The sequence below is a fragment of the Dreissena polymorpha genome, chromosome 1 (genome assembly GCF_020536995.1).
Source record: "Dreissena polymorpha isolate Duluth1 chromosome 1, UMN_Dpol_1.0, whole genome shotgun sequence".
NCBI classification, from domain to species: domain Eukaryota; kingdom Metazoa; phylum Mollusca; class Bivalvia; order Myida; family Dreissenidae; genus Dreissena; species Dreissena polymorpha.
Window position 1 is genome coordinate 135,819,395 of NC_068355.1, and position 72,089 is coordinate 135,891,483.

At 33.4% G+C, this 72,089-nt stretch overlaps 1 protein-coding gene and 1 long non-coding RNA gene across 2 annotated transcripts in view; one reads left to right on the forward strand and one right to left on the reverse strand.

The window, feature by feature from the left end:
• Window positions 1–24,863: 24,863 nt before the first annotated feature.
• LOC127867219 (uncharacterized) lies at window positions 24,864–37,883 on the reverse strand. Its single transcript, XR_008043368.1, has 3 exons — window positions 37,748–37,883; window positions 25,971–26,053; window positions 24,864–25,120 (listed from the first exon to the last, which is right to left on the reverse strand). It is a non-coding gene; the product is annotated as an uncharacterized LOC127867219 (long non-coding RNA).
• Window positions 37,884–71,701: 33,818 nt separating this feature from the next.
• The window catches only part of LOC127851197 (uncharacterized), a 4,294-nt gene continuing 3,906 nt past the window's right edge, over window positions 71,702–72,089 (forward strand). The window contains exon 1 of the mRNA XM_052384828.1: window positions 71,702–71,816. Coding sequence (XP_052240788.1) covers window positions 71,714–71,816 — 103 coding nt within the window. The 5' untranslated portion in view covers window positions 71,702–71,713. The remainder of the gene's footprint in view (window positions 71,817–72,089) is intronic.

Sequence of the window (72,089 nt, forward strand, 5' to 3'; positions counted from 1 at the left end):
GAACACGACCTCAACACGAATTATAATAACAATGCTTGTCGTACAATTACGACTTTTACAAAAAGTCGATTTTTGTGAAAATAACTGCAATGTGTTTAATGATTTTCAAGGGTATTAAGGAAAATATCAGTAATTAAAAAATATATGCACTATTTAGAGCAGTGAACAATTTCAGTGATAAGTATCTATACATTTCACTATTTTCGTTTTAAATGACGGCATACGTCAATTACTACAGCAAAATTTCTTAGTTTAAATGCAACAATTACAATAAACGGTGGAAAATACATATATTTAAAGAAATTAAAATGCCTTGGTTTTCGGTATATGCTTTATTTTTGCGAAACTCTTGAAAATAGTTATTTATAATATAAGACGCCATTACGATGTGGAATCAATGAGTTCTATTCCTGAACGTACATTCGTTTGACCCACCTTTCATACCCCATTTTAACTGTGTTTTTTGTGACATAACTTATAATAAATTTTAACATCATTTTAGTATTGAAGAAAATCTCTTATCATTCGTTTTGTGTTTTTGTTCACTTAACATTGTTACCATGGATTTTAATGATTGGGTCAAATGACCTACATGTATCTTCCATAATAATTATTAAATATTTGGTTGTACTAAACTTTATCGTATTATTTTCGATAAGTTTGACCTTATCTTATAGTATTGGGATAGGACATGCTTTACAATTACATTTAAGACACAATTACATTTATTCGGTAAAAGGAAAATATAAAAGCGAGTATGTAAGATTTTTGTTTACTTTATTTTCAAAACAGATAAAAAGTTGATGTATCAAAAACTAAAATAAAAGCTAAGAAGAAGTAGTACCAGAAAATAACTGAAAGAAATGTTTTACTCGTTTTCAAATACTTCTGTACAGCAGATAACTCTTTCATGTGGTGGTATCGGTGTAAACTCGATCGTAATAAAATTCGTTGAAGTAAGCAATATTTGATTGATTAATTGATTGATTGACAGATTGATTGATTGATTGATTGATGATGCCATCAACAGATTGTTTACTTATTTTATTTAAAATTGCTCGGTCATATCCATATGTTGGTTTAAGATTGCAAGAAAAAAATTGACATATTCATTTTAACTCTACTTATCTGTTGTTGTGGTTGTTGTTGTTTGGATCATGCGAATTGTTTTTGTGCTTTATTTTTCCTACATAATTTATTACTGCATGTGCTGTGTAAATATTTTTTTTGAGACTTGAATACGTGTTAAATACGCACGTGTATATTTTATTTTATTCCAAAAAGAAAAAGAGTACGTTTGTAAAAGTATATACGGAGGTGATTCCGGTCTTACCATTGCTTATACAATACAAGACAAAATTTAAAATGATAATAAAAAAGTAGGATTTCCCTTTATTCCACGTTTGAATTAAACATTTGACGTGTTCTGTGAAATTGGGGTTAAACGTCTCTTTCCGCCTTAGCTAGACTTTTTCTAAGAAGAGACTTTCTTTAAAAGAAAAATATTTTCAAGCGGCAAGTGTCGTCCCTGTTAAGCCTGTGTGGACTGCACATGCTAACCTGGGGCAACATTGTACGCATATCCATTAAATACCTTTTTCATAGAGCACTGCCTAAACTTGTTCCAATGTTGAATTAATCTGTTGAAGAGTAAACCATAATATGCATTCACATGACGAAATAAACTGACGAATCGTCAGTTAAAAACTCATATGGTCGAATCGCATATGTCCCGACAAATCACCATATGATCTTTAGTATGTTGTTCTAATATTGAATGCTATATCGTGATTTATTGTGTATCAAATGAACTTGTATAAATACCCACAGCGATTATGTGTATATATATTAAACAAAACAAAAAATATCAAATATGTACAGCACGTGTATACAAGTTTGAATCTGTTTATGTATTATTGCTCGATACATCGAAAGCCTATGATGTATTGGTATGTTTTCGGATGAGTCCTGTGCAAAAGCGAGTTTCTTTGATGGAACTCTTGATGACGCAAAAAACTGATTGAAAATGCAGTTGTGTTGTAAGGAGAGAACTCAAATGTTCGGTACAAACAACTTGATATTGTGGCGGATAAAAAATCCATACGGAACGACATATCACAAAACACACAATATACATGTACCTACATGACACATGAAAAGAAAGTTAAACACAATTGTAGTCACCGTCTTGCTACCGTGAAAAGAAAGTGTTAGGGTTTGAAATCGATTTTAAATACCCAAACGTTTGGTCAAGATCGATCTTAAATGATTCTCACGTCAATATATATAGTAGCACAACAAATAAGGGAAAATTATCGATCATTATTTCATAATTGAGACCTTTAAAATACGTTAATATAGCTTTCGACATATGTTAATGCAGCCACAACATCAATAAATTATCATTATTGTTTAATCTTCGCTGCAGTCTTTTGGAATTACAGTGTTTTTTTAATAAGGTATTTTATAACGTGCGTGTATCATGAAGACAAAAACGCGAACATTTAAAGATAAAAAGGATTGACGAAACAAAAACACATACGTAACTATTATTGTCTTAAGTACACAGTAATATGACGAATGTGCTAAAATTAAGCTAACATATGTAGTAAATAGTATCAATTCCTACAGAACTTGTTGAAACTATAGACGGAGACGTTTAGGCAATGTGACACAGGCGTTCGCAATATATGAGATACGAATCATTTTACAGACAGTTTATCACTTTGAAGAAAATGAATACAATGACTATACAATCTAAAACACTTTCTTGAATTGTTGCTGTGAATTTCAAAACGCCAGAAATCTGAGAATTCGGATCAGCTGGGTACAGTTATCGTTTATTTGTCAACGACTTGGAAGTATAATTTTCGTAGTTTAACGCAACAAAAGTCTGTGTCGTTTATAAAGCGTTAAATTCCAGATTATCAGAAATCAGCGTTCAATCATAAGATAGCATTTTATTAAGGGCAACTTACTATATACTACAGGACAATACATAGAACTAGACACTAAACATTTACATGATCAAAAATGGGGTCGCCGCATCGGAACATTGGAAGTTTGTTTGGCGGTTACACTTGTATACCAAATTTCACACTAAGTCCTATATAATCATTAAAAAGGAAAAGGCACAATTTACGATTAAGACATTGAACAACGCGCACATCATCACCATGGTGTTTAATTAGCTGGTCTCGTCATTGTAACGGTTAATGTAAAATTAGAATGAGGGCTTTAACATGTTGAACGGCATGCCAAACCTAACATTCAGAATTGATCACAAGTGCACAATAGTCTAAGAGTACCGTTATGTAACAATGCAATAATTGTGTTGTTGACATGCTCTTATTTGCTCATTGCCTGAGTTAATTGGGGATCGCATGAACAAGTCACAATATATTTAATAAAACTTTCAAGGCATTTTACGCAAAATTACCATCAACCACACATTTTTTAAAGCTCGCTCTAAACTTAAAAAGATTCAAATACGCCATCACATCTGCATCATTAAAAAAAAGTTTGCACTCAAAATGGAGAACAAACACGGCCCGTAACTAGACCAAGGCCATCGTCGTGAGCATACCTTACAAACACCATTTGAACGGGGAATATAGAATAAATATCACGAGTCCAGACAACTTAAGCAGAAAAAATATACAAATTATACAGTTACAAATATGGGATCTTGTACTGCTGAAATCATTCATGTAAATGAGACTATTTGTCTGAAAAACTCCGCTTTAATTAACTACGTAATTTCGCAATGCCATTTTGTTGTTTTCCATAAATATTTTAAATATTTGTATTTTCTAAATGCAGGAGCGGAAAGATTAAAAAAAACTTTGTAAGAGGGTCAACCCAAACACCCTGGAAAATACAAATTAAGGAGAGATTGTAATTTGGAAATTCCCGTTAACGAGGTCTGTACAGTAACATCTGTAAAGTTCTAAGTATGCTTTACCCTGGATGTTTTTCTCGAGCACGGTCGAGTCAGTATACGGGTTGTCTATCACTGATATGTTTATCTTGCGATAACAGTGTACCCGTAAATTTCAACTTGTATCAAGTGAACAATAACCAGACAACTTGCTCCGATCTAAATGAAACGTTAACATGGTGGCATATAGCTCTGTTCTATATGTAACAACTTGCTAATTGTTTTCTCTGTCGAAAGTGTTATGGTGACATTTGCGAATCGATTTGCTAAATTCAGAGGATATCTTTGCCAATACGATAATTTATAAAATAAATTAAAAATGCCAATTCATGTTTAAACATGACCCATCCGATCAATTAATTGAGTGTATAGCGCGAATCCAATATTGACAAAACTAGTGCGCTTTGCAGCAGCAAAACATTAAATTTACGTTATTTTGGTAACTTAGTGCAAATGATACTTAAAGGTTTGTTTCGGTTGCATTTGCCGCCAACTATATTGAACTGCAGGAAATAAGGGTATTTGGCGACATCGGGTAAAAATTCGTTTTCTTTAACGCTTTAAAGTTGGAAAATTAATAAATGTAATTTTAAGCAAAACGAATAAGACGAAATGTGTTGTCCTTAAAGCAATCTGGGTAGTTAAAGTAGCGTGTTCACAGATGTTTCTCATTTTGAAAAAATAGTCATTTAAAGAACTAACTTACGAAAATGTAATCTTTGGATTTGTTATTAATAATAACATAATTATAACTAACATCAACCTGCCCTGAGTAACGGAACGGAGAAATATAGAAGCAAAAGCTAACGCGCTTCAACTAAACCTCCCAGACTTTTAAAATAAGATGGACATTCAAACGGTATATATCGGTAAAACACGTTGTTTGCTAAATTATCGATGAAAAGCGTTACACACGCGTGACAATTTTTCCAGTTTTGAATGATGATTTACAATAAAAGACCGCATATATTTTTCATTTTCTCATACGTGAGTGTAATTTATCTTGTTTGCATACAATTCATAAACCCCTTTTTAAGAATATTTTTTATCTTGCACAACTGGGATTTAGTCCCTTTAAAAGAAAAATCGACGCTGAATATCGCAATTGACGTTCAATAACGCAAGGCAAACCAAAATATCGCTACCAGCGCTAACTATCACAAAATCTTCTGACGCTTGATATCAACGGTCATTATCGCAATGTTCATAAGCGTTTTTTGCAGTATAACAAGTAATGTATGAGCCTGACTCATGCATTGTTAAATGGGAGGAGACCGCTTGAAACGGACTAACTAAAACTTATTTCAGCCTCACGTTAAGTGGAGAGCTCGAGAATAACTCTTGTCTGCCCGTCTGTACATATGTACGAACATACATACGTACATAACGAAATTGTAATTACTGAACACCTCAGTTATTGTTGTGTGGATAACTTAAGGTTACTACCCTTTTGTTTCAAGCCACCTCGAGTTAAAACTTTTAGAAATGTACATGTATTTTCATGGGCAATAAAGTGGGAGACATTATGCTTAACAATCGTCAGTCCGTACGAATGTGCATGAGTACGTACGTGTGAACTTAAGTAGGTCCTGAATTGTGTCTTCTCAACTCCTCTTAATTACTGGATGCTTTGCTCTCAAACGTTCACATTTGATCGACATTAACGTCCTTCTAGCTTCCACCAATTTTGTTTTAGAATTTAATCGCATATCGACATTTTGTCGCTAAGAATTTATAGCATCGGTAATGTTGTATACTCATTCAGTCAACTTGGCATAATTTACTAGAGCAAGTGAGAAGTTGATTGTAAAGGAAAACAATTTGGCTGTACAAAACCATATCACTATAGACTTAAGCTGTTGTTTAAATGATAAAATGGTCAAACACGAAGGATTTATTGCTGCAATTAATACAGAAATATGTTATGGATGTATGGTCCTTAAGTTACAGTTTTTATTCAAGTATTAAGTCCATAAAAATATGTTGAAGCAATACTTTAAATTAACTTGCGCTTTTGCCTGTACCGAAACAGGTGTTGTAAGGGCATCAGTATCTGTGGCACATCTAGGTCAAACTTAAATTGAAACTTTGTAAACCAAGACCACAAAGTGCGGATCGAGCCATGAAAATCCCGGTCACAACGCGGACATCATATCAATTGAAAATTTGCGACTTAAAGTAGTTCATTCTCCGCAGTTGGTGATACCTTTCTTAGCTGGTCTGACGTATTTAATGGACGTTTAATTCAGATATACTTGTACATACAAAATAAGCTTTATTATAAAACTGTATAGATTAGCTCGATTCCATCAAAATGTTATAGACAATATTTCAAACCCATTCCATGGAAAGAACCGAATAGGCTGTGGATTCGCCTTAATTGGATTTTTGAAAGGAAGAGACTTTCGTAAAATGAAAAATAGTAAAAATAACGCAGAAAATGTCGTTTCTGATCAGCCCTTTATGCACATGAATTAAACTTATTTTCTCAGAGCGAGACACATAAAAAAAGGCTTAATCGTCACAATCAGCAATTTTAATCAAGCAAGTTATTCAGGCGTCCACGATGTTGTATTCACAAGTGCTCTTTAAACGACTAATTATTAAGGCTGAATATTTACATGGAGTGAGCATTGGTATAAATTATGCAATACCACTGATGACTTTCGAGTCTCGATACCATGTTAAAAGAGTTTAAACCTATCACTACCAATGTGGTGCACACAAATATTTAAGTAATAGCGACTCGAGACCAAAGTATGATCGTACAAAGTACCATTTAACTATAATACAAAAACGTTCCTTTAACAGAAAATGTATGCAACGGAATTTTAGTTCAATGCCATTTAATTTCATGCATCAGTGTTGAGATCATGAACAGGATTCACCTTTACACTTTAATAGAATACTGAAACAAAGCAGAGTATTACTTTAACTGCATATTTACGTACGTTTTCATTTGATTCTTGGAAACTCGCACTTTTGGTGAGACATTAACGGTTAGACATTAACGGTTAGACTTTAACGCTTTGCTGGCGTTGGTTTTGCAGGTAGTAAGCATCTGTACAGGTACATTTCTTCGGCTACCAAGGGTTTTTAAACTTGATAGATCCACCAAATAAAAAAAATATTTAGTTGGACATTTCAGCTATGATTCCCTAGTCTGAAAAACCTTTTTTGATATAATGCAAAATGCAGTGAAGCTGGGACAAAATCCACTTGCTCAATCAATACCTCTTTGGGTAGCGGAAATATAAGGAACACAATCATACGCAGGCTGATATTATTAATATGAATGTTTTGTAGCGAAACAACATTATACCCAAGATATGTACTTCATATACAGAATTCTTACGCATTCGCCAGGCTCACCCACTTCAATACAGAACAAAATAATCAAAACATTTTATTTATTAATAATCTATAATACGTTCTACGTCGGTTGTTTGATTCAACATAAAACTTTTGATAAGCAAGAAAAGGAATTTTTTTATTCAAACAGAAATGTAGAATGCTTCATTTAAATAAGAAACAAACTTGCTCCCGCTGGGATTTGAACCCTGGTTATCTGGATTTCTAAGATCAATCAAATCATTTAAGGGAAAACAGATGATAAATATAACATTGAACCACGTCGAATACATTTGTATATCAATATATTAAATCTAAAACAAAGAAAAATCGTTATTAATAAAACACACAGTAGAACGATGTTTGTGTTCAATATGTCTTTTTAATATACATTAGAATTTATTATACTAGCAGTTTTGTATGGTTGTTGATTAAAGCTACATTTATTTTATGAAGATTGGGCGAATTTCGAAAATATTATCACAACATTACGATACATATAGCCGCAAGAACCAACAAAAAGGACGCCAATACGAAAATTATGTAATGTGTCATCCTTTTTTGTTGTTATTGCGTGTATTTTCGTCGTTCTAGCCTGTTGTCGTGTTGGTGGGGTTTAAGGTTGCCAAAAATAATATATTTTAAATATTCGCAACAGACCAGCCGAAACGGTGTTAACACGACATTTATATAAATTTTCACCATTTTTGTCGTTCTGGCGAGCGTGTTAGGCGTTCGGGCGTATTGTCGTCATGTAAGCGACGTTCAAACGACGCGCTTACATCTCAACACGTAAAAACAAAAAATATACGCGCCCGAACGTAATATAGGGGGCCGAAACCAAAAGTATTACATGTGTCTCCCTTTATGTCGTTCTGGTGTGGTGGTGTGATTGCATCTGTTCCACCAACACAACAGAACCATATGGAAAAAATCAGCCACCATCAATTTGCATTTCCATATGTCTGTTAAGAAAAGTATGTAAACGTTAAAAAAAGCTAGGGCCGCCCGCGTAGCAAGCAAGCAATCTTAAAATGAACCACCGAGCGGTATTTTAGACATTCGACGTTTTGAAAGTAAACGTAGAATCTCAGCGGTTTGTCCCCTCATGTTATTGTGTTACCGATGCAAACACAGTGGAATCTCAAATTTCGACAGCGGTTATTTGCGACTTGGCGATCTAAGGTTACCCCCATTGACCGCAAGTTTAAGCTCTCGGATTTCACTGTCGGTGAATATTATATTGTTTCCATGTATTCGTTCTTTCTGTATTATTGCATCACACCTGTACAGAAATAGCTCATTTTTGATCGAGGTATATGTACCCAATACAAATGTATTACGAACTAAAATACAAATGGAAATTACAAGCAAACATCATAACATTAAATCGTAGAACATCGAGGCATTCCGGTTGTTTTCTTAAATATTTTTCAAATTTTGTAACGCCTTTCTTTATAATAAAAAATTTGCATCTCAGGATAGAGCCCGGAAGGAGGAGCAGTCTTCTATTGAAGCACCAATTCTTCATTTCCAACGAACAACTTATTGTATATGAGCGTAAGTTCTTCAACGGCAAACCTAAGCGCCTATTGGATGTCAATGTGTCATGTTTAAATTCAAATTATCGTAACGGTTTCCCCCATAGCCTCTGGAGTGATCTAGCAATCTTATCGTCGCGGTTATTTCCCCGTTTGTGTTCTTCTGTAACCATCGCCAGCCCAAATGAGATCTCAATTTTAAGTGTTATTTCTTAAACGGAAGCTTAAACTCATATAAGCTTTTGTTTCATCTTTATGTTCGTAATTTATCACTGTCTTCGAGAGTTAAGAAATCGCTTATTTTGCTTAATAAAAAGAGATTGAAATTTATAAACAGCAAGGTCGTTTTCAATTATATTATTATCACATTTTATACAGAAAAACGATCCATACATTAGTGTGTTCAGAAAACAACAACACAAAATATGGCACATGCATAGAATAGCGAGACGTTCCAGTGTGTGATTAACATAACTTTATATAACTGAACACTCATGTATTCTATTTAAAAATCGCATTTGCGAGTTAATACACAAATCAACAATCGGAAATCGAATCTAATCCGCCCGCGTGGCAGGCGACCGTTCTACCACTGAATCATCGACGTCCATGATTTGGTCCTAATGAACGTAAACGTAAATGCATCAACGTCAACAGTTAGCACCTACTACTGTTTGTCATTCTGTCTTGTGAAAATGATACGATATTGTGTGCACCTCTTCTGTTCCAAAAGCTTCATTCTCCGTTGTGTCTGTATATTGGGCTGATCAATAGCCAAATAAATATCAGTCTCATAATTGTCAGAGGTTTTATGATTTCCTTTGTTGGGTTTAGATTTTCAGAATATCGTCATCGCCAATATTTGACTTACTTGTATAAGCGTTATCATAGTACTTGTTTTGTTTGGTTTCGGCTATTTCTATATGTCTTAATCTTCTGCAATTGTTTGGTTTTGGCTATTTATATGTATTTAAATGTATTTAAATGAACTTCTTTAGCCTCTCTAAACAGCTCTCTTGAATTATTTGCCCACTCTTGTTTTGATCTGTAACTACGTGTGTCAGCGTCTTTAAACGTATGACCAAATATGATCCCAAACGGACTTACCTGTGTTGTTTTTTTTTGTTTTCAATAACATGTAGTTGCAAAGACTAATTTTGCTTTGCAGTTTTTCCAATGGTTTGTATCATGGGATGATATGGTCTTGTTCTTGCCTTTGTAATGCCCAAACAGAAACACAAATCTTGTATCAACTCAGACATACCCGTTGCACCTTGATAATACTGTAACTTTTCCGGTATCCCACGTTATTCAATACAATTGCTAAATAATGCATCAAGTCTTGTCTTGGAAGTTGCGACTCGGAATTGCATCTGAAAATCAAATAGTAAGGTATGCAATGGCTAATTAATTTCCACATCTTGTAATGATTCAGGTTCTAAATAGTTCACTGCAAGTGGATGAGATGATGTAACGATGACTGCTTTAGCCCTTGCATTGGTTGAGGTTATTCTCTTAAGGCATCCACCACAATGTACGACCATATGCTTTAAATCCTTGACATGTAATGAAAATAACTTGTCTTTGGTTAAACCATTTCCATCATTTTGCAGATTGTGGTGGAAATATTTGTGAAATCTCGGTCATTATGTTATGCGGCCCATGCACTCTTACTAACGCGTGTTGGTGTTTTTTAATCGTGTCGCTGCAAAGGTGTGTTACGTTTCGTCGTCTCTGTGGTAATTTAAAGTTGAAAGGCGCATTGTACACATCTAAATCAAGTCGTTACACCAGCCAACATACAAAGGTTGTAAAAGAAATAGAAAAAACAGAATAAGAGAGAAATAAGGAAACCATGACGCAAATAAGGACGAAGGATTGTAGATGGGAGGACTAAGATTAAAAACAGCAACGACTATAAGGAAACCAATACGCAAATAAGGACGAAGGATTGTAGATAGGAGGACTAAGATTAAAAACAGCAACGACTAATCCTAACCGGATTGTTAAGCGAATCGCCTGGATTCTTTTATTTATTGTTGAACATGTAGGAAAATTTAAGAGTTTTCAGTTTCGTTAAGATGTGTATTACCGAACATCGCTGGTTATTCTGAAGATATTGTTAATTAATGTAACACGTATAATGTTATAATGAGGACATACGAGAAGGAAGTGGTAATTTGACTCTATACCTCCACAGGAGCACAATGGGGATTCGATGATGTTTTTTTGCGTAAAAGTGTTCATTAAGCGCACTCGATTTAGTCCTTAGCCGCGTATGAAGTATTTAGAGATAGCGTTTTCCTACATAAAAGTACAAAGGTGTTGTAATCATTTGTTTAAGGTTGGATTTAAATATATTCACAATTCACTATGTTTACTTTCTTCTGGTAGTATATTCCATTTTCGAATGACTGCTGGTAGAAAGGAAGTATAGTAAAGCGTTGATCTTGATTCGGATGTGCGTAATTCATTTGCATTACGGCGATTATACCTAGTAGCAGCTCCGACATGTTGAGGTACGAGGTCGGTCAAGTACTGAGGTGTAAGTGAATTTTGCATTTTGCAAAAACAATATTAGTTGATGTATGTCGCGTCGATCTTGCAGCGGTTCCCAGTTAATTTCTTCTTTTTTTAAATTTCACATGTTAAAACATGTTTTACGGATATTGAATACTTGAAAATAGTTTCCAATCTTATATGCGTGGTAAACACGGCATGTGTCAGAGTCTACTGGGAGACATTAAACTACATAAGTCATCGAACCAATCAAAACTCGTTCAAATGAAGCTAAAAGTATTCTGTTGCACGCCACTAGATAATAAAACGCTTGTTAAAACTGTTGAATAAGTAATTTTATTTGATTTGATCTGTTTTGGTCTTGTGCACAAGTAACTGCCATCTCTGTTCTATTTGAAGTTTGCAATATTTGAAGTGAATGTTCACCCTGACCAAGATTCTTGCATACATCGCTCTATATGGTTGGGTAGATAAGGCCATAATCTTTTAACAAAAATTTATATAAAATTAAAATTAAAAATAAATATGTTTGTAAGGCAATGCACAATGAACAGATGACTATGATATTGATATTAGGCAAACATCGAGATGGGTGTTAACATGTTGTTATACCAGTTTGAATTTTTAACAAATAATAATCGTGCAAAAAATGTTTGATTTCTGTTGAAAGTGCTGAATGACGAATTGTATAACAATATTCATGTAAGTTTTATTGAATGTTTATTTATAACAGATAGAACAGTGAGTTATAATAAAACAGTATCGGTTCGGGGGACATTTAAATGCGTCATGCGGATATGACACATTTGTGTTTTGAAAAAACAATATATGAAGTCAACCGTATCATACAATGTCATTATAATATGTATGCGCTGTATTGTTTTGATAGGCTTCCAACAGTCGGTTAAGTGCATTAAACGTATGTTTCAACAATGTTGTATCTATGAAATAAATACGAATGAGTAGTGAAATGGAAAGATCTAATCTTTGCAATATTTCTGTCGCAGAAAACGAATAACTTTCATGAATTATTGGTTTGGTTATGTCTGAGTTGAGTGGTTTGTTGTCTGATTAAAGAATTGTCGTATGCATAGCTTATACGTATTAATAGAATGAGTTAATGTCAATGATATATTTAAAAACTTAACGTCGTCTGTACAGCACTTCGTCAAGACATTCAACATTGCATCTAAGACTCCGAATACTTTTTGTGTTTGGTCTGACCGTAGTCTTATTATATCGTCCGGTAAGAACTTTTGAAATTTAATAACATAAACAACGTAGTTACGTAAATAGAAATGATACGTGGCCATATATTTTTTAACATAAATGCACTGTAAACGGTTTCACATACTTAATATGTTATATAATGTATATTGTCATATACCGCTAAACGTAAAATGTTCAATTTATATTGTTGGAAATACATAAATATAACAAATACATATGTTTTCTTTAGTCTTTTGGTAGTTCAATATATTTAATAATAGCCATTTTTACAAAGAAATTGTAATTGTAAAGTGTATATAGTAATGCGAGGTTGAATGAATCTTAAAGAATTCTTTTTCCAGCATGTATTTTGTTTTAACAACTGTGTTGTGGCTGCCCCTATGGCCTATCTTATTCTTAATAACGGAAACGAAAACGGTTAATATTATTATCAAATGTGATTATTTTTCATTTGTATGAAAGTACTGTCATGTGTTTTTCAATTACAACTTTATGACGAAAAGGTAATTTAGATTATATGACTCATGTAATGGTTACGAATGCATCGGCCGATTTTAATAAGGTTGCTTAGATGAATACTCGTTTTTTTCGTTGAAAAAACAAACATATCAGAATCTATATGACAACATATTCTGTGTAAATATTTAATTCTGCTTTTTACATATCTCGTTGGCGAAGTAATGATGAGAATATATTATCCAGTGACTGACTTCGGGTCATTGAACATGATGATAGGATGCACGGGAAGATTTAATTGTCAACTCAAATGCAAAAAAAACTGTCCTTATAACGATAGAAATGCGTCACAGAAGCGATGAATATACTTTGGGTTATCGTCTGTATTTCACTAGTTTGAAAAGATCGTAAAACGGAAAGCGAGTAATATGTATTTTTATCACATTTCAAAACAAATGGACTTAGTATTAGACCGTATATATAGCTTATGACAAAGCGATCACGATATGTCATATCTCATATCGCCATATGATTCTCATGTCTAAAAATTACAAGAATTATCATCATTCCTTAATTTTCGTCAGACGTATTTGCAAAACCGTTTTGCCACACTTGAACACTTCTAACGAAGCTGCTCGAAGATGCCATTCCATAATCACATTTTTTCTTGAAATTAAACAATTTATGTTTTATGTATGTTTAATAGAGTGCCATAATGTTGCTCTCCGAAAGCGCGCGTATCAGACGGACACGTGGACACAGATGAAAGCTTATGCTTGCAGTCGACGGGGCGTTTCACAGTTGTTCAACCAGGGTTCCTGTACGCATACATACAGCCATTATAACACAAACTGGGAGGTAGACCTGGAAGGCATATACGGCATTGCAAGCGTGAAAATATACAACCGACTTCGTGGGGATTATTGTGAGTCAGTTTGGTTATAAATACTAAATAAGAATATAACATTAACCAAAGATTACCAGTGTAACAATATTATCATTGTCAATTTTGAAAAAAATGTTGTGGATCGATGTAAATACACATATGAAAATAGGTATCAAAATTTAAAATATCCATATTGACAAACTGATCCTTAGTCTTACGCCAGTAAGAGGGAAATCTTATCATCACGAACGATAGAAAGATTTATCGTGACTTTTCCGTCACAATTTGTGGTTGAACTTGGGTAAACGCCATTACAAACTTTATGTTTTATTCCGGTCTTATTGCGTTTTTTTGTATTCCTTAAAACCGATTTAAACCCCAAATGCGTTGCATTGACCATTTAAGGAGAATGGATTTAAGTATTTCAACCTGGGACCATTGGAAGACAAATCTAACACGCAAGCAGTGTTCTTTTCAGACTTAAGAATTGGAAGTCTTGTTTAAAACGCGATGTAAAAATTAGCGTAATTGTATAATAAACACAATCATTTCACACGCTTTACATATTTTTAATCGATGACAGTTCCTTTGAACAGAAATTGGAAATATTTTTAATGAGACGTCTTATTTTGCATCTTGTCTACATTATTTATACATTTTTGTTTAAATATAAAAGAGGATTTGAGTTAAAAATGTGTCATCACGCCAAACTTTAAACATGTCATTTAAAAGGCGTGTGTAACGCGACTCTTGGTCTGTGGTGTAGAGGTCAATAATTGATATGATTTGATTTGACATGAATTTAAATAATAACTTCATATTATTAATAGGTATACATTTATTTCATGCAAATTTATACAAATACACAGCATTTATATAGCGCACTTATTATTTACATATTCTATTGCGCTTCACAAGTACATATTAGGCATTAAGACGAACATTGTTAACAATATACATTTTTGTTCAAGAACGTTAAAACAATCAGAATTTACTATTTTAGAAAATGAAAATGCAGACTTCACATTGGTTCTACTAGTACACTCATTGTTTGTAAAATTGTCAATACATAGATGTTTTTAGCCTTGATCTAAAACTCGCTTCAGATTGACAAGAATTAGGATACTCAGGTAGATTGTTACACCATTTTGGACCGACGATGGCAAGAGATCTGTCAGCTAATTTTGTTCGTCGTCTAGGGATGTAAAACTGTGTATTCTTGTGTGCCTTAATGTGTGCTGTCCTCGAGCAGGTGCACACAAATCCTCCCCTTAGGTAAACTGGAACTGTACCATTGATTAAACGAAAGACAACAACTAAAACTCTAAACATAACCCTGGTCTCTACTGGAAGCCATTGTAACTTTTTAAGATCAGTGATTGGTTCTTCATAATATAACGTGTAAAAGTGTTCATAATTGTGTTACGTGGTAGATTATTTATTGAATTCACTTGTATTACTTGTTACAGCCGCTTTAGAAAATAATGAGTTTAGATACTTATAAGATGTTCTCCGTAATTAAAGAAACATAAGTAATGCAAGAAATAAAGGTCAAAGTCTATGTCTGCTTAGCAGTAATAGAAATGAACGTGAGTAAAATTTAATAAATGTCTTTAAAACCGAAGTACAGTGAAATATGTATATGTACAGGCAACGACATTGAGATAGTATGCTATGGCCCGATAACTATACGGGATACCTTGAATATTTTATAGATAAATGTACTTCACCAATAATTATATGTTGCTTATTAAAACAACTATAAACTTATCTTATGCATGAAACGAACTGGATGATTTTTACTAAACATCAACGTTCTACGTTAGTTTTTGTTATTTGAGCCTTTCAGCTCCATGACGTAGAGGTTTACGTTGGCATGACTCGGAACGGCACCAATCGTCTTATCGGTTTCCATCCGGGGGAAGTTGACTCAACTGCCACCTTTGTTATGCAAAGTCCTGTGTATGGAAGATGGATACGAATAACACGGCGATTGCTAACTCAGCCTCACCCGTTGTGTCTGTGTGAGGTGCAGGTAGAAGGTAATTTATATTGGCTTAAAAATGTTGTGTGTTTACATATTTCCAATGATTTAACCAATATTTTGTTTGTTTCTGCTTTTCAAACATGATCTGATAATTTCTGTATTACATTGTTATATGAAATATATAGCTTTAATGCATGCTTATTATTATGAAATAATAGTTTCGTGAAATCCAAAAATTAAATATTTTAAACATGTTGAAGATAACCTTTAAGCCTTCTATATCGACTTAAATTTTTGATTAACTCGGTCAGCCGTCGGCATCGGCGTCCGAACTAGGTTAAACATTTTTAGATAGCTTGTTTCTCAGGAATGGCCTGACGGACTTTATTTAAACTTAAAAGTATTCCCAGTATTACAATAACTCCATAGTGTGGTAAGGTTTTTCGGTGAGCTATTTTCTCTGAAAAACTTCAGAGATATCACTAAAACTTATATTATTATATACAATATTGAAAGGATCTCATATGCTAAGTTAGGTAAATCTAGTTTGAAATATCTTATATTTTATGCATTTTTAACATGTTGAAATGTAATATATACATTTATGTAGACAAATAAATCAAACATATATATTTTCATGAAGATTCATGCGTAGATACCTTTTCCCAAAACAACCCTCTTCGGTAATGCGTATGGAATTGGTCAAGGTAAAAATGACTAAAACGATTAAAATGGATTCAACTGAATATGCCGATAACACATTGAGTTTCTTATAACAAAACTTCAAATTTTTTAAATACCACGAAACAAAGCCTAGCTTTGGATTGCATGTTGAATTAGGTGGGTCGAGGTAAAGTTAAGTAATTATAAAAAATATATTTAATATTTCTAGTATAAATTTTACAGTTGCAATGAAATTTAATACATAACTACTAGGAATGGCGACGAATGACACAATCTGTTTTGATTATTTGACTATTAAAGTATTCTAATACTCGAATATTCAATATATGCAGAAAAGAATTGAATATTAATAAACATGCAGACTTATTATGAAATCGTCCAGTAAAAAAATTAATATACATCATAATCTATAAAAACAAACAATCGAATACCACTTCACAAAATGTTACCAACCCAACAAAGTGACGTACAAGCAGACCTACTTCATAATGGAATTAGATTAATATCGCTCTAGAGCTCTTCCGCCAAAATCTTACGTTACTCACGTGAACTAAGGCAGCCTTTTGAAGAGCAGGTATTAACAGGTATAACTTGTATTGTGACGGGTTTTATATACAACGATAATTGGTCTTACTCTCAGGATCCCAGGTATTTGTTACCTTAAAGCAGTTTGTCCTGAGAGGTGAAGCAATAGGCGACCAAAGAGGCGTCCGTTCGATCACTCAGTGTGCATTTTTCTGTTCGAGGAATGTCCACTGCGTAGCGGCGAAGTACAATGAAACGTCATTGTTGTGTAAAACCTTCGACAAACTGGATGTTCAGCGTGTTTCTGATGAAACAGCCCCCATTCTTGTAAATGGTTACTATGGTGATCAAGTGGCAAAATAAGCTTCAGTGATCAGACACCATTACTTATCGAAACAAAAGAATGTCTTGTTATCGTTATTGTACATTTAAATATATTCCAAAAAAACACTGATCCTGCTGTCCTCAACGTGAAAAATTTTCCGGTATATTATTAGAATCGGACGGTAAGTTCATCAAACCGCAAATTTAAGCCCAACGGTTGCATTGGTCGTGATTATAATAATGGCATAAATTCTCATAAATTATTTCTAAAATTATTTGGTAATTTTTGTGCAACATGTTACACGATTTAATGTCATTAAGGAAGGCATACGAGTGTATTAACATTAAATTTCAGTCCGGTGTCGATCTTTAATGCAATTTGATTTGCAAAATAACATTTGAAAAATAAAACCATTTGAAAAAAAACTTGAAAATGGCACGGCGCAAATCACACAGGTTAGTTTAGAAGCGAGACCTTTTTACAAAATGGCACTATAAGGCAGCAAGAAGCCACAAGAGTGCGACGAATAGATACAATACGTCTAGCGCGATTTCTGCCATCCGCCAAGCATCTCCGTGACACTGCCCAGCGTGGCAACCACTTTCGTCACAGCAATACACCGTGGAACGCAGAGATGTCACCGTGGCGAATTGCGGTGACAGGCTCGATCAACTATGTTGATAAGAACTCGAGCGCGGGCGTTATCGGGCAATAAATCTCGAGAGTGAGTATAGATCGCGCTCCATGCTTTATGTTTTGTTTCAATTGTTTGTGCATGAAATTTCACTTGTTGGTTTTATAAACAGAGTTGTTTTTTTAGCATTTTGAAAGTGCTTGCTCCTTCGTGTATATATATAGCTCGCCACCAATTTAATTAAAAGATGTTGCATGCAATTTAATATCAGAATATTCTTGCTATTTCCTGTTTCTGTTGTGACATGTTTTTCTTAGAATGCATGTGCAAATTCTAGACATAGGCAGTAAGTATTGAAAATAGTGATATTTTAATATTGAATTCTTAATAATGTATCGATCCTTACTTGACAAAGTTCGTCCAGATGTTGAATACGATCACAAACATCAGTTTTTAATATCTGCTCGCAATTTAATACGAATTAGTTCAAAATTTAATATAAAATCATTACACTAGCTTTATCACTCAACAATGAAAGTAACACCATGGACAATATAAAGTTTTCAGTGTAAATCATTTAACGGTTAAATAAAATTTAACTTGAACAAAAAAGTATTTGTTTATGGTTTTCTTGGTATGTCAACGTTTTGCTCCGTTGACAAGATGGCACATTCATCTCATCGAAAACCAAATATACCTGATAAAACTAACTCGTGGAATAATCATCCATTCCGGAATACGGGTCCGCTCCCGTTTTCATAGGGTCCACATGGCTACATGTTTGTAGCCAATCGCAACCTGTCACAAAACAATTCAATGATATAAGAATGGGTGATGCTGTTGGTAGACCAAATGTTTCTTATGGTTGATGTGATACTTGTGTGTTATTGTATTCGGTAAACGCTGGTGTTTAAATACGTGGCTTTTTGAACGATAGCAAAGCCTGATATCGTTTTTATCAAGAACAAATCATTATTACACTGTTTTGTTATGTGACGTTGAGTGTAAACGAATAATACTTTTTTAATGTGAATCTGTAGAATTTCGCGTATTTTGTTCGCAATATTGTATCACGATTTCGCACCAAAAAAAATATTCTTGGATCAACATCTAACAATTTTCGAAGCAAAATGACATTGGGGCTATATTTTGTCGGATAGGTTTACAATGAAATACAATTCGTACACGTTCTATCAGATACGAATTGGAAAGCTGTACATTGTTTGACGCGCAAACAGATAGAGTATTTTCACAGGAAAAGATATATCACTAGAGTATTTTCACAGGAAAGATATATCACTAGAGTATTTTCACAGGAAAAGATATATCACTATCACTAGAGTATTTTCACAGGAAAAGATATATCACTAGAGTATTTTTACAGGAAAGATATATCACTAGAGTATTTTCACAGGAAAAGATATATCACTTACAAATATGAAATTGGTGCCTATGTAAATGACAGGTATTGCGTTAGAAAACAATATTATTTATCACATTGATAGCTTCTGGCGTTTTTGAGAAAAAATAATTATTACACTGTTTTGTTATACGTGACGTTGAGTGTACACAAAAATATCACTTCGGTTACTTGCGTTTTCACATTATCAGCTTCCTTTTACACAAAACATCCTGTACATTTGTTGGTAAACTGAAATGTAAAGAAGTTTTCTTCGCCTCGTGCAAATGCTTTATACGGAAATGTTTCTAGCGTGGTTTTGCGAACAAACGCAAAACGACACAGGAGAATAACGACAGATATGCACATTTGACCATCATACCTCATGGCCATAAGGCGCAGTGATAGTTTATTGTGCTTCGTGTGTTCTTGACAAAGGATTTAAATTTAAATGATAAGTTATGAAATTTGTTGCAGGAATTTCATATTTGAATCGTATTACTGCTTAAAGATAATTTAAACTTAAATAAATAAAACATAATCCACTGAAATGAACACTCATGTTATGTCTTAGCCATTAACAAACATCTCGTGATCATTTGTGCACATTGTATTCATTAAGACATCCTTCATATGCAATCCATTGAAATCATCCATACACACACGTTGTACTGCACATTTTATAGTACGGTAAGTCGACCAATTTAAAAACATACTCATCAAACTGTTCATAATGACTCGTGTGTATTATATAATTAAATATGCGAGTCAAATAAGAATCACTATACTTATAACTCAAGAAAGCTTTTTGAAGTTGTATTATATAGCAGACTGATATAACCTTTCGTGTTCTACCAATCAATGCCTTTATCCTTAAAATCAACTTGTCTATTACCAGCGCAAAACGCTTTATATCATAACCGCATTCATATGATATATACCATTTGTTTCTTGCCATAATCAAGCCACGACAATCCATGTTTCTTTGCAATTGTTTTATGAGTCAATTTGTACTGAATTCCGGATCTCGACGTTGGGCACCTGCAAACAAATTAATACAATTCTTTCCACGACGAATACGCTTTATCATTCCTCCCTTTTGTCAAGTGGAAACCATTGGCTTTTTCAAATATGTTGACAGCAAACTAGGCTCATATGCGCCCTGATCGAAACGTACCCCGACAATCAAGGAGCGATCATATCCGCCATGTGGGCGTGAGCTTGTAAAATAATGGAGTACTCGTACAACGCTGCGCTTTCTGTTGACCAATACATGGTGGCTAGACGAAGGCCATAGTAATGATATCAATTTCTGAGCCCATCCGAATTGGCTGGCTGCCAAAAACAAAATTTCCAAAACTCCGATTTACCAAATTTATTCATGCGCAATAAAAGAATTTCTTCGCAGATCGCAGTAACCCGCCTTGTAAATACAGAACATAACTATATAACATGACAGTGTCATAGAATGTGTAAACAAATATTATTGAAGCAAAATTGCTTAGCATTGGCTACGACATAGTTTTTATTGTTTACATATTCATGCGAGATTAAGTTCCTCACTTGACGGTCTAGGCCGAAAAGATACGAATGTTAACGTAGACAATAAGAAGATTTTTTTCTGAGACATTTTTTAAGACATTATATTTGATTTTATTTTGCGTGAACAAGACATTCCAGGAAAAAGAAAATGAAAAAAACAACAACAAATATTCACGATCATTCTCGGAAATAGACGAAGTAACCGGATATAGTATTTCACTGCGCAGATCGAGCGCGCAAATCTAGCGCGAAGAGTTCTACGTGAGACAAAGTACACAATCTGTACATTGTTCTTTATCAGGGTAAGTGGATTTTCTTTTGTATACGCAATACAAAGGAAGTATGAGTGTTTTCCTGATTTGATAATTATGTAATAGAGAGCTATCCTAGGCTATTGAGAGTGATTTATTTGACGCAAACAATAACCGTTTTTCGCGGCCATGTTGTTGTTGCTGTATATCTTCACCGCCTTTGTAGACGAACCTCTACCAGATCTCTAGAGTTGAACAAAAGGTTATCGTTCCCACCACCAGTATCGTGTAGTCCTAAACCGTCTTTGTACATTGTAGTTTATTCACAAATACATATTGTCTTTTCTTTCAGTCTCAGAGCTTCTGCACTCAACCTCTAGGATCAATCCGTATAAATTCGGACAAAGGGAGAACTTCGGACAATCCATCCTAAATGCATTTACGTCATACTAAATCTAGCCGAAGGCCTTCAGCGCCTACAGCTATTTGATTTAATATCGTCATTAGCATATCCATACTGAAGATTGACAAAAGGAATGCCAAATATTTTGTGAGTATTTATAGGTATATATTTTAATAAAAAAAGTTACTGGAACACTGTTAAGGATTATTATGTAAATAAATAGATTAGTTATTTAGCGGATATTAACAGGATCTTCTTTGATCATATATTTGTTCACTTACACGCAATATACCGGCGTATTTTCGAGAATGCCGATGATATAAAATGTTACTTAAGGACAAAACAACAGTAAGCTAAATGGCGTGGCTCGAAAACAATCCTTATTACTATCCCATTATACTATGTTATTTCCACTGCAAAATGTGTCGGTTAAAACAATCTTAAATTTAATAAATCAACTCTATCTATAAAGTACATATATACCTATCAAAACTCAGTACTATGAATTTCAACTTCTCCAAAGGTCCGTCCTGTTTTCTTAGTTGGGAATGTGTAATCACATAAATTCAATAATCTTAACTGATGGTGCTGAAGTCGGAAATAAACTTTATTTAATACGTGTACTTGTCTTGAACAGCAATAAGTATGCAAACAGATTGTGTGTTCGTTTCCTGATGTCTTTTGTATATGTTGATATCTCCTGTTAACGGGACTTGTTCACAAACGATCTAAAATATACCACTGTATATTTACATGGTGGAAGTTTCCAATTATTGCAAAATTAAAAATAAACCTCACAAAATTATTCAAGCGCTTCAAATACCGCTTCAAACATTTTCAAGCAAGTGTTGTATCAATGTTAGTCAACTGCCTGTGTTTTTTTTTTCTTGGCGATAAAGTATTATTAACAAATCAGCACTTTTTCATTTATTCCTTTGTAACGACTTAGGCTAAATGGTTTTGAAAAAGCGGATCATATTCTCGCATTTGTATTAAGATTTTTCGCAAAATCGCTTCTTGATTTCACTCCATCGTATCGCATTATTGGGGGTTATCCAATCGTATGACAGTTTGAGATCACGCGAAATGGAGACATCGCCATAAAATGTTGCGAGAATATGGGTACAAGTTGGCGTTTTTTGCCACACGTTATCAAATATTCCGAAGTTAAATTAACAAGATCAGAAGGTGATGACAAAATGCCCATTTGAGAGTTCACAGTACTAGGCGTCGAAATGCGCAAAAAAGTGCCCTGTTAACACGAACTATGCGAAATATATGATATCCTGAAATAAATATATACATGTATTAAGAACTCGTGAAGAGATCTCATCACAAGCTGTGCCTTGTTTTATATGTTATTCAAGATAAGTATTGGTGCGAAGTATCAAAGGGCGTCGGGAATTTCAGTGAAAAAGGCACTCAATGAAGTGACATGGAACGATTTTTTTCTACTGTAAATATTAATTTATTGGCTGATTATTTTAAACAAAATAGAAAAAGATACTGGTATAACCATTATCTATGATTTTGTGTTATAACCCCGAAATAACCATTATCTATGATGTTGTGTTATAACCCCGTAATTACCAAAATCCCCCGAAATCCCCAGAAATCTCCCTTAATATTGATTATTTCTCAAAATACTGCGGATATTAATATAGAATATTGCAAAATACACTGCAATCACTGATGAAACATTGTATTTGTCCAAGTTTCATCGTGAAAAACTAAAATATAAACATTATTATTGGGATTTCCAGTATGAATTCATATTGCATATTTGCACAAGCACGATCAGGTACCGAAATCCCCGCTGTAAAGACCTTCAAGTGTCAAAAATTCATCTGGGGCTTTTTTATATTATAAAGCAGCGGTACAGTCAAAAACTTAACAACAATATCCCGCTTATGTTGAAAAATATTGACTTGTAGCGGGGATTTCGGTAATTCTACATTCGCCTAGCAGAGTTGTCGTTCGTGTTTCAACATTCAACAATGGCCGCCCCCATGAGAGTCTCGTGTAAAAACTTTCTTACAGCATTAATTGGCTTGTTTCGCTATTCAGAAGCTGTCATTTAGGATATATGAATTATTAAGTCACTAAATCTCCGCTTATGACAACAATTGGTGGAATTCGAAGGATATATACTCGATGTGAGTAGTAGGAAAGTAGGGCTTTCGCGGCCATCTTGGACGCCATCTTGGACATCCCAACGTTCTGATTGGTTGAAATGGAGTGAGATCGGTCTTCTGATTGGTTGATAGGTTTGGCGGCCTTCTTGGCGGTTTACAACCGTCGGTTTTTGGCGGTTTGATATATGATGAGTAAGAATGTTGGCGGTTTGACGCCATCTTGACGGTTTCACTTCCGTCGGTTTTTAGCGGTTTCGTATGAGTGAGAATGTTGGCGGTTTTGCGGCCATCTTGACGGTTTCCGTCAGTTTGAAATATAATACGTGAGCATTTTAGCGGGCGGTTCGAATAATTGCCGCTATATTGACGATTTCACTTGTGTCGGTTTTAAATATGATAAGTGAGCATTTTAGCTGTTTCACTACCATGGTTTAACATTTCATGAGTGAGCATTTTGGCGGTTTGAATGATTGCCGCTATATTGACGATTTAAGTCGGTTTAATGTAGGATGGATCCGCCATATTGATGCGTTATAATAAGATCGTTAAGGTACAAGTATGCACGGTTTAATAGTGTTGTTGGATTAAGTGGTTTATCTTTTCATCCATTTGCTTAATTTTTGTGGACGTTTGCGAGTACAAAACGTGCGTGTATTTTCGTATAGAATAATGGCACAGGTACAGTTACTGTTTTCTGAAAATACACTATCTTATTTTAAGCAATATGGTTTTGAAAACATAACCTGGTCCCCGGTGTGTAAAGAAATAAGTTGTACACTTGACAATAACTTTACCCTAGTTTTGAAAAAGAGACGATCTCGAGTAAAACTGGTTTTTAAAAAAGGAAAAAAGAAGTTAATTTTACCAACGACAATGTTTGAAACGATGTGTAGTTTAAAAGAAAGTGTTGAACTACTGATTTCATTTTTAGAGGGACAGTCACCATGAATGCATTTCAAGAACTCGAGTTCAAATTTGAACACCTCACATTTTATGAAGACTTAAAACATTTGATCTATGGTCACCTCAAATTCAACCGAACAAGTTTCAGTTATCATCAGCTGGCTTTTATTACACAGGTAAAAACGATACAGTAGAATGTTTTTCGTGTGCAGTACGATTACACCAATGGGGGAAAGAAGATGATCCGTTGGAAGAACACAAACAGCATTCACCAAAATGTTTATTTTTAAAAATAATTGGACGATTAAAAACCAACAAATCAATTGAATCTTCATGGAATCCATGGAAACCATCGGTTCACTCAGACGTGCTTCAAAATGGCGGCGTGCATTTTGGCGGTTGCGTGGTCTGAAAAATTTGAAAACAAAATTCGTTAGATATAAAGCTTTATAAAGAAATCCTCAAGTAATGTGTTTCATTCCCACTTCAACAAGTGACAGAAGCACATAGTGAATATGGCTTGTTCATCATCTCAAGATTTTAAGCTAAGTTGTGAAGATGGATATAGTGTTTTATCATTAAACAATGAAATGGGGAAAGAAGAGAATAACATGACTGAAGGGATGGAATTTTCATCACCCCCTCAGACATCTCAACTTCAGCGAGTGTCATGATGATGCGTTCCTACTTTGACTTTTTATATGCAAAAGCTTTATGTGAAGTCAAAACAATGACTGTTCGAAAGAACTGCTATGGTTGTCAAATCAATCACCCTTCACAGAGAGAACATGACTGCCTCATGATATGTGATGGTGAGGAGTATCAACTTGAGTTTTATTTCGAGGATATGCTGAAAGAAGTCGATGAAAATGCCATATTACGTTCTTGAGAAGAAATGATGGCCATTTCGAATATTACCCCAGAGATGGTTTTCCTTCACAAACGAGTTATAGAGAGCAAAGACTTTCTAGCCATAATGAAAACGGATCAATGGACCAAGATGAAAAAAATGGTGCTTACAATTACACAGATAGAAGACAGATTGTTTCGCTGTAACTGATTTAAAAACACAGTAATTCAACGTTATTATTCAGTCAAGGATTGATCTTCTAGTAGAAATGGAGTGTTCAGATAATATTGATGGGAATGTATCTTTTGTGTATGATGTAAACAATGTAAATATCCAGAACGAACTTTTACAAAAAGCAAAAAACGTGAAGTGTAGAACTGTCATGATGAAAAGGATAACTTTACTTACACTTGTTGCTGCTAGTATTATCCCCGGGTATGTTCTTCTATGCCATGATGTCGTTCAATGCACTCCACAGCAATGGAAGCCTTCTGAAATGAACACAACACCATTGGTTTTATTGTATTGAACGGAACAATTTTCGTTAGAAAATAATGTGTTTTTGTCATTTTGTAAAATAAGCAACCAAACATATATAGACATACGACATTTTGCAAACGGAAATGCTACAGATTTTGGTGTAACCCTTAATATTTCTCAATGTAATACTTTGAAAAGCTTGTTACCTTAAATTGTTGACATGTTTTGTAAATGTTTGATATTTTGTAAAATTTATTATGTTTATAATATTAACTTTGTATAGTATAAGGGAACATACTCTTTTATTTGATTGCTAATGTAAGGGGGAATACTCCTCCAGTCTTGTTGAATGTAGGGGGGACAATTGAGAGAGTTGAAAAGCACATGTGTGTAAACAAAGAAATATCAGAAAACTCATCAGTGTTTTATCACATTTAACAAATAAAATTATGTACTGAACATGTTTTGTAATGAGATCACTATGTGTATAAAATAAATATTTTATATGCATTGAAGTATTCATGTTGTTCATTTTTAAAGTTGTTTTCGAATAGTGCACACTGTCAATGTTTATAAATAAACAAGCAATATTGATTAACCATGGATAAATTACAAAAGGAGCGTATTCTTTCAGAATACTATTTTAATGCTAAGCAACCCGGCAGTTAAGTAGGTGCTGTGAAATTTCAACACATATTGAGAAAAAAAATACCCAGGAGCGTTTACTTTGAATTTTATCAACAACTGGTTGAATAATCAAGATTCCTATGCGTTGCAAAAACAACCTGTTACTTTAAACCAATGACATCTGCTTGGGAAAGCCCTAAAGGCTTTATTTGGTTTACTTTACGAATGTCAGCAGTATGATTTGAAGCCGAAATAAGTTTGTTAAGTTGTTTAATTCTTTTGTTAAGTCTTTTTTTTATGTTCTGCCTCTAAAATATTAGAGATGTAATAAATTGAAAAAATATCAAACGCACTTATTCAATGTTTGACGATCGGTGAGAATATGAATGAAAGAGGCGTGATCAAACATATCATGAAGCAATAAAGATAAACAGATGATAGTGTCATTTCAATAAGCATAATTGGTAATTAGCGAGTTAATCCTAAAAATGTGTGACAAAAAAGAAAAAGCCATGTTGTTGATTTTTAGTAAATTTCGAATCAAAATTAATCTACAGCTTAGGCTTATATCTAGTCATCGAGAAGCTATAAAGTAAATCAATTTATGTGATATTCTATTTCAATGGTTTTCATTTTTTAATTGCAATCGGGTTAACTTTATATTTAAATGTGTGTGTTTTGAGATAAATTCTGGGTTAAATGATCAGCATGTCTTTTTTCCATGTAAATTCCAGAACAGAACTTTGTTTAACTCAAGTTACAATTGCAATACATGACTATACAGAACAATATAGTCATAGACGCATAATTTTCACATTACATGTTTGGTAAGATCTATTTGGGAAATAACTAACATACATTTTCCTAGGTAATAATTATTTAGGGCATTGGAGACGTGGTGTGTGTCTAGTTGATTATATGACCTGGTAACTGGTCTTTTACCTGGGCGAAATACATTTTAAATGATTAGTAACTTCAAATATTGGAACAGACTATAGGTTATTGACAAGTGCGTGGGAAAGTGATTGACGGGTGTAGTAGACTTGGTCACGTGATTTCATCGGGTCAGAGTAACAGGCGTGAAAGTTTTGTTTACATGTACGATTCACGCTGATTTAACTTTGATCATTTACAAAGCAAGTGAAATAATCTAGTGGTTTTCATCGGATATATCTTAACATCCAAATGCTTGGTAATTATCTCTCCAAAGCGATGTTCCTAGTTTTAATTGTTTACAGGTCCCATTACAATTTTAAAGTCGATTGATATGTTTGTATTAACTTATGAATAATGTTTTGAATTTATTAAATATGAATAATGTTCAGCTAATCGGTAATAAGAAAAATGCATGTACATACTGGATTAAAACATAATTGGTGCAGTATATAAACACGCAAGAGGGAAATGATTTTTGTTTAATGGTTAAAACCTATTTTTATTCAGATATTTACGTTCACATTCATAGTTATTGTTATTAATTTAAAGCTGTGATATCCGATTAGATTTTAAGGTTGTAAGGGAGATAAAATTTCATAAAGTAGAGATGTAACCTTTAAAAGATGTAATGTAATTATTCGACAGTTTCAGTAAGCGATGTTCACAAACAATTCTTTGAAAATTATTAAAACAAAACCAAAATAAGAATAGCGGGTATGAGTTTATTGTTTAGATATACATTCCCACCATGATATGCATTACAATATAAGAATGCTTTCCTGTGTTCAGTCGTGCAATGTTAACACTACACCGTGTATATACCTAGAATGCAATAAGCTATTCAGTGATTAAAATGTCAAAAGTTTTTTTCTCTTTATTAAGGCATTATATTTGAGCATTATGTAACTTATGCGCCAATTTTTTTTTTAGTTAAATTGTGAAAAATATGATATTACTAAAAAATAACGAACTCTAAAACTTTATTTGTTATAGCATAACACGTGTATTTTATTTTATTTTATATATTTTTTTTTTTGCACAGTCAATTATTTTCAAACAAGTACATTCTCTTGATAAAAAGCAAAAAGAATGAGGGTGATCGAAAATATTTGCAACTGTTAAAATCACAAAACAATTTAAGACACTTAAGGCAATTGTGTCTTTTGTTTGTTGTGAGGTCATACAAAAAACTAGATAAAATCAGTTTTCAAATTTTATTGTCTGAGTCATATACTCATGATATAAATATTACGCGTGAACAGAAACACAATATGAAACTAGTTGCAAGTACATAGTATTAAACTTATCACCAGAAGATGTCTCTGTTAATAAAGGTAGTGAGGAAAATGACAATGTATGCAAATATTCACCACTTAAAATATAACAAGAGAACTGTGAGCACATTATGTTTAGCAAAACATTTAGGAATTGATAAAAACACCATCACGATTAAACAGCAAATGGAACAAACACGTGTGAGATCATATTAAATTTGATAAACAATTATCACATAATTAATATCTAAACAAGTAATGGCTGGTTTTGATAGTTTATATCAAATTAAAATGAAACTATTTTAGATCATTGAAGAAAATAATTACACAAAATAATTACAAGACAAAATTGTATTTGAAATTACTTGAATGAAAAATGTTAAAGCAAAAAGTTTTAATTAAAATTATCAACATTGTTTAATTTAACTCATTAATGCAAAATGGTTTTATGAAAATAATTTTACTAATGAAAATAATTTAAAGAATTTGAATAAAAAACGTAGGTTTATGTATTTAGGAGAAAGTTTTTTAAAATAAGTTTAAGAAATTAATTTACGAGTGAATTTTTTTTAGAAAAGCAGTGTTTTATGAGAAAGTTTTTGAAAATAAGTTAAAGAACAATTTTTTAAGAATTAAGTTGTATGAAAATGTTATTAAAAAATCTTCGTATTAGCAAAACATTTAGGAATTGATATACACACCACCTCGATAACATAACAAATGGAACAAACACGTGTGAGATAAATATTTGATCCACAATTATCACATGAAGATGAAACTATTTTAGAACATTGAAAAATGTTAAAAGTTAACAGTTTTTATTAAAATCTTCAAAATTTTAAATCATTAAAGCAAAATGGTCTTATAATTTTATGAATTTGGAAAGTTATACACATATGAACATAATTTTTTGAATCTGAGAAGTTATACACATGTTGTTGTTTTTTTTAAATATAAGAAACTATTTTTTGAAAATAAGCTTAAGAAATAATTTAGTATGAAAAGTAATTCGGACTTTTTTTGAAAATTAGATTAAGAAAAATAAAATAAAATGAGAACACTATGCAATCTATTTTTGAAAATTTGATTTTGGAAAGTAAAAAAAAAAAAAAAGTTGAAAGCAAAATATTTTTTTAATGTGAATAATTTAGAAGAATGTTTTTCAAACTAAGTTTAAGAAATTTATTCAAGAGTGAACTTTTTTTAAATGTGAATAATTTAGAATGTTTTTCAAACTAAGTTTAAGAAATTTATTTACAGGTGAACTTTTTTACGTGAATAATTTAGAAGAATGTTTTAGAAACTAAGTTTAAGAAATTTATTTACGAGTGTTTTTATTTTTAGAAAAGCAATGTTTTACGACAAAGTTGAAGAACTTTTTTTAGAATGAAGTTTTATAAAAAACAACAAAAAAAACAAACAAACAAACTACGAAATAGTTTTAAGAAAAATATTTGTGAAGCAGTTGTTTAAAAAAAAAATATTTTTGAAGCAGTTGTTTAAAAAACGAAAGTTGTAGAAAATTATTTAGAACATATTGACACTAACAAAAGTTGAAAAGAAAATAGATCAACAATAATCACATGAAGATAAAACTATTTTAGGACATTGAAGAAAATAATTACAAGACAAAATTGTATTTAAAATTACTTGAATGAAAAATGTTAAAGCAAATAGTTTTAATTAAAATCTTCACACACAAAATTAGCATTACTAATTTATGAAAAATGGTTTTATGAAAATAATTTTTAAATATGAAAATAATTTTAAAAAGTTGAAAGCTAAAAAGAAAAAAAAGTTGAATGGAAAATATTTTTAAGGTGAATGGTTTAGGAAACTTAGTTTAAGAAATTTATTTATGAGTGATTTTATTTATTTATTTTTTTAAGAAAAGCAATGTTTAAGGAAGAAGTTTTTTTTTTTTAAAAAAAAAAAAAAAAAAAAGCCTAAGAAATAGTTTTAAGAAAAATAGTTTTGAATCAGTAGTTTAAAAAAACGAAATTTGTAGAAAATTATTTAGAAAATATTTACTTCAACAAAAGTTCAAAAATAGACCTATAATAATCACAAAGATAAAACAATTTTAGGACATTGAAGAAAATAATTACAAGACAAAAGTGTATTTGAAATAACCTGAATGAAAAATGTTAAAGCAAAAAGTTTTATTAAAAAATTAAGTATAACTAATTAATACAAAATGATTTTATTCTCTACATACTTATATGTCCCTTTGTAAGTGAACACAGAAAGAAGTTTATAAAAGGATACTACTACTGAAGAACAAATACACTAAAATTCAAAGAATTGTTCACTACAAGAACTTAAAGGATTTAAAATCTTATACAAATTCATAAAAATATTATTTCAAACATAAACCCGTTGAATAGTTTAGCTTGGTGCATATGTTTATCATCTTTTATTTATTTATTTTTTTTTATTTTTTTTTACAATTAAATTTTATAGGACTAATCCACATCCATAAAAATATTACTTTAAACAGTAACGCGATGATAAGCTTAATTATGTAGAGAACAAAATATTTTCTTTTACAGTCAGTATTTTTGGCATTTTGTTTCAATTAATCAATCAATATTTTATAAGATGAATGCATATCTTACATATTAATTGGTATTACTACATCGTAGTAAATGTTGAATACCTTACTTCATTCACTACACATGTTTAAAATATTGTTTATGCATATTTTTTTTCCAATCCGGCAACCATTATCAATACCACAAATTACTTATTTACTCTTAATTGTTGTTAACAAATTGTAATTTATATTTTAAACTTTTCACTAGCCAAATTGTATGCAATGTGCATGTTTGTACCTCAAGTTTAATGTTAACCTTACTTAAATACTCAATGATATATGTTTCTAATCAATGACACTTGAAACTCATCTATACCTTTCACCTTTACAGTTAATAAGAATTCATGTGCCATGTGTACACTTCCAAAAATAAGACAATCCCAGAATCGATAATATGGGCGCCGCCATATTGACCATGGTATAGAACTTACAAATCCAGAAAACGATATTGCTACTTTTCTCAAAATAATTGTACTATTATATGCAGACGACACAGTCTTAATTGCTGAAAATGCCCAAACACTACAAAACTGTCTGAATGACTTTGCTGATTACTGTAAAACATGGAAGTTAAATATAAATAAGGATAAAACAAAAGTAATGATTTTCGGATCAAGGCAAAATAGAAACTTCTCTTTTAAAATAGACAACACGTCTCTAGAAATTGTTAACTCATACAAATATCTAGGTGTTTTTTTAGCAAAATCTGGTAGCTTCCTAACTGCAAAGAAACATCTTGCACAACAAGCAAGGAAAGCAATGCACCTACTCTATTCAAGAATTAATAACCTTAATAATTTACCAATAGATCTGATATTAAAACTTTTTGATAACACTATCCTGCCAATATTAACATATTCTGCAGAGGTTTGGGGCTATGAAAGCATTGATTTACTAGAGAAAATACACAATGAATTTCTGAGAAAAATTTTCAATCTAAGAAAAAGCACCCCACTTTATATGATATACGCAGAATTCGGAAGATACCCCATAGATCTCACTATAAAATGCAGAATGATTGCATACTGGAATAGATTAATAACTGGGAAACCGGATAAATTAGCATATCTCATATATAAATACATGTTAAACCTTCCTAACTTTGAATCGAAATGGATAAATTATGTAAAAAATATCTTCACACAAACTGGCAGAAATTACATCTGGCTAAATCAAGATCAAATCCAAAATAAAAATATAAAGTACACTATAAAGGGCATATTACTTGATCAATACCAGCAAACCTGGCATACCTCACTTCAAAACTCAACAAAAGGCCTAAACTATTCAATATTTAAGGATAAGATTGAATTAGAGAAATATTTAATCACACTAACTAAATATGAATCATCTTTATTTATTAAACTTAGAACTGGTAATCACTTTTTCCCAAATGAGACAGGTAGATGGACCAATCAAGACATAAATGAGAGGACATGCCCTCATTGTACATGCAGAGATGTGGCGGATGAATTTCACTACATGCTTATATGTCCCTTTTTTAATGAACATAGAAGGAAGTTTATAAAAAAAATACTACTACTGTAGAACAAATACGCTAAAATTTAAAGAATTGTTGACAACAAGGTCCTTAAAGGATTTAAAAAATTTATGTAAATTCATAAAAGTATTATTTCAAACATTAACCCGCTGATAAGCTTAACTTGGTGTATATGTTAAATTATGTTTGTAATCTTTTATGTATTTCAACAATTAAACTTCATAAGACTAATTCATATCCACAAAAATATTACTTTAAACGCTAACACGTTGATAAATTTATTTATGTAGAGAACAAAATCATGTCTAATGCAGTACTTTTTGCATCTCGTCTCAATCAAACAATTAATATTTTTTAAGATGAATTAATCATCTTACATATTGGTATTACTACATCATAGTTCATGTTGAATACCTAACTTCATTCACTTTGCATGTTTAAAATATTTTAACGCATGTTTTTTTCAATCTGGCAACAAATATCAATGTCACAAATTTGAAATTACTGATTTACTTATAAATGTCGTTAGCAAATTGTGATTTATATTTTAAACCTTGCACTAGCCAAATTATATGCAATGTACATGTATGTTTATATCTCAAGCTTATTGTTCACCTTGCTGGAATATGTTTTTTAATCAATGACACTTGACACTTATTACTTATTGCAGCACTTCTACTCATCGCCCCTCTCCATCACCCATCAATGCCTTTAACCATTGATTTCATGTGCCATGTGTAAATTTACACAACTTCACAAATACATGTACAGTAAAGTACTTTTTGTCATGCAATCTCACTACTGCAGGTCAAATCGACACAATTTAGTACATGATTATATAAAGCTACTTGCTGAAACAATAACATAAAGTCCTTTACTTACGAATCACATGGTCACTGACACAGGAACAAACATGGGCATGGTAAATGTGGCCTGACACAACATCGGTCAATGTCACGTGAATGGGTCACTTCACTTCACATTTGATCATTACTTCATTTAAACACACCAATTAATCCCAAGTAGAATTACATTAACAGACATTTTCGGTCTACAAAATTTAAATCTATACGTCACTTTTGAAAGTTTAGTTAATATGCGATCTATAAATGAAACACTCTCCACGATTATTCTACAGAGGAAACGGTGAAAACACAAACAAAACGCACATTTCTGACCTAATTCCAGGGTTTACACACAGATCAGCGAAGCGCTGCAGACAAAAATAAATTAACCAATCAAATTCACCGGGTTTTAAATAGAACCGAATGGAAAAACCATAACTATAGTCTGTATCAGGAATCCATGTAAACAAACAGGTTATTCAGGCCAAAGGAAAAAAAAAAAAATTGTTTATTTCTCGGGTCAACATCATCATTCCCCCACTCAATTCAAATGTATGTCTCATATCTTTTTTCATCTCCACTTCTCTTTCTCTTTTCTATTTTCTATGTAAAGTTTAACACCCTGTCACAATTGTTAATATCTCTTTGTAAAAGATGTATTGTCACTGTATACTCATGTGTCACTGTATATGTGATTTGAGCTTAATAAAGGTTATGTTGTTGTTGTTGTTGCTATTACGTAACCCGCGATTGAAAACGGTACTGAAGAATTTAACAGATTACATTATCATAGTGTACACCCGCTTTATTCCAATAAACAGTACTTTATTACTTCGCACAGTAGGATTGAAAACAAGTGAATCGTGAAACCAAGTGTCGATATGTATCAGATCGTAAATCAATATAATTTAAATAAAAAATATACACGATAGATTCATAAAATATGTGCCTCTGCAACAATATTCAGTGACAACACGTAATGTTTAAGGCCGAGTTGGCATTTTTAAGCATACCTTTCAGTAATACCTTTGTATAAAATTTAATTATTTCTTTATGGAATAAAATTATTCAAGCATAATTAGAAAGGCATAAAAATATCTAAAGTCTGAAGTAAACGTTGTGATTTTAGCGTAAATAGTGCCGGAGAAATTAATAAAGATCTATCAATATATAAAGATTGGAAACATCCATTCAGACCAATTTTTTTTTATATAGATCTTTGATATTAATAAAGATAGATTTAAGGTCGATGTAGACAATTATATTGATATCTGCCTTTGTTTAAGCCTATATTATTTCTTATTAAATGTCGTACTTTCCAGACATTCCCAAAAGTATTTTAAGTCCACACGACATCCGGTCCGGTAGTCTTAGATAACTTGCAGGACCGGACTGGGATTCATAGGACCGAAACATCAATGTACAAACATATATATCGTATTTATATATTTGCGAAGTTAAGTGTTATGTCGTTCGGCAACAATTCAGATGCTCCATTAATACTAAGTGTTGGTTGTTTTCCGAAGTCGATAAGTTGAATGGTTACATATTTGTTTTCTTAATTCTAGGGATGTCAATTGACCCAAATTTGAAATCCGGAAAATTGAGCTAGGGTTCTGGAACCGCAGGACCCCAACGGGGATTAAGGGCCGACACCCCCGTGACCTAGCTTATTGTACTTTTTTTGTAGTATTTTTAGTTGCAATTTCTGGTGACTACAATGCGAAATATTATAAACCATACCATCCGTATCACCGCATGTGTATCGTCATTCTATAAAAATGTTATAAAGAACGTCGAAAATAAATTAAAATTGACGAATCATACTGTATCCGAATAAGATAGTCCGAAAACATGTACATGTTTTGCACATATAATAAAATGTGCTTAATACATATTGTTTGAATGTAGAAAATGTAAACGAGTAACCAGTAGCCTAGCAAATATGTAATCAATATATTATTCGGTTAACATATTGCTTTACAATATGCTACTGCAGTGCTTAACATTGCTATAAATCGATCACTTAAAATTTCAAGATGGCGGACATTAGCAGCATTTCGCAGAATCGTAAGATTTTTCGGAAAGTAGCGAAGAGGTTTCGTCAGTTACCGTTCATTCTTTTCCAGCCGCAAACCATGCATTTAGAAATCGATAAATAAAAGACTGGACAAAATTGGTACCAAGCGCAAATTTCCGGAATGCCCAGGAATATTCGTTCTCAAATGATCGCACACTGGAACGAATTCTATAAATAAATCAACTTTTCTTCTTGAATTATTTCCCGGACATTCGGACCGGCAACATAGCATATTCAATCGGACCTGTCTTTAAAACGTCGGTCAGGTCCGACGGTCCGACACTTTTGGGAATGTCTGACTTTCTATACTTTCCGGAGATATTCATTAAGAAACATTGTAAGATTAAAGACTGAAGACGACTTCTTTTATTGAATAATACATATCTTTGTTTGTCTAAACAGTTACCATTTCGCTATTAATATTTCCCTTGTAAGTGTCATTTTAAAGGTAATATACAAATCTATAGCCGAAATGAAGTTTGTGATTCTAAAATTGTTCCGTAAATCTTTATTACATCGAAACTCTGTAAGATTTCAGGAAGAGATTTTTTTTTAATTTAAATTATGTATCTAGTTTAGTCTAAAACTAAAGTGGTTTTTAACAATCTTTTATTTAAAAATCGCTCTCAAGCTAATACAAAAATATCTAGCTGGAAATGAATCTTGTGATTTAAATGAACAAGTATCGGAGTTATTCGCTTGCAAAACTGTGTAAGATGTCAGGATATGTCATACTTTTTTATTGAAAAGGACATCAGCTTTTGTCTACAACTTTCTTATATCACTATTTAAATAACGTTTTACATGTTGCCTGAAATATTATTAAATTTTCTTAATAACATCTTTATTCACGATTGAAATGTTCAACATGAAAAATAATGAGCCTTAAATAAACTTTAATTGTTCCAATTGTGTTCTCTAGATTTCCTTAACGTATGTCTTTATTAAATTTATTTTCGTAAAACGGTCTAAATTTACGCTTAAAAAATAAAAACGCGAACACAATAAGTGATTTATTTTACTTTAATTACGGATTATTAATGACACCAACACACATCTCTTGAAAAAAAACATCAGCGATCAAGGCGCGAACGAATTCGCTAAATGGGAGACGATGTTCCAAGTGTGGATTAAAAGCGTTTATGGGTTTGCCCGTGACAACACATGCCTGCACATGTGTAGATACCGAAATTAAGATAAGATATCACGCGTCACCTTTAAATAACATGTTTAATGACAATCAAGACCTTATTCATGCCAGGGACCTACACCATGCCCATGTCCATGCTGTGTTTAATTACTCTTAAACGAATGCAAATGAACCTTATTTCTACTAATTACGTAAATTATATTTATTAAAAAACACGAACTATTATGTGGTTGTCAGATTGATAACAGAAACTATTTAAATCCTCAAATATATTTGATAAAACTGTTTCGCTTCCTTGTTTTGCGTAGGGACCTATACACACATATATAGGTCCATATTTATTTCTTCAGTACCGTTTTGAAGGCGCGCGAGAGTATTCAGGGGCAGGTAATTCGGGTGATAATCGATTTCTGGGATTGTCTATACATGCACAGTATTGTATGTCATGCAATTTCACTACTGTAGGTCAAATTGACACATTTTTGTACATTATTATATTATACAGCTACTTGCTGAAACAATAACATAAAGTTTTACTTAATAATAACATGGTCACTGACACAAGTCAAACATGGACATGGTTATCTGACCTGACAGTGACAATGTTGTGAATAAACATCGGTCATTGTAACGAGAACGTGTCATTTCACATTTGATCATCTTTTCAATACTCCAATTAATCCCAAATACAATTACCTTAAACAGACAAGTACAGTGCACACATTTTAAATCTCCACATTACTTAAGTTAATATGCAAACTACTAATGAATCACTCTCCGCGATTATTCCACAGATAAAAGAGTGAAAACACAAATAAAACGCACAGTTCTGACCTAATAACAGGGTTTACACATAGATCAGCGAAGCGCCATAGCTAAAAATAAATTAACCAATCAAATTCAATGGACTTTAAATAGAGCCAAACGAAAAAAAACACATAACTATAGTCTGTTTCAGTTACCCAGGTAAACAAACAGGTTATTGAGGCCAAAGGAAATAATGTTTATTTCTTAGGTAAACATCAGCATTCCCCCACTCAATTCAAATGTATTTCCCATATCTTATCTTCATTTCTCTTTCTCTCTTATAATGTCTTAATAATAGTTAACACCATGTCACAATTGTTAATAACTTTTTGTAAAAAATGCATTGCCACTGTATACTCATGTGTCACTGTATTTGTGATTTGAGTTTAATAAACGTCATGTTGTTGTTGTTGTTGTAATAAATTTGAATGCCCTGCAACTTTCATTATTGCCGGATCAAGTGGTAGCGGAAAGTCATCATTTCTTTTGAATGTGTTTAAAAATGCGCAATTCATGTTAACGGGGATTCAAAAAAAATCATTTATTGCTTTTCGACAGATCAACCCTTATTTGATAATATGAAAAAGCAAATAGAAACAATTGAATTTCATGAGGGTTTACCAAGCAAAGAAGACATGGATGTGTGGTCAATGGAATCTGACTTCAAAATTTTAGTCATTGGTGATTTAGCTCAAAAAGCATCTGAAAGTGTGGATATAGTCAACTTATTCAACATCTACAGTCACCATAGAAATTTTTCTGTATTTTTCGTGGTTCAGAATCTTTTTACAGGTGGAAAATATTTTCACACTATAAGTTTAAATAGCCACTATTTTGTCCTGTCCTAAAATTAGATAAACACGATGTTCATGTTATATATATAACTTACCCCATGCCACATGGTATTATACGCCTGTATGTGGGGTACTAATTTACTTAATTTTTCTATTTCATCCATACTCAACGAAATAAAAAAAATATTGTCCGCAATATGGAATACGTAACCCCCTAAAGAGAGATACCCAGATAAAAATAAAAAAATAATAATAATAAAAAAAAATCACTGAAGGTCGTTGACGCCTTCACCACTTCACCGCATGTATTGCGTTTTTCTGAAAACATTGTGTGGGAGTGAAATGAGAATTACCGTTTTTACTAAATTTACAGAGCATATTTTACAAATAAGTATGCGCTTAAAAGCTTTAGGTACGATAAGAACCGCAACTCACTCTGCTAGGAACAATTAACTCTGCCTGTCTGCAGCAGACGACAAATGATTCTGCTCTAGCAGTGAGTGTATATACCAGTTTGTAAGACGACATGAGCCAGTCTAGTGTTTATCATTGAAATCTGTACATATTGGCTGCTTTCTGGGAAAACGGGGTTTAAAGCACGTCAAATAAGATAAGCCTGTGCACACTGATTAGCCTGTGCAATGCGCACAAGCTAATCAAGGACGATAACATCAAACAACTTTAATGCCTTAAGCGCTTTGATTATTTGTGATGCATGCCTTTGCTATAATAGGACCCGTAACCCATGACTGCCTGTGTGGATAACTTTAGTTAACTTTAGCAGACAACAAATGCTTAAAGCGTTTGGTTTAACCACCTAATCTGCCTGTTCTCACTGGTACACTACATAGTGTATTTAACAGCTTGTAAGACAACGTTAGTCAGTCTAGTGTTTATCATTGAAATCTGTACATATTGGCTGCTTTCAAGGAAAACGGGGCTTAATGCATGTCAAATAAGATTAGTCTGTACACACTGATTAGAAAAAAAAAAAAAACACACATCTCGACCTGCGTTTTAAGACACCCTCTTTATAAATTTAAATGGGTTGTGGTCTTTTCAACCTGTGATATGAAAAGCTATAACATAATTTTGAAAACTGAGTTGCGTCTAAGATTATACAACAGCGAACACATTCAGATGGGGTGTATAATACATAGTTAAAACCCCTCCCCAACGCCATTGTTTTAAACCACACACGATATTTTTCAACCACTCAACACATGATTTCTACAGGCGGGGATTTACAGTTTAGGTTAATTTACATATGTTTGATAGTGTCATGTAATATGAATCACAAGTCTGAATGTAAAGTTAAAGTTCTTTATTTAAGATAAACAAATAATTTCAAAACCAATGTTAATAACACAAAACGAATATTTCCTAAGAGAAGCCAAGGGTAAAATCTTGTGTGTGTGTGTGTGTGTGTGTGTGTATTTGAGATTTATTTACAGGTCGTCCAGCGTCTTCTCGACTACAGATGTATCGACCTGCCCCTGTGACCCTTCAGGGGAGAAAATAAGGTCATATTATACATCATAGCACGATGGCCAATGAGACCTTAATGACTAGATGCTTTTTTTTTTTTTTTTTTTTAATGCATTATGTAGTGGTTTGCCTTTTATCAAAATGGTTTTTGCAGTATTCCTATTATCTCTAGATTATCATTATCCTTATTGGCATTAATGTTAATTCCTTATAGTTTGTGTGTGGTTTTTGAGCTCTCCGCCCCAAGAGGTGTTAGTGGGGGTTCGAGCGGGATACAGAGGGCGCCCCGATTCCAGAGGCGCCCCTGGTTCTTTTAAGTGCCCGGTGTACAGCACCGATACACTGCACCCCCGTTTAACGTCCCTCGCGGAGGACTTAAGGGTAAAATCTTTCTGTTTGATTGTGTATTTATAGTACCCGTTCCGTACTCAATTACTTCGTAGTGACTCTCGCCTGTCAGGGCGGTTCGCCGCTCTTGGATAGATGACATATTACCCCGACGGATTTTTTCCTCCTTTACGCGCGGGTTTCCAATTGAAAAGACATCCCCAATTTGTTATCTACACCTAGAATACATCTCGGGAAGCCGCCTCTCCCTGACTAATGTATGTTTAATTGTTTCTGTGCATTTAACGTGTCACGATACTTTTAGGTATTATGTAGAAGAGACCTAATTGTGTTATGACACGTTAATTACTTTGTTTTCGTTTGGTATCTTAATAACTTATCGGCTTTATTTAGTTATAGAGTTGTTATTTATGATTTTGTATATTTCTTGCTTCTGTATTCAGATTATAAAATTATTAATCCTAATATATTTTTCTAAAGTTACGTCACATACCTCATTTTCATCAAAGATAGATTTTATATTTTATTATTTAAAAACTTTAGAAATATCAAACCCTGAATGACAAGGTATCAGTACAAAAAATTTATGTTATGATGGAAAAAATATTAGATTTTCGATGACAAAATCAATTTACAATAAAGAAATAATAGATGCCAGAGTATGACAAATTTAGTATGATATGTAACAACATAATAAAAAGCATAATTAACAGCATCATGAGCAACGACAAAATTTTCCATGGTAACGTATCAATTTTTAAAAAGTAAACGCTGGCGTCATGATTAGCGATGGTATCGTTACTACACCATACAACCGTATTTTACCGGAACCGGTGTAGATGTAAACAATGTGCTCTGAGCAGCGTTCATTATTTGGATCACTTTCTTGGCTATTTCCAGCTATAAGTAGCATTTTCTAGGTAAGTAATGTGTTTCAGAATCAAAAATATATAATACAAATAATGCTAGTCTTATGTAAATTCAATTTTAATATTTGTATCGTAGACGTGCCTAAAATCGCCGTAAACCTTGGTTCGCCTTATTTACAAGTTTTGTTTTGATCACGCGATATTTCCGCGCATGCGCGAGATGTGACGTCACAGTGTTGTGAGAAAGCTGTTCCCACGGAAGGAAACTGTCAAACTCGACAAAATGCGATTTAAACAGGTATTTCACAAGTAATTAAGAATTTAATCGATAAAAAGCTTATTTTTATTATTCCAAAAACGAATATTATTGAAAAACCAAACAAATCACACAAAATTCCGTTTTTAAACCTTGTAACATTTACCGTCTGCTCTGTTTACATTTATCAATGAAAGTCACGTGACCGTAGTATTTCGTAGTAAGGCCAAGCTATTTGTATGGATGGTTTTTCTGACCCAGGTTCTGATAGATAAATTTGAAGATGCATTTTTTTTTTTCATTTTTACATCAGGCACATCCCACACCTGTGAAGAAACATTATAGGGTTTATTCACCAAGTGCCCTCACAAATGCTTATAGGATGGTGAAAGAGGAAGGCCTAACTGTCTACAGGGCTAGTAGAATGCTTAATGTGCCAGAAAGAACACTTAGAGACAGGTTTATTGGCAGAGTTGATCCTGAGTTGTGTGTTATGGGCAAACTTCCATTACTTGACCAGTTTGAAGAAGCTAAGCTTGTCAATCATTTCAAGAGGATGGCTGACTTAGGTTATGGCTTTACCCAGCAAGAATGCATCGATGTTGCAAGTGAGTTTGCTGTTTAGCTGGGGAAGCGCACCAAAGATAAACCTCTGTCTATGAAATGGATGAAAGGATTTCTAAAGCGGTGGCCAGAGATGCGGGTAACAAAACCCAGAGCACTGGAGTTTGTTAGGGCAAAGATGGCTAGTGAGGGTCTTGTCATGACATACTTTGATAATCTTGAAACCTGTCTGCAAAAAAATGATCTCTTGGATAAGCCACTATAATGTGGATGAAAAAGGTGTGTCAATACTGCATAAACCACCTCATATAGTTGCAGGTACCAACCATCCCGCTCAGGCGGTGACATCTGGAAAAGGTGACACTGTTACAATAATTGGTGCAGGTAGCGCAAGTGGTTCAGCCATTCCACCATATTTCGTGTTCCCTGGCAAGAAAATGAACTATGACCTAGTAAAGGGTTCTTCAGCAGGAGCAAGTGGAACTGTATCCGATTCAGGGTGGTCAAATATGGATGTGTTTCGCAAATATCTTACAGAGCACTTCATACAGTTTGTACCAGGAAGGGGCGATCAAAAGGTTCTTTTGCTCCTAGATGGACATAGGTCACATGTTGCCCTAACACTGGCTGAGTGGGCAAAAGACAACAATGCATACTATACATCCTACCTGCACATACAAGCCACATTCTGCAGCCCCTTGATGTTGGATGCTATGGACCCTTTCAGAGGATGTACCATGTCCAATTGCACAAATACATACGACAAACACATGCTGCCATCACCAAGTACAGCATAGCCGAAATTTCTTGTAAGGTATATAACAGGGCCTTATGTGCGGATAATTTGCAGTCTTCTTTTAGAAGAACAGGAATTTACCCTCTGGATAGAACTGTTGTACCAAAGAGCAGCATGGTTCCAGCTGAGGTATTTCATGACAGTTGTGACAGTCAGTCAAGTCAAGCTACCGTTGAAGAAGGGGGGATTCCATTGGATGTATTTCAAGAAAAGGAACAACAGCTAGTAAAAAAGAAGAATGAATCGGTCAGGAAACCTTACAGAACAGTTAGTAAGCTTGTGTCTGGCAAAGAACTGACCAGTGACAATGTCATAAATGCCATCCAACAACATGAACAGGTCATGAAAAGACCCAAGAAGACAACAAAATCAGTCCCAGCCAGGTTATTGAAAACTACAAGCAAGTCATGTGTTATGAAAAAAGCCCCTGAACAAAACTTCATTGTAGACAGTCCGAAGCCAGGTCCATCGCGCATGAATGTGATCCCAGGAACATCAAGCAGTGATGATGATGATGATGGTGATGAAACTTGTTGTGCCTGTGATCGGTTTCAAACCGAAGAGCAGGCAGCATGTTTATCACTTACCTTTGTTAAGTGGGCACAGTGTGATGGGATTCGCAATGGTATGCCATGCTTGCACTGGACACACCTAGGTTATTGCACACCAGTGAAAGTAATAAGAAGGGGTGATGCATTCTACTGTCCCCATTGCCAAAACCCAGAAGAATAAAATAAAGTCATATTAAAAACTGTAAATATGTTACACTGTTAAAGTTTCCAGTTATAAAAAAAAACAAAAAAACAATTTAACACCCAATTTTTTTTAACACTTGTCAGACTATTGCAAGTATATGTTATGAACACAGAACCACAAATAAACTAGTTTTGGCCTTAATTGCAACCAAGGCTATGACGACGTCATTTCCGGCGATTCAATGTACATTCAAAACAAAAGACGCAGTCAAGCATGTGTGTGTTAATTTTGGATTATAAACTACGTGGATGCTTACTTTGACGTTCATTTTTGTGTGGAATATAAGTTTAAAGGATTAACTTCATGAAACAAGTAAGTTTATTGCTTCTTACTTTAGTTTTTGATTTGCAATTTGTGATTCTTTGTGACTACGGCGATCCATGGTTAGTCGAGGATACCTGTTTCTTAAAAGTTAAAAATAAAAATGAAAATCGTTGCAGACGACGGAAACTCGTTTTCGCTTTACATTATATATTTTTTCAATTTTCGGCTTTATATGATATTTGTTTAGATTTCTACATCGTAAATTATGAAAACATCAATAATATATGCACATATGATTGATATTTAAATTATTTAATAGACAAACAACAATATATCGCACGATTCATTTTTTAAACTACGGAAGCGTGAAAGTGCCATCAAAATTAAAAAACTGAAAATTTAAATAAAGAACTAATGTTTTGTTTTTATTTCTTTTTCAGGGGAAGATGTTTGTTTATCAAAATCACGTCTGCTATTATGAGCTTGCTACTTTTTCAGCTTCATATAGATAAAATAAAGGTATTTTAACTATATATTTATATATCTTTAAACCATTTAGACATAGCTCTACACGTAAGAAACTTTATATGAATAAAAATAAAATATACATGATGAACTGGATAAGGTCTAGTTTCTGTTCTTGTTTTTTTAAATTATTATAAACAGATGTAATAATGTAACTGTAACATTAATACTTTAACTTATAATACAATAATGTCTGGATAAAGAATCAAACAGCACTTATACAAATATGCTTGTCCCTTCTTTTTCAGAATCATGTCTGCTGTTATCTTCAATTATTTACCTGTGTGTGATGTCATGAGACAACTGTGCTTTCCCTGCATATAAGGAAACAACTGTATATAACAAAAAATGAGGTAACCAAATTTTGTGTTGTACTTTAATAAATTAACAATATATATGGTTTTAGAAGATGAACTAGTAATATGTGAGATCATTTACAAAAACATCAGTAAATGGCTAAGTCTATCTTTATATTAGGATTATAGCTGTATATATTTCCATAGCCCTGCTGGCTGCATTTATAAACTTTTTTGAGGGGAAAAAAAGTACTTGATAATATATAGTAATATACTATTTGTGTAAAATGCATGTATCTTTAAACATATTTTTAATATTTACAGCCTGGAAGTAACCAGTATAGACATAACTAAAAAGGTGTGTGTCATCTGTGGAGAGCAAGATGACCGTCAAGTTTCAAAACTTGGAGAAAAGGAATGTCAAGGACTTTCATTAGCTGCAAAAAACTATAAAGGTATTCTAACTTATAAATTAGTATTCATTTAAAATCATGACGAATAATAACATAACCTTACAGAACAAATGGTTTATTGTTATGCAAGGCCTCCGGCCCAAAATAGAATTATTCAACAATCATCCAATGTGATGAAAACCGAGATATGTTATTAATAATATATTATCAACACGCAGAACAACATGAAACTCAAAGACATGGGCATACAATGTATATAACATATCGTATAATAATTTGACATGCAATTAATTGAAGTTATATCTTTCATAATAAGAGTACTTTATAACGTCGTGAAACACTTTTATATAAATAATCACTCAGAAACTTCTGTCGAGTAGTACACGCTTCGTGCATATATTTTGCAATAGCAATTACACTCGTTCTGTCATATTCCTACATCATTGTATACAACAGATTTAAAGTTATTTAATGGTTTCCAACAATGTCCATTAAATATATAATAATATTTCATATAATAACACATTGCTATCAAGGTTAATGTATTTATCAAATTAAATAGTCCACTGTTATAATGAAACACTTTATATATTTATATACATGCAATTAAATACTTGTAACACACAATTAACAAAAGTTTCACTTTTTTTTCAGACCAGATTATCGTGTTTGTTCCGGGACAATATGTGCATATCGACTGCCGTAAGACATATTGCCACCCAAACCAAACCAGTAGTAGAGGGAAATCCACATCAAACTTCATGTCAAGTCCCAAAACCAGGCAATCAACAACTGGAAATTCGTTTGACTTTGGAACAAAATGCTTATTTTGTGGTTCTGATGCTAAATTTAGAAATGGAAAAAGAGGCATTGACGTTCATCCTGTTATGACTCTAGGATTTTAGTTGACTATTAGGGAGTCATGTAAATCTAGGTGTGATGAATGGGGTGCTACTGTTCTTGGGCGACTTGAGTCCACAAGTGACCTTCCTGCTGTAGAAGCACGTTACCACCAAGCTTGTTCTGCTAATTTCAGATCAGGTTATAATGTACCAAAATTGTATATGAATGAGAATGCCACGCCTAAAAAGGGTCGGCCAATTAATACTTCTTCTGATCAAGCATTTCTTCAGTTAATGAATTATTTTGAAGAGCATGAATCTGATCAAATGACAGTGAATGACCTTTGTGAGAAAATGAACAAATTGTGTGGTGAATCTTCTTAAAGTAACGTATATATGAAGAAGAAAATTCTAGAACATTTTGATAATAATGTTGTTATAACTGAACTTAATGGAAAACAAAATGTTGTTACATTTAAAACTACTGCCCATTCTATATTGCATTTATTTTACAAAAGAAGTAATGCAAATGATAAAGAATGTGAAAAGAGAGCTATTATTAAAACTGCAGGTAAACTTATTTTGAATGAAATAAAAAACATGACAGAGATAACAAAAGAACAGTATCCATCTTCAGCAGATATAATGTATATTGATTAAAATTATGAATATTTACCTGAAGGTCTTCTGTGCTTTTTGCAGCAGCTCATTGACAGTACAAATAAAAATAGAAAAATTTCATCTATAGGTCAAGCTATAATTCAGGCAGCAATACCAAGAAAAGTCATCGCACCACTACAAATTGGGTTAGGTGTTCAAATGCACCATCACTTCGGTTCCAAGTTTCTGATAGAAACCCTCAACAGCCTAGGATTTTGCTCTTCCTACCATGAAGTCCAACGTTTTGAACAAAGTGCAGCTGTTTCACAAGGAATACAAATAGAAAGTTCAAACGAACAGTTTGTTCAATTTATTGGCGATAATGTAGACCACAACACTGGTACTGTTGATGGACTTAACACTTTCCATGGCATGGGAATCATTGCTGCAATTACACCTGGTAAGGAACAAAGGCATACCATTCCACGCATACATACGACAGGTGAAGATATTATTGCTGTTGGAAAAATTGATATTAAATTTTACAAACAATCAACAAACAAAATGGAATCGATGTTTTTTTCAAAAGTTGTCAAGTATTGACGATGTTGAAGATCAGCTTGAAGAATTGAACTTCTTGATTAAACTTGCTCGACCTTTAAAACCTGAACTTCCAGGTTGGTCAGGAACGATGCAGTTAGTACAAACAGGAAACTTTCCTGGAAAATCAAGAGTAGTATTCATGCCAATGTTAGACCTTAATCCTAGTGACATGTCTTGTATCTTCTCAACCCTGTACTTCATAGCATGCCAGTCAAGAAAGATGAACACAACACCAGTGGTAACCTTTGACCAACCACTATACTGGAAGGCATTACATATTGTCATCAACGAACCTGAAGGAAGTGATGTAAAGGATGTCATTGTAAGACTTGGTGGATTTCACACAGAAATGAGTTTTCTAGGCTGTATCGGTAAATTAATGGAAAATACTGGACTGACAGAACTTCTTTCAACTGTGTATGCTCCAAATGCAGTAGGTCACATGTTAAATGGTAAAGCGATTAGCAGAGCGATCAGAGGACATATACTTGTAAATGATTCCTTAGAAACATTGCTAGTTGAGCAATCATTTGCTGATACACAACCTAATATTGATGCAAATAATAACAGTTTTGTTGAAGACTTAATAGATAAAATTCTCACGAAAAAAACCAAACCAGAGACACTGCATGAAAACCTGATGATAGCCAACATGATGGATCAATATGACAAAACCAAAATAGAGGTAGCCAAATCCAGAACTGCAAAATTATGGCTACAATACGTGGAAATGGTTCACATCCTTCAACAATTCATAGCAGCTGAGCGCTTAGGAAATTGGAAAGGACACCTGAATGCTTTGCTTCGGATGCTTCCATACTTTGCCGCCGCTGGACACAACCTCTATCTCAAATCCGGTTACATATATCTACAACAAATGTTAAATTTGGAAGAAACGAACCCAGACATTTACCATCACTTTTGTAAAGGCAATCATGTTATACGAAGAAGCCATCGTTATTAGGCGGGTATTTCAACAGACCTAGTAATAGAACAAGTTCTAATGAGAAGTGTTAAGTCAGTAGGGGGGATGACACGTGGCAGAGGAATGTCTGAGGTACAACGAACACAATGGCTTCTCTCTATGCCTGCCTGTTCAGAAATGAACAGTGCAATGCAGGACGGTCAAACCTATGAAACAAGTCCCCAACACAAAGAGTGCTCTAAATCTAGAATTCAGCATGACAATAAGGACAGGGCCACCTTCAAGGATTTTCTACAAGAGCATAATCCCTTCCTTGATGAACAATGCTTAAGAAACATTGAAACTGGTGCCCTTGCTGAGAATAATGTTAATGTGGATGATGCTAAAAGTATAGGACAGAATATAATTAAAGAAATGGAAGAAAAAAATGTATTGACATATTGCTTTAAGCGCACCAATCAGGTCGTGACTCTTGGTTCTAAGAACAATTTGAGGGTTGGCGGTGATGAAATTTCTGTTGATCCACAGCTCCTATTCCAAAGACTGATCACTGCAGCAGATTATACTATCGAAGACACAGAAACACTTTTTAGCTATGAGTTATGCGCCAATCCATCCTCAATATTTGATTCATCTGGTCTCCTTCGGGAAGCACAGAAGCCATTACTTGCAAATGGAATTTGGGATTTGGGAGCTTGTGGAGTAGATGAAATTCCAGAAGATGTTGAATTTGTACTTGATGGTGGCTCACTTCTACATCTACCTTGGGCGTATGGTGCATCTTTTGGCGAAATATGTACTCAATATACAAATTTGGTGGAACAAAAATATGGAAAAGCACATATCGTTTTTGACGGATACATTAATGGACCTTCAATAAAAGATGTTACACATCAGCGTCGATCAAAGGGAGCTACGGGCATTAGAATTTTATTTAATGAAAGTACACCGTTCAAAACCAAAAAAGAAAAGTTTCTCCTTAATTCAAACAACAAACAATGCTTTATTGAATTATTAGGTACGCATCTAACTGATAAAGGTTGTCATGTACTTAATGCCAGCAATGATGCCGACCTTCTGATCGCTAAAACTGCTGTAGATATTTCAACTGATGATAATGTAGTCGTTGTTGGAGAGGACACTGACCTGCTTGTGTTGCTTTGTCATCATGCTCATTTGAACAGAAAAAGAATATACCTAAAGTCGGACACAAAGACTAGTGTTAAAAGAAAGAAGATATGGGATATTACTGAAACACAAAAAGTGCTGGGGTCTGATATTTGTTACATTTTACCATTTATACGTGCATTTACAGGTTGTGACACCACATCGAGGATATATGGTATTGGAAAGGGTGTTGTTCTGAAAAAAGCTTTGAATGATTCGAACTTCAAAAACCAAGCAAAAGTTTTTATGAACACTTCTTCACATTCTACAATTTAGGAAGCAGGAGAAAACGCATTCAAATGTGTTTACAACGGAAATCAGATTGAGGATTTGGACGCTCTTCGATTTAGAAAATTTGTGCAAAAGGTTAACACAAGTAACAATGTGGTACAAGTTGAAACTCTTCCTCCAACTAAGGCGGCAGCAAGGTTTCATAGCTTTAGAACATATTTACAAGTCCAAACCTGGGTCGGTAGTGAACTAAATCCATTAGAGTGGGGCTGGAGAAAAGAGAATGACTTGTTGACACCTGTAAAGTGTAATATGTTAGCAGCGCCTGAGCGGTTATTAAATGTCATACGATGTAACTGTAAAACCGGTTGTGATACCAAAAGATGTAGCTGTCGGAAACATGGTTTAAAATGCACGGGTTGTTGTGGTGAATGCAAAGGAACAAGTTGTAGTAATGTACAGTCAATTATTGAAGAGCTGGATATCTAGAATTAAAAAAATCAGATATCTTTCAATGTAAATGCAATTGGTAAAGTGTATAACATAAACCATCAAATGTTTTGTAACTTGACATAAGCAAAGCATAATTGCTCAGCTAGTAGTGTTAATTGTTACGTATCATCCTTTTTTAAATTCAAATCAATAATGAGATGAGATTGTATATTTCAAACACACTTTCGGTGTTAAATGTTTTAATATATATCATATTATATTATATATAATATAATATTATACCTAAACTGTAATGTAGCTTGAATATTGCCATTAACAAAGAATTATTGTTAAGTTGTTAATGCTAGTTGTTATGTTTTAATTATTCAATAAGCATATTTAAAATGCAGAAATATCTTGATTATAAAAAAACTTCATCGAATTAACGCAAATTTCGATTTTTTAGTCAATTTGTCAAATGTTGAATGAAATATTTTCATGTTAACATTAAGCTAAATCAACTGTCATAAATGTATAGTTCTCTTTCATGAAAAGTCTTAGAATGAACTATGATTGATTAGTATAAATGCTAGCGTTGAAACGATAAGGGTTCATGCTTTATCACATGTTATTTCATCAAATTACTTACAAAATGACTAAAAAATGTAATTTCTGAAAAAAATATCACTTATTCAAGATAGATAATTTGAAAAATGTTACATATATATCATATTCCACCATAAAATGATAAATTAACATTGAAATAAATGGAAAATGTATGATTATTCTTTCGTAGTAGATAAATTCCAAAAATGTGTGATGAAAATTAAGAAAAGGGCATGTTTCCCCCAAAAAACACATTTCCCATCAAAATACAGCTTAGGACTTTTTTTTCTAAGCTTCTCCTTTCATTTTAGAGTAGAAAACTGTAGATACCAATTGTGAAGGAATTAGTTTGAGGTTAAGTGTTTTTTTGGGCTAATATACCTAGCCTATAAATGTAAAATAAAATGAAACAGTATTGACCTTAACTATGATGAGAATTTCATATCATCTACTCAATGTAGGATCATCACAAAGATATTTTCCGTGTAAAATAGGATGAAGCAATATTGAGATTTTCATGACAAAATATGATACTTTTATATTATAAACACAACATCCAGCTATTTTCCCGCATATCGTCAATGCGATAATACAACGTAGACTACTTTTCATGACAAAATATGATCATTTTATATTATATACATAACATCATGCTATTTTCTCTATGATAATTTTATATTATACACACATATATCATTCTATTTTCTCGCATATTGTCAATGTAATAATGTATCGTAGACTATAAATGTGCATCCTATCATTTCCTTGTAGAGTAATCAATGCATTATCATAATCAAGGGTTTTTTTGTTTTTTTTTATGGGATTTTTATTCATTTTATTAACTACAAGTTCAGCAGAGGAGTTCATCTTCCCAGTTTTGAGGCTCACGTGGAGGACTTGCGGGTCGTGGTATCGGTCTGGGCTCCGTTTTTTGACAAAATTTACATGTTTGGGTGGTTTCTTTGAAAATATACGAATCACCACAACTGGCGTGACAACCGGATCGACAACAATCATTAAGATGATATGTGCCCCATAGCTTATTCCAACAAATGTGACATGTAAAGAGATGACCACTGGGAAGATGTTCAAAATGTAACGACATAGATAAATCCAAAAAATCCAATGCTTTGTCATTCATGCCTACGAATTCGATGATTGGTAAACGTCGCCAAACTTGTGGGAAAGAATTTGAATGGGTCAAACGAAGGTAAGCTGTTTGAGCTATGTATGAGTCGATGCCAAAAACGTCTATGATGGATAGACAAAGTTTATAATTTAGAATGTCATCATAGCGGATGAAATGGTCAAGCATTTGATCAACAAGTACGGGAATGTGGAAATAATCGATGCAAAAAAGTAGGTTAGTAAGGGAGATTTTGTTAGAGAATATCATATATGAGAATACAGAAATTTCCTCATTGTCGCGTACTTTGTCTAATTCATTGAAGGTTTCGAAGAGAATGCAATTTCGCGTAGATCTTATACTTCTCTGCACTAAATATGAACGTTTCGTTGGTAAATTAAATTGGTATCCGGTTACGGTGGCGGTTGCGATGTCCGTTAAATTTTCTGTGGTGTAGTTGTACGTCTTTATGTCCCGAAAAAATGAATTGTATTAAATAAACTGTATGATTTAGGTTTGAAATACGCATGCCGTTACATCTTGGTGTTATTATATACGTCAAAATTTTTATCATTTGCTGTCGAGAAGCGTATACAATTATAACCTTTATCAACTATGTACATGTTTGATCGCGAACATTGCGAAGTCTGTAAATGTGCAAATTTATTTAATTTCCGTCGTTACTACGGAATCTGTAACTGTTTTAATTATTATTTTATCTGAAGTATCGATAAATTTCTTGCGAGGATCTTTGTGAATTACCCATGCAGCTAATCATGGTCCATAACAGAACAGAACAAAACAGAAATTTTATTACGACTTGTACGTAGAACATCGTCAGTCTTAACCAGTCTTCTGTTCTGTTCTGTTCATTGTTAATTTCTTAATTCTGATGAAGAACAAAACAATGTAAACTTATTCAAGTATTCTGAAATCAATTTACTCAAGACAGTTACTACACATTTAACAAGACGTAGCATATATATGCACTAAAAACAATTGTACTGATAATGAATATAAACCTACACCATATTTAATTTGTAAGGTTATTTTTTCTATTTTTATTTTGTCATTTCACTGTTTCTATTTTTATTGTGTCATTTTAATTTTACTATTTTTATGTGTGCGTCTCTAATTCTTTATTTATCTCTTACTTAAAAGTATGTAAACATCTGACACTTCCTACTTTATATGTATGTAACTAATTTAACAATTTTCTTTAAATACCAATCCGTGCATAATTCTATATTCGTTTGATACATCATAAACAATTTTAAACTCTTCAAAAATATTCTTTAAAAAATTCATTGTCATGATGTTGTTTTAATTTCTACTTCAATGTGCTCATGCCCATGTTGTATATCAGTCAGATAGCGATGAATGTAGTCACTGTCAAAACCTTAACTTAATTGGTACGCATTTGATTTTAATTTATTCTCCTCTAAATTCGTACGCGGTCCATAGTTTTTTACATTTTTAATCCAATGTTAAATAATTTTGGGTTCCCATCAAAAGATTGAACTATTTGCGATACGCTTTGTGTCCCTATAGCAGTCGTGACACCCCTTATTTGCTCACTTAAATTTTGGAAAAATTATGGAACGACTATTTTAGATAACAAAATGTAAGAAATTAAATTATTCACTTACTAGGTATTCTGCGTTTCCAGATTCAAAATCCTATGATCACATGCGCCAATTCAAGAGTGTGTCCCGTAATACGAACCACGAATAATACGAAAGTTAAAAGTCTTTATCCATAATAATAATTTCAATAATATGTCATAATTTTGGAGGGAGAACGCTTTTTTCATTAGTTGTACCAGTAAATGGACTTGGACTATGTGTGTGGTGAATTCCTTTACTGTTGGAGTTATGTTGAAGTCAAGCGTTGAATTCGCGTATTAACTAATTACTACTGACATTAAGCCAAGTAATGACTTTGGCAATTTAAGTATTTCCTGTGAAGTTATCTTTTTATTTCAACTGGTCTTGTGGCGATGTTATCAAAAAATAAATCCTTCTTACTACTTCTAATTAAATTTGCTACCCTGAAATTAAAAACAAAAATAATAACTTAATGTATGACAAATCTAATCGGTCTTCCGGGCTTTTATCATAAAAAACCCGCAACTATCTAAATTAAAGGTTATATTGACCTTTGTTTATAATTGAATAATTTTGTCGGAGCCTAGACACCCCTGTCAAATGCTATTTTGATAATCTCCACGCAATGTATGTTAGACAACTCGTCTCGTCCGCTTCAATGGATCGTTGTTTAGATAATATACTGTAATGAACTCCGCTTCACTTCTCTTTTGTACTTGAAATGACAAAAATGCGCTCAGTGAAAAGGGGGTTAGTGTAATGATACTTCAAACGCTTACTAACAGATTTAAAAGTCTCTTGGTTAAATTAACTACAAATTACACCCCATGATTGTAACGCTTAAGTATGTAAACCACTAGTCGGGTACATTTTGAATGCTGTATTTATTTTAGAGTAAAATGCTTTCATGTTTAAACTGCTATTCACAATCGCCATTTCATTCATTACTAGTTTAATAAAACAACTCGTGAAGTTTATTGAGTAAAAGACGCGTGCTTGTTTATACTAGCGGACTGGCTCGAAAAGAATAACCACTCGAAAATGCTTCGTTAAATTGATGTATAAGCACTGAACGTGTTCGCTGTTGTAAAATGTCTTTGATAAGCTTCTACGCATTGCACAGGCTAATCAATATACACAGGCTAATCTCATTTGATATGCATTAAGCCCCGTTTTCACTGAAAGCAGTCAATATGTACAGATTTCAATTATAAACACCAGACTGGCCAATCTCATTTTACTGGCTGTTAAACACTAAGTCATATGTATAAACCTTTTGCAAAGTGTACCAATACACAGCGGTTCATCACGTTATGTTGAGGCATCAACGACAACTCTGCTAGGAGAATGGAATTTATCGTCTGCTTCAACAGGCTTACCATACATAGCCTTCTTGCCACATACTGATTTACAAAATATGGTCTGTAAAATTAGACTTATCATATTTCAAACCAGCAAAAGTAAAATCGTCAATATAGCGGCAATCATTCAAACCGCCAAAATGCTCGCTCACGAAATGTTAAACCGATAGTAGTGAAACAGCTAAAATGCTCACTTATCATATTTAAAACCGACACAAGTGAAATCGTCAATATAGCGGCAATTATTCGAACCGCCCGCTAAAATGCTCACGTTTTATATTTCAAACTGACGGAAACCGTCAAGATGGCCGCCAAACCGCCAACATTCTCACTCATACGAAACCGCTATAAACCGACGGAAGTGAAACCGTCAAGATGGCGTCAAACCGCCAACATTCTTACTCATCATATATTAAACCGCCAAAAACCGACGGTTGTAAACCGCCAAGAAGGCCGCCAAGCCTATCAACCAATCAGAAGACCGATCTCACTCCATTTCAACCAATCAGAACGTTGAGATGTCCAAGATAGCGTCCAAGATGGCCGCGAAAGCCCTACTTTCCTACTACTGATGTGAATGAAGGTTTTTCTGGATCGTAACAGCTTGACACGGCAAAACTGGCATACTGGTATTTTTAGTTATCAATTTAAGTCACATTTTGCTTTATAAATTGTATTCGAGCATTTTGCGACTTATTGAATGACTATGATACCCGATATCAAGACAACATTTCATCGGGGATTTGCAGATCACCAAGCTGTCCTGAAATTCAACATTGATTTCAAACTCTTTACTGGTTTGTACTCTTTCTTCTATGTACGTACTTTTTATCATTTTTAAGTTAAATGAACTGTGTCACAGTAAAAGAAAAGAGAATTAAGGCGATTGTGGCCAATTTGGCTCTAGATCAGCCTGCAGTCGCTAGAAAGCTGTTTGCTTAAAAGCGGTTTTCTGACAATAACATATCATTAAATTTGATACTGATTGGACTGCGCTTTTCCTGTGACCTGGCTCAAATAATAGAATTCTCATTAATCACATTATTTATTTCGAACATTAATCTTGTTTTTCTTGTCCCTCGGGATCAATGACTCCAGCACTTTCCTGTTGAGAATTAAATACTGCTAAAGGCTATGCTAGGGGGCTAGTCCATATAAACGGACTCCTAGAGCCTTTGCTAATTTTTGCTACGGCGGCTCTTGCAGTCTATATGCACCCCTTCATAAACATGGGTGCAGTTCAACGCAGCGAATCCATGCGCTTCACTAAACAGACGTCGTTCGAGACAAATTGAGGAAAATAATGAATAAACTTCATAAACATGTTAAATTTACCTGAATGGCAACCTACGGATGTTATCATTTCAATGCACCCTATAAAAACACGACGATTATACAACACACTTTTCTCGCTGACACGTTTATGTTTAAATTTGAAACAGTGTATTCTGTATCGAATACCACATCGTTATCGACTTTATAGGCTGGAGCACATAACCCGACGTGCAAAATATTGGTGCACTGCGACCTAACCAATATTGGGTCAATTTTCCAATATGCCGGATACAGCGTACAAAACAAAAAACAATAAAATCAATTATTTCTTGCTTTAATGGAACCATTTGGATGAGTTTGTGGTTAAGATAGGTAAACTTTAATAAGTTCTTGCAGTTTCCGTGTTCCTTTACCCTTGCATTGTTGATAACATTTTGCACCCATGGACAAGAGAGAGCGCATTGCAACTCTAAGCAGCTCATTGGGCTATAAAGCTTAGAGTTGAATTATTGCAACTACTAGGGGCGTGAGAGATGTTGCACCTTCCATTATCGCTCGATTGTTCATTGTCGGCTCGGGTACTACGTACATGTACCCCGGATACTCTTAAGTATACTAACATGTATCCCGGGTACGGTAAATAAACTAAAATGTACCCGGGAAATTAAACCCTTTTTTTGTATTAAACTATATATACACATTTATGTCAATTTACTGTAGAATGGTCTCTATATTATCGGAACACATACTCAAAAAGAATGTTGATGCAGTGTTTTTTGAAGAGAAGTTTGTTTAAGATAATCGGTTGCGCGTTTTAAGTAATCGGATTTTGGGCGCGAATACAACTCGGGTACAGTCTAATATGGACCGAGTACAATTACGTATATTTACCGTACCTGGGGTACATCTAAGTATACTTAAGAGTACCCGGGGTACATGTAAGTATACTTAAGAGTACCCGGGGTACATGTAAGTAGTACCAGAGCCGACAATGACCAATCAAGCTCCATTATCTCTCATGAACCGACTCAAAAAAACCGAGTCTGCAATATTTGACTTAATTTTAGGTTTGGTTGCTCTCGAGGGATCAGAATCTTCCTAAAAGCCCTACGGTTTGATCCTCAGAAGCGACATTGAAAACTAGTTAACTGATTTATCTAAAAGGCTGCTAAACCTGATATACAATGATAATGTAAATTTTCTCTCACATGATGTTTATCAGTTATATTATATAAAAACTCACAGCAGTAGTAAACAACTGGACAATTATTAATGAACTCATCTTTCATTTGTCTTGGCCACTTTGATTTTGGCCTAGATTTAAATATTAGACTTGACTTTACCAGCACTCTTGTAACAGAGCTAAAGTTTAAATGCACCATTGAAGATCACCTAAATCCAGATTTGCTATTATAGAAGTGTGGAAAGTTTAAAGGGTGTTACAAGTAAGCAAAAATTGGTCATTACCCAGAGGCCACAACTGATGTATGACTGTTTTAAAACAAAAAAAATCAGTGCCTGATTTAGATTTCCTTACATAGTTCAATAAAAATTAATTTCAGAAGCCTAGTAACAGTTTAACTGTAATGTTACTAATGTGTCAGACCAGGGCCTTGATTTCGAAATCTAGGACATGCATGGTCATTTCTTCATAAAATCAGGACAAAAAATTGTATTTTAAGTCCTTAATTGACCTGGTTCTCAGATTATTATAAGCTCAATCAGTATATTTATATCATTATTTATGCTTTGTGTATTGTAAACATATACACAATCATGCAGTAAAATGATAGCAATAAATAATATATAAGCTACCCATACTTTAAAGGTCATTGACAAAGCCTATGGTAAAAATGTAAACGCCCTCTCGTGCCAGCAAAAACAACACGTTGGCAGGTTGTCATTTTTGACAGTTCTAATTTCACTTTCATTTTGTGATATCAAACTATTAACAATTGTGTGGCTGAAAAAAATATCGCCATTGCTTTTTATGCCCCCGGTAGGGTGGCCTATAGCCGTTGAATTGTCCGTCAGTCAGTCAGTCAGTCAGTTTGTCAGTCCGTCCGTCCGAAAACTTTAATGGCCATAACTTTTTCAATATTAAACATCGCAACTTGATATTTGGCATACATGTTCATCTCATGAAGCTGCACATTTTCAGTTGTGAAAGGTGAAGGTGAAGGTCATCCTTTAAGGTCAAATGTCATATATAAAGCGTCTGTCCGTCTGTTCGAAAACTTTAACATTGGCCATAACTTTTTCAATATTGAAGATAGAAACTTGATATTTGGCATGCATGTGTATCTCATGGAGCTGAACATTTTGGGTGGTGGAAGGTTAAGCTTGAAGTTAAAGGTCATCTTTCAAGGTCAAATGTCAAATATATGGCGCCTGTTCGTCCGTCCGAAAACTTTAGCTTTCGCCATAACTTTTTTATGCCTCTGAAGGGTGGCATATAGTTTTTGAACTGTCTGTCTGTCTTTTCATCAGGCTGTCCGTCCGTCAGTCCGTCCGTCCGAAAACTTTAACATTGCCCATAACTTTTGCAATATTGAAGATAGAAACTTGATAATTGGCATGCATGTGTATCTCATGGAGCTGCACATTTTGAGTGGTGAAATGTTAAGGTCAAGGTCATCCTTCAAGGTCAAAGGTCAAAGGTTAAATTTCGCAAAATTGAAGATAGTAATTTGATATTTGGCATGCATGTGTATCTCATGAATCTGCACATTTTGAGTGGTGAAAGGTCAAGGTCATCCTTCAAGGTCAAGGTCATAGGTCAAATTTTGAAATATTGAAGATAGCAACTTGATATTTGGCATTCATGCATATCTCATGGAGCTGCACATTTTGAGTGGTGAAAGGTCAAGATCCCTTAAGGTCAAGGTCAAATTTTGCAATATTGAAGATAGCAACTCCATATTTGGCATGCATGCGTATCTCATGGAGCTGCACATTTTGAGTGGTAAAAGGTCAAGGTCATCCTTCAAGGTCAAAGGTCAAAATTTGCAATATTGAAGATATATACTCGATATTTGGCATGCATGCGTATCATATGGAGCTGCATATTTTGAGTGGTGTAAGGTCAAGGACATCCTTCAAGTTCAAGGTCAATGGTCAAATTTTGCAATATTAAAGATAGCAACTCGATATTTGGCGTGCATGCGTATCTCATGAAGCTGCACTTATTGATTGGTGAAAGGTCAAGGTCATCCTTCAAGGTCAAAGGTCAAATTTTGCAATATTGAAGATAGCAACTCCATATTCGGCATGCATGCGTATCTCATAGAGCTGCACATTTTGAGTGGTGAAAGGTCAAGGTCATCTTTTAAGGTCAAAGGTAAAATATATGGCTTCAAAGCTGCGCAGCAGAGGGCATTGTGTTTCACAAACACAGCTCTTGTTTAATATATTTTCTACACATTTCTTAAAAAAAAACTTAAATCAATACACGTTTTTGTTTGTTAATTCAAACATCCCTGACAGACTTTTGTGCATTTTTCGCTAACATTTTTGACGCGCGTAGGTAGGACCGCATTACCGCTTCCGAAATGTGTATTCATACTATTGCCTTCGAGGAACTTATCTGATATTTGACGGAACGGGCCGAAAATGTGCGATTGTGGGTCAAGTTCCCCACAGGTACTACTTTACCGTTCCCCCAATTTTTTTCCGTACCTAAAATTTTTCGTACCCAATTTTTGTGCGTACCAAAAAATTTTTCATCCCAAATTTTTTTTTCGTACCCAAATTTTTTTTGGTCCTAATTTTTTTGTTCCCAATTTTTTTCGTACCCAAATATTGTTTTCATACCCAAATTGTTTTCGCAAAATTTGTGTACCAAATGTTTTTTCTTACCAACATACACAATTGTGGTGATTGTGGTGATGTAGATATACTTAACTTGATGCTTTTAAAGCCATCGTCTCAAAAGCATCGTCACACCAGTACTGTCAGTACTTTGATTTTTACTGGCATCCGTGTGCAGTTTTCATTAATTAAACAGAACTGTGTAGGTTTTAAAAATCTTCTTTATCTTGTAAGCGTAATTTCATATTTTTCTCAACTTCAAGGGGAGATGATTCTGAACTTATTTTTACGTTGCTCATTTACGATAGGGGTTGAGTACTCATTGATATGAAAACACTGTAAAAGTTTTAATGTGTTTACGAACCCCCCCCCCCCCTCTCACACATATATTTCATGGGCATAATAAAAACAAAAAATGGTTACAATAAAACAGCATATTTATTGAAACTAAAATGTCTACATGAAAACAAAAAGTTAGCATAGAACACAAATAAAATTAATTGATTCTACTGGGGCTCGAACCTTGGGCCTCTCACATGTGAAGCGAGCGTGTAACCACTACACTAGGGATCGCTTGAAAAATCACCTTCTAACTAAGATATTAATAAGCTATTAATAGTCGGTTTAAATGCAAACCCGGAAGTTAAAACGCTGGATAGTGAGCGGGGTTAAAGGTCCATACAAAAGGGTCTATACCACTGGCAAGATACGGGTCAGGTCTGCGGCCTTCTATATGTTGTTCTTAAAAAAACCTGTAGAAGGACTTGATAGTAATGAGACTGGGGTGCTGTGATGGTGCTCCTCATTGATAAGCGGCTGCTTCCTTTATCAAGACTCATTATTACAATTAATAATACGTGTCGCGCTTCGCGCTTTATAGCGCCTTTATTAGTAACTAGGTGGTTGCTAGGATAGTGAAACAAAGAAGTTTTGTTTTATACAAAACCAGAAAGTTTCACCGGTTCGCGTATTTGCCCAGTCCCTGTGATCTTTTATTATTGCCCAGTCCCTGATATCAGTTATGAATTAAAAGAATTAGCTTTGCATTATTGGCAATAAATATTGTAGTAAATGTAATAGGCACAAATGCAGTACTCATTTACATTAATTTACACAAAAAATCACCACTATGCAAGATATTCTGACAACAAAAATATATATACATTGATCCGTAAAATAACTTCTCCTCCCATAAGCGAAAAAAACGTATTACATACTATGCGCCGCACAGTGCGACGCCAATAACCATCATGAATATGTTTATCAAATTTATGTGTAATATGGCTTTAAAGGCGTTTTCATTTGCTACTTTTTGTTTGACTTACCAATACAAAGGCTTCACGTCAGTGTGCTGAAATGACGTTGAAACGCGAAGTGATGCAAAGCAATTTAAATAACTTCCCGTTTTATAATGACGTTTTTATAAGTATTAATTTTCTTTGCGCATTTTAAAGCATGTGACCCGATTTTATAAACCCTTTCAGGAACTGTGTTACTAAGCTCGCTAAAGTAGAGCTAACTAAAAAATCGTTTAATAAACTTAAGTACGAAATGAAACCTCATGTCATATTTATTAAACTATAGTTGAAAACTATGTTCCTTTCAACAAATTCGAGAACACATTGAATGAAACGCGGAATTAAAAGGAGAAACAAAAAGTTGTTTTTACAATTAAAAAAAATAATTGAAAACTTAAACATTTGGATAGTGCAATAACTCAATAACTCAACGGCCACATGACGAAATTCACGTTAAATTTTTTTTATTTCTGACAACAAAAATATATACATTGATCCGTAAACTAACTTCTCCCATAAGCGAAAAAAACGTATTACATACTAGGCGCCGCACTTCAGTGCGACGCCAATAACCATCATGAATATGTTTATCAAATACATGTTTAATATGTCTTTAAAGGCGTGTTCATTTGCTACTTTTTGTTTGACTTACCAATACAAAGGCTTCACGTCAGTGTGCTGAAATGACGTTGAAACGCGAAGTGATGCAAAGCAATTTAAATAACTTCCCGTATTATAATGACTTTTTAATAAGTATTAATTTTCTTTGCGCATTTTAAAGCATGTGACCCGATTGTATGAACCCTTTCAGGAACTGTGTTACTAAGCTCGCTAAAGTAGAGCTAACTAAAAAATCGTTTATAAACTTAAGTACGAAATGAAACCTCATGTCATATTTATTAAACTATAGTTGAAAACTATGTTCCTTTCAACAAATTCGAGAACACATAGAATGAAACGCGGAATTAAATGGGAAGGAGAAACAAAAAGTTGTTTTTAAAAGTAAGAAAATAATTGAAAACTAAAACATTTGGATAGTGCGGTTACTCAATAACTCAACGGCCACATGACGAAATGTACGTTATGAACGTTATTTCACGTACGAAAACAAGGTTGATGAAACTGTTTGTGGGGTAGAAGACCATATTAGGAATATGCAGATTTTTTTTTAGTTTTACCGTTAGAAACAAATGTGTTTTTTGAAGAGTACAAAAAGAATTGAACAATTCAATATTGATCCTGCGATAACGTTATGACCATATATGGAAGATTAGCTTTATCTCAGGTTTTTCGGTTGCGCAGCAAGAATTTGTGTTATGTTTACAGATTGTATAGTTAGAAATACAATTTAAAAAAAAAACTAATTTTTTGCTAAAAAATAAATGCATACATGATAAATAAAAAAGAACGTTAGCTGGTTTTATGAAACTTGGTATATGGATATAGGGTCTTATAGGGAATATGAACATGATTTCAGTTTTTTTCAGTCTGTCTATCCCTCTGTGTGTCCTTCTACATACTTAAATGACTCAAAAAGTGCTTAACTTAGGTCTACGAAACTCATTATTTGAATCGAGGGCCATATGCGGAATATTATTTTTGTTTGATTTTTCGTGAGAAAAAAAAATCGTAGTAGCTATGATTGCATAATAAGAGTAAACGAAAATCTGGACCCCGAGACATAACAAAAAGTGCTTAAACCATGTTTATACAACTCGGTATATAAACAGATGGCTGCATGCATGGTGAATATGAATTGTATGTCAGTTGTGTCTTTCTGTACGCCCGTCTGTCCATTCGCCCGAAAAAATCTTTGTTAATGATAACTTGAAACGTTCTTAAGATAAGGTATAACTTAAAGCTTGATCCTGCGAAAACTAAAAAAGTACTAAACTTATGGTGATGAAAATCTTTTTTTTAAATAAACAAATTGTACAAAATAGCATTTGGTATTTTCTTATTCTAGTGTTTGTAATATTTGTTTATAATTACCAATATTAATTCTGTGTATCTTTGTCCATTTGTATGATCATTAATCACACCGTCGAAAATACCCAACACGAGGATATATTTATGGATGAAGACGATGCTCTCTAGTGAGTCTAAATAAACTGTCTGTCAATCTGTATGTCTGTCTGTTTCGTTTGCCTTTTAGTTTATAAAACATGTTTGTGTGAAGTAATCCTACCTAAGTTGTTGGAGATTAAATATCCCAATACATTTTTGAATAGAAAGTGATACTCAGATCTGAACAATTCTTTAACCCCGGGTCATAATGTTAAGTCATAGTGCTAAATTATAAACGAATATTTAAGTAACACTTCTAATTACGTGTCATAAAATCAAGAGACACCAAGAAATCCAAGTGAACTTTCACCCATATACCCGTTAAATTATGCAATTTACTTTTTCATCGTTGCGGACAAAGCTTTACACGTAGATTTAGTGAGCTTATTATGCAGCGGGGTAATTCAACGTCCAATTGAATATTTTCTAATTGTAGGGAATGCAAACTTGCAAAGTTGGTTAAAATGTCCACCAATAACCGTTGCATCCATTGGAATTTTAACATAATTAATTATAAATTATTTATATTATATTACTAAATTAATTATTTATATAATGTTCCAGAGACAAGTGTGAATAGATTTCGACACGCAACGTTTATACTAAAGATAATACTAAACATTATGAGGCATTGCACTTCCTGAACTGAAAGTTGTTTTTATTCCCATAATGAACTATACGAGCCGCGCTCTGTAAGAAGGGGGTTTAAAGTGCGTAAAGTGCCTAAATGCTAATTTGGGACCACACTTTACGCACATGCATTAAACCTTCTTTTGACAGAGCACCGTCCATATATTTACTTAAGTTTACAAACTCTATAAATAGCAATCCCTAGCTCACAGTCACTGGGTTCATATCGATCAAAACGTGCAGAAGTCTGATGAGCTCGCGTGCCGTCTTGCTTGATAAATGTTGAAATTGTATATAAATATACTGCGCATGTTCATTCAAATTTGAATATCTCTTGTTTCTCATTTGGACTAATGTGCCTTTTTATCACTTTTTCAGTTAAGGTTGTCCGACATGTAATATTAATAATTTTTCCATAAAATCTGTAAACAAAACGTAATCAAATAAGTCCTGTAATAGGAAAAAGGCCGGGGTACGTAGTAAATGGGGTATGCTGTTATTTATGCCGTACCATTTGGGTCAAAAGTACAAATACGCCAACAGCTAAAAATATAAATTGTCACCGCGGTGATATCTATTTTGTCACTGTGGTAACAATTTATGACTGTTGGTATAGTTTTATGCCTGATGTTACATTTATGTGTTTGGGTCAGTTTTGAACCGATCCTTTTCCCCGTAACATATCGACTCTCATATATCAAAATCATGTCAACATTTTGTTGTTGTCGAGTGTGGTCTACAAACGTATAATTCCTCATACATGTTTCATTAAAAAAATAAAAAAATAAAAATAAATACTTGATAAGTTAAGTTGCTATAGATTTATTCTTAGTAAACCAGCAACATTTTAAAGAGTTATATAGAGATCGCCAGCTGTTTGACACACTTATCGGTTTTAGTAAATAAATGGTTAGTGAATCGTACATTTTATTAGTTAAATTACACTTATTGGCATATCATCTGCTTTATCGCAATTAGATCATAGGGAATCCATTGTTAAAGACTTGTGCTATTAATCCGTTATCGATTGTTTAACGGTCCACTGCCTTCACTGTATACCCGGTTTTATGACACTTATCCGGCTGTAAAAACACGCACAGACGTTGAGGCAACGGAAAATAATAAGATTTCTGAAATTGTCACCTAGATAATTAATTTTTAATGAAGTTAAAATTATATAAACATAAAGTGACAATTCGTAAGTTACAACAAATAAAGCTTCAATTAAAATATTTGCCGTTTTGCAAGACGTTATTTCATTGGTCAGTTTGATTTAGCTCTTATCAAACTCTTAGGGTCAGACGAAGTATCATCGCGGTTACAAATATATCAACGCAGTGATACATTTATTACCGCAGTGACAAAATTGTCGCCGCGTGACATCTATTTTTAGCTTTTGGTGTATATGTACTTCTGAACCAAAGGGTACGTCATAGTTATTGCCGTGGAATGTATTAACTGTAACAGGCTTGAAACTTTATAGGCAAGTGGGGTGATGTGCAGTGCACATTAACTAAAATTGTTGCTTTCATATTTAATAGACATTGCCCTTCGTATATTTGTTTAATTAAATTTCGACCGGAGCATATCTTGTTAAACTATAAAAGGTACAGTGAGGTGATGTGAAGTTCACAAGAGTCGCAACCCATATTTTGAAAGTTTTTTCCATGTAATAGTTTGCATACTAGAAAGGTGTGCTAAGCGAATCTTCAACATTATAAGAGATATCAACTTCGACCTTTTTATGTAGGTAGATCACACTGACAGTGCATAAGAACAATAACTTCCTCTTACATAATATCAGAGTTAGTGTCCGTGTGAAATGAAGAAATTTTGTCAATGGCTTATTTTTACAATAACATGCGGTATCAAGATAAAACGTTTTAAAAGTAAGCTTGCATTGTTGGCATATCTTTACCATAATATGTGGTATCACGATAAAACTTCTTAGAAGTAAGCTTGTATTGTGGGAGACGTTCTTAAAACTGAACTGCAAATACCCTCTGTCAAAGTACCACAATTGAGTTTTTTTCAGGCACGACATGGACAGCTGTAGCTTCAGATGCGAAGCAATCATATTATTTATTATTTGAACAAATATCTACATGTATTGATTTTTCTGTCATTTATTTACAAGTGTGTTTCAGTGAGTAACTAATATTTAGGTTTCTTAAGTTGTAATCATGGGGCATTATATAGTTGTTTATTCCCAGTACCGATATCATTGTCTGAGATAATGACATATTTATTGTGATTTAGACACGTTTTTATTGGGGTGTAAGGACAATCTGTTTTTATGTATCTTTTCTTTGTGGCGAACTAAAACTCTTTGGTCCGAGAATCACGTAACTTTTCATTGAGCGACCATGCATTATTTTAATGCAAAATTGACATCACAATATTTATTTCAACGCTTATCTTTCTAAACGACATTATTAATGTTACTAAAGATACGTGTGGTAATACACGACCATAAACTGCCAAAAGAAACCTTAAAATATGCCGATCGACTCACTACTATTCTCAGTTTCATAAGGAGCTGTATTTAGTTGCGAGGAAAGATAACCCTGACACCAACAAAACATTAATCTTACCAGAGTTGTCATTTGCTGCGATACTCGGCATCTTTAGAAGGCTTTAAGATAAAAGGTCAGTTGTAAATATTGTAAAAAAATAATGAAGCGTTTATTGAAGTTTACATGTACATAAAATATACAAATTAAACACAAATTGTTTTTAAATGATCATGCACGCATTAAACTATACATTTGGCTTTTGTTTAACCTCGGAAACCATTGATACTACGCCAATACAAAAACACACAATTTCATACAATAACCGAAGAAATTTTGATGTTGATGGATAGTATGCATGTTTTATTGTTCTTTCCAGAATTACTGGTGTTCGATACAAAGCTGAGAATGGCATTTAAAGATCAAATTCTGTATATCTATCATGATAAGAGTATTATAACCCGTGTAAGACGACGCTTTATATTGCGTTTGTGCGAGTTTAATTAAGTTTGTCAACTTTATAAATCCACTTTATAAGTGCGTCAGCCCATGCACAACCATAGCAGCATGATTGCTGTGATGAAAAGAGCCTACCAAGAGTCTCAACATACCATGAACGTCATTTTCAACTGATAAGTAATTCAAGCTTTTTTACAATATCGGTGTAAATTATTAATTCATTTTAAAATATTGATGAAAGTATGTGGTTGATTAAGAGTTCAAATTCATTACCGGTTAATCGTTGACATAAATGCAACAGTATTCAGAACGAAAAAAAGACATACCGATTTAAATTGCAGTTTATTGTAGGAATTATGTTTAACGTCAAATATACCATGATATGAAAGTGAAATATTACTCGCATCACATTGGGTGCAGAATCACATTTGTTGCGTACTGACAAAGCGATCACCTAGACTGGCTGGTTTACCATAAAATACTTTTGAACATTAGTTTGAGTAAACTGAGTACTTGCATTAGGTGGTGTCGACCTATTTTTGTATAGTTTTCATACTCAGTTGAACTACAATTACCATTTAAATGTAAATACTAATACACACAAAACGCATCACTCTTTCTCAGATACTTACACTTTTGACTAAGCGTTGAAGAGAGCTAACGAAAATGTTTATATTCTAGCAAATATTTTGCAATGATTATCCCATGCCGTTATAATTGCGTATTAATCCGGAAAAGAGAAGAATGTGGGAATCTGCGTTCGTGTATTTTTTTCACAGTCGTCAAATTTATATCTATTTCTTCTTCAATAACTGAAGGTAAATCACAGTTCAATCATTTAACTGAAGCAGTTCATCGGCCAAATTAGTTTTGTTATTTATGTACGCCATATGCTACTCAAGGTTGAAAAGTCAAGATACATGACGGTAACATGTGTATCAGTATTGGTATGGTGGCATACAGCAGTCGCAAGTCCGTCCTTCTGTTCGTCTGGCATTCTGTTTCCAGGGTCTTTTTAGAAATATAAATATTTCAGATATAAACATGAATTTTGATGTGTTTGTCTATCTGAATGACTTACATAAACAGTTCGAGTTTCGTACCGGTCCATTGTTTTTTGGCGAGATTATGTGCCTTGATCTTAAACTGTTTCTCTAGAATGACAGTTTTCTGGATTTTTTCCTAAACGATATTGATCTGATTTGTGTTGTGTGGGTCTACCTACATAACTGTCATATTTAGTTCGAGTTCCGTTCATGCCGATTTATTTTTGACGAAGTGACGGGCCTTGAATTTAATTATTTTCTTCTTTTTTTAAACGCGTCAAGATTCTTACCTGATTCTTCGTGTTAAAAAGTCAAGCCACATGACTGTTTACCGATTAAATATTCATAAAATGGTAACATGTGTATCAGTAGTATCAGTATCGTTGTATTTATCATATATCTTACGGTCATGTAAAACTGTGGTTTCATTCGTGAAATAGGTTTTCTGATGTTTTTAATTTGAACTTAAGTTTGCAAAGTACATGCTTTAAAAGAATATTAATGTTTGAAAATCTTAAAATCTTAACCATAATAATTTTGAACGGTTAGCATACAATTTCAGGAATATTAAACAATATACACGTAAAATATATGAAGTGACACGATATTGATCTCATACAAGTTAAGATACCAAACTCGGAAGAGTAATTGGCTTACACCAAACCGGAACCGAATGTTTTGTCTAATCCGGTCAAGGTTTTAAGAATCAAACTTGATAAACAAATATGATATATATAATATAGGGTTATATTTATTTCTGTGAATTTCAATAATTCCATAAAAAGTCGATTAATGATGTTTTACTATATTCCTTATGAACAATACAGTTTAATTGTTGTTTTTGTTTACATATGAGAAGTATTAGTGTGTTCAAAGAAACATAACATGTTGTTCATGTCATTTAAAACACATCAGTGAGTACCCACTTTTATTTTGAGTGGGAATGTACAGTCATCTTTAGTTTATCCAGTGTTTTGTGTTTTTTTCCGAGACGAAACGCTCGTTCATGTCATGATGCAGCTTCGTGTAGGCCTTTGTTAGCCGTGCCTTCTCGTTTCACTTAAATATAAAACATGATGGAGTGGGTTAAATGTGATGTGCTGGAGTAGGGTGGGGTGGAGTGGGGTCATAGAGGTGGCATGGTATGGTGTACATTTTAAATGTCGTCTTTTAAAACTTTAGAACTAGAGTCATACAGATTGGTAATGTTTCCATTTATGCCTTCTAAATTGCCTTACGTAAATGATGATCCAATGTCGACTAGATAGCTGCCTGTTTTGGATTGATTTGTCTTTAACATATAATACAAACTTGTAAGATTTACAAGTCAAAGGTGGAACTATTTATAGAAATCTACGCTTAACGACATTTAGCCCCAGTAAATTGACATTCTTATAAGCCGTGTAAAGCACAGGCCCAGACAAAGGAACGGCAGAGTACATTAGAACAGTTGATTTTAAAATCCCCGGTCCTTCTTTGAGTCATTTAAATGTAAGTGACAGCATACTGTTTGAACTGTTTCATATCAAATGAATCATGATAGGAAAATGAAATATCACTTCCATCATATTGGTTACATAGTAACATAACGATCATCCAAAACAGCTGGCTACTACATTTGAACATTAGTATAAGCAAACTGAGTAGTTGTATTTTGGTAGTAGTTTTCACGTAATTTGAAATATAATTTACATCGCCAGTTGAATAATTATTAACATAAACGTTAATACTTATACACACGAAAATCATCCCTCTTTCATAAATAGTAATATGTTTGACATAGCGTTGAATAGAGCGAACGAAACTGTTATTATTCTTGCATAGTTTGTACACATGTCATTTATTGACGTTTTAATATCGGAAGACGAACAGAATATGTAAATATTGTTAAGTTTTTTTTCTTCACTGTTTTACTATTGAAAAAATGAAAACCTTTTGAATAATGTAAGGTTTATCTCATTGTAATGCTTTACCAGCAGCTTTTCATCAGCCAAAGAATTATTAAACTGGATGTATGGCATATGCTTCTCGGGGTCGAAATGTCAAGGTACATGACTGGTCACCGTTCAAACATTCATAACATGTGTAGCGTTCTGAGAAAACTGGGCATACTGCCTGTGCGTAATGTGTCGTCCCATATTAGCCTGTGCAGTCCGCACAGGCTAATCAAGGACGACACTTTCCGCCTAAAAGATTGTCGGTAAGAAGTGACTTCCTTTAAACGAAAATACCATCAAAGTAAAAAGTGTCGTCCCTTCTTAGCCTGTGCGGACTGCACAAGCTAATCTGGGACGACACTTTACGCACATGCATAATGCCCAGTTTTCTCCTCGGAACAAAGCTCAAATAGTAACACGTGTATCAGTATCGTTGTATTTAACATGTATTGATATGTGTATGTAGAAATGTGATTTTCAGGCGTGAAAATGTTCTGATTTTTCTTATTAACTTGAGCTCTAGTTTTCAAAATCACAAGCTTGATACACATATTTATTTTTTTTTAAACATGTACCTTAAAAATATGCTAATAAAGTTGTACATTAAGTTGATCCGGATTTCATTTGTATTTGTCTAGAACGACATTAATGCAATCGAATATTGTAATTAACACAGACAATACATAAGCCCCCAGTTAATTGGTTTGAATATAAACTGCAGAAAAAAAACGTAAAGGGGGTGTGCTACATATCGACATGTTTGAACAAAGTTTAAAAGCGTGTTTGCAAGAGTACATTAGAACAATGAATTATTTAATCACAGTCCGCCGGTGAGTCTCTCAATTATTTTTTGATAATTAAAATTGTACCTTGAAAGCAAGACAATAAGGTCATATGCAATACATCATAACATTTTGAGAACCGAATACCCAAGTATAACATATATGTGCAAGAACAATGCTACACTCATTAATAATCATTCTTTAAAAGAAAGCAAATTAAACTCCCCTGTTGATGTAGCTTCATTAGTTATTCACAATTAACGTTTATATGTAAAGAAAGCGTGTATTTACTGTTTACATCATACGCAGACCGTTAGATGATAAAATATCTTGACACTTTGTTTTGCTTTTGGTTTTCAATATATAGTTAAAAGTTATACCTCATATTATATTAAATATGTGTTGAATGATCAATAACCTCATCACACTTGTAAACTTATCGCAGGAAGTAGAAAGTAAAAATAACTAGGGACCTAATTGTGACCTGATAGTGAGTGGCATTTCTTTAAAGATGCTAAACGGTGAGTTTGCTGATCCAGGATAAATCATCTAATTATTGATTGATCGGCATTTGAAAAAATATATTCATAATTCAAAGGTGTACATAAATGCAAAAACAAATATTTGAAAAAACAACTGAGCGTCTTCGTAGTGTAATAGTAGTTTGTATTTTAAAAATAATGCACTTAAATTGTAGAGCAAAAAGTAACAATTGAACGAGTGTTATTTCGTTTAAACACGAGGCGCTTTAAATTGCAAACAGCTGTTTTAATCAAGATGGCTTTGAGTACGGAAAAGTAGTATTAAAATCAATGCAATGTAAGTCATTTGCGCTCTCCCTCTGAACAGTTGAAGATTTATTTGTGCTGTGGTTGAGACAATCTAGATTGATCAGGTAACATTGCATTTTTGTTTCAAATAATTAAAGATAATATGGATAGTTAAATTAGCAGTAAATATATTTCTCATCATTTAAATAAAAATATAATTTGTAAATTTAATAATTATAAAATAATAATTAACTTAACATTTTTAGGAAGAGAGAAAATGTAAGAAATACTTTTATGATCATATTTTTATAACTGCGTGATAACATATATTTTTTGGATGGTAAATAAACAAATGTATCATCGTATTTGTAATTTTGTTGACAAGTTATTAACACCAGGATGTACCTTCAATTGCTGGTTATCATGGCATTTTTCGGCATCAGTTCTGCTTGTGTGTGCCCTAACATCACCGAGGATGAGAAGTTCTGTACAGGAAACTTCGGTAGGAAATAATTCATTTGCCTATAATTTCGAAGCAAGAACTTGTTACTTTAGGGATACATTGTAGCTTAGTTAAGAGATCACTAGCGTTAGTAGCAAGGCTAGAAAAAAGTCCCGTCCCCGAAGAGGTGCATAATATTCCAGGTCTATTATAATGCTGTTTGTCGAGATATTATTTTTAGATATTGGCAATCTTATAGCCTCAATCAAAACATTTAAAGATATTTGTGTCTCGTTTGTTTCAAAATGAAACCTTGAACAAAGTTTATGTTGG